General features: G+C 31.1%; 7 protein-coding genes and 1 long non-coding RNA gene across 13 annotated transcripts; 5 read left to right on the top strand and 3 right to left on the bottom strand.

Annotated features, from left to right (window-relative positions):
• Positions 1-2,071: 2,071 nt before the first annotated feature.
• On the top strand, positions 2,072-2,606 carry LOC17884289. The gene has a single exon (XM_006288952.2). It carries the CDS (start codon positions 2,181-2,183, stop codon positions 2,385-2,387), a length of 207 nt encoding a protein of 68 aa, XP_006289014.1. The 5' UTR covers positions 2,072-2,180; the 3' UTR covers positions 2,388-2,606.
• A 2,090-nt stretch (positions 2,607-4,696) lies between these two features.
• LOC17884160 (putative F-box protein PP2-B12) lies at positions 4,697-5,756 on the bottom strand. Of its 2 annotated transcripts, XM_023781865.1 has the most exons (4): positions 5,508-5,756; positions 5,164-5,282; positions 5,026-5,084; positions 4,697-4,857 (listed from the first exon to the last, which is right to left on the bottom strand). In XM_023781865.1, exons 1-4 carry the CDS (start codon positions 5,754-5,756, stop codon positions 4,697-4,699), a joined length of 588 nt encoding a protein of 195 aa, XP_023637633.1. The 2 variants fall into 2 exon arrangements, with proteins under 2 accessions (XP_023637633.1, XP_006289125.1); XM_006289063.1 differs by having other exon boundaries at positions 4,697-5,084.
• Positions 5,757-11,039: 5,283 nt separating this feature from the next.
• Positions 11,040-14,144, top strand: LOC17882079 (beta-glucosidase 32). 2 transcript variants are annotated; one of them, XM_006289034.2, is made up of 13 exons: positions 11,040-11,204; positions 11,283-11,352; positions 11,469-11,524; positions 11,723-11,798; positions 11,929-12,006; positions 12,114-12,201; positions 12,283-12,538; positions 12,638-12,756; positions 12,860-13,077; positions 13,181-13,218; positions 13,309-13,411; positions 13,527-13,635; positions 13,727-14,144. In XM_006289034.2, the coding sequence occupies exons 1-13, from the start codon at positions 11,040-11,042 to the stop codon at positions 13,965-13,967; spliced, it is 1,617 nt and encodes a 538-aa protein (XP_006289096.1). In that variant the 3' UTR covers positions 13,968-14,144. The 2 variants fall into 2 exon arrangements, 1 of the variants encoding a protein (XP_006289096.1); XR_002833367.1 differs by lacking the exon at positions 13,727-14,144 and having other exon boundaries at positions 13,314-13,411; positions 13,527-13,611.
• Positions 14,145-16,088: 1,944 nt separating this feature from the next.
• On the top strand, positions 16,089-18,803 carry LOC17881306 (beta-glucosidase 32). The gene is made up of 12 exons (XM_006289663.2): positions 16,089-16,250; positions 16,337-16,462; positions 16,579-16,654; positions 16,745-16,822; positions 16,912-16,999; positions 17,096-17,351; positions 17,433-17,551; positions 17,639-17,856; positions 17,968-18,005; positions 18,105-18,207; positions 18,296-18,404; positions 18,517-18,803. Exons 1-12 carry the CDS (start codon positions 16,089-16,091, stop codon positions 18,755-18,757), a joined length of 1,614 nt encoding a protein of 537 aa, XP_006289725.2. The 3' UTR covers positions 18,758-18,803.
• Positions 18,804-21,329: 2,526 nt separating this feature from the next.
• Positions 21,330-24,185, top strand: LOC17881086 (beta-glucosidase 31). The gene is made up of 12 exons (XM_006289920.1): positions 21,330-21,491; positions 21,581-21,706; positions 21,823-21,898; positions 22,031-22,108; positions 22,234-22,321; positions 22,451-22,706; positions 22,828-22,946; positions 23,050-23,267; positions 23,374-23,411; positions 23,512-23,614; positions 23,732-23,840; positions 23,945-24,185. The coding sequence occupies exons 1-12, from the start codon at positions 21,330-21,332 to the stop codon at positions 24,183-24,185; spliced, it is 1,614 nt and encodes a 537-aa protein (XP_006289982.1).
• A 3,933-nt stretch (positions 24,186-28,118) lies between these two features.
• Positions 28,119-30,850, bottom strand: LOC17883566 (beta-glucosidase 32). Its single transcript, XM_023779996.1, has 12 exons — positions 30,689-30,850; positions 30,476-30,601; positions 30,284-30,359; positions 30,085-30,162; positions 29,886-29,973; positions 29,537-29,792; positions 29,301-29,419; positions 28,993-29,210; positions 28,845-28,882; positions 28,642-28,744; positions 28,443-28,551; positions 28,119-28,362 (listed from the first exon to the last, which is right to left on the bottom strand). Exons 1-12 carry the CDS (start codon positions 30,848-30,850, stop codon positions 28,119-28,121), a joined length of 1,617 nt encoding a protein of 538 aa, XP_023635764.1.
• Positions 30,851-36,870: 6,020 nt separating this feature from the next.
• Positions 36,871-42,479, top strand: LOC111829912. Of its 4 annotated transcripts, none has more exons than XR_002833193.1 (16): positions 36,871-37,006; positions 37,245-37,355; positions 37,554-37,626; positions 37,766-37,829; positions 37,917-38,021; positions 39,265-39,619; positions 39,732-39,829; positions 39,906-39,972; positions 40,153-40,262; positions 40,388-40,438; positions 40,550-40,621; positions 40,819-40,940; positions 41,345-41,411; positions 41,497-41,623; positions 41,791-41,902; positions 42,273-42,479. It is a non-coding gene; the product is annotated as an uncharacterized LOC111829912 (long non-coding RNA). The 4 variants fall into 4 exon arrangements; XR_002833194.1 differs by having other exon boundaries at positions 36,871-37,011; XR_002833191.1 differs by lacking the exons at positions 36,871-37,006; positions 37,245-37,355; positions 37,554-37,626; positions 37,766-37,829; positions 37,917-38,021 and having other exon boundaries at positions 38,347-39,619.
• A 2,091-nt stretch (positions 42,480-44,570) lies between these two features.
• Positions 44,571-49,313, bottom strand: LOC17884624 (protein DOWNY MILDEW RESISTANCE 6). The gene is made up of 4 exons (XM_006288053.2): positions 48,967-49,313; positions 48,541-48,788; positions 45,538-45,862; positions 44,571-45,009 (listed from the first exon to the last, which is right to left on the bottom strand). Exons 1-4 carry the CDS (start codon positions 49,162-49,164, stop codon positions 44,752-44,754), a joined length of 1,029 nt encoding a protein of 342 aa, XP_006288115.1. The 5' UTR covers positions 49,165-49,313; the 3' UTR covers positions 44,571-44,751.
• Between the last annotated feature and the right edge of the window lie 3,069 nt (positions 49,314-52,382).

Genomic DNA, 52,382 nt, shown 5'->3' with positions numbered 1-52,382 from the left:
ATTTTTTTTTTTCCCGATAAAGACATACTATCTTTACATGATATCAAATTATTATTATTATAAATCACTATTTATCAAAGGTCACCACATGTTTTTGGCCAAACTTTGCCAAAATGTTGTATGGCTATAATTTGATGAAACTGTGATCGAGCAAGAGATTTTTCATAAAGCCAAGGCCCTTATCTATCCACCAACACACTTGAAGAATGTCAATTGTTATACAAAGATAACAAGTTTTTTTTAGCATATATGCTACGTTCATGGTCTCCCAACTACTTCGTGTCGGAACTTAGTATATAATAACAAGCCTTTTGGATAAATTTTGCAAACTTGAACAATTCAGGAATAGCCTGAACATGAATGCTACACGTTTTTACTTTTACCAAAATAAGTAAAAAAAAAAAAAACAGTAAAACAAAGAACATATATTTGTTATCTTCCTATATAACAAATTAACTAACATCATGAGCATTAGTTTTTTTTTTTTTTTTTTCTAATAATACATCATGCAGGATGTCTTTATTTCCCTAGGGTCTACATTCCACAATCATACATGTCGTTGGATTAATTATTGGCAAATATTTATTTGAATAGACTATTCCAATTAACTGCTTACCAGTACGATATAATATTAGATGATTAAATCACTATTTGATTTTATATTTTTCTCTACTTATTATAACTAAGAGATTCGAGACTAAAACCCGTACCGTTCCAACCTAAAAAATATTATATACAAATTTTTGTCCAAAAAAAAATGACTAGCATTTAGCATTTCGCATTGATCTTTTACCTGAACTAACATGACAACTCATTTCTCAAATAAAAACTACTATAAAACCACTTGGTATTTACTTATATTTTCACTCAAGAATTTTTGTAGTCATTTTTATTGTAACAAAACCAGATGCGCTATTAGACTACAAAACTAATTATACTACTAGTCAGTCTCCTAGCGCTTCCACTACATCGCATTCAACTGCAACTCTGCAAACATTGATTTTATTCTCATCCAAACAACAAGATTAGCAAATGTACGTGAGGACCAAACCATACATGTTCACTACTGATTATTTTTATAAATTAGATTTGTTTATTTAATTGGATCATCTCTCTAATAATTCAAAATCCCATCATAACACCACATGGAAATAGTTATATCCCGATGTGATGTTTTGATGTTCTACCCCGAATGGTTTAGCGTACATCAAAGCTTTTTTTTTTTTTGGGTAGGATTAGTTAAGGAGTTTTAGATTAAACCTCATAAGGCAACATCTATCTTCTTTTTTTCTATATAGGAATCTGACAATTTTCAGAAGCTTTGATCAGACATTTTCTACTATATTGGGTTGTCCACATTGATTGCATTGTCCAAATCATGGCATCACATTCAGACTCTTCTGGCGTTAGTCTCCCCTAGCTACTTCTTGCCCACTCAGCTAGCTCTAATAAAATCACCATAATTCATATTTCGAACGATCTTGCCCATATCCCACCATTTCTATCACATATTTAATGAAACATCGTCGTAGATTCAATAAAATCAGTTTTATTAAAATAGCACTTGTTACATCCCATCCCACCATCTCTATTTAGTTTTACAATTCAGTGTATAATATATTTCACTAAAATTGTCATAACAGTAAACAGTTTAATAAATAAAATTAACAGTTACGTTATTTAAGATTAATCATATGATAATGAAGATCAACTACATTCTAACGATGCTTCATCTTTTTTTTTCTTTTGTTAACCCAACAAAAACACTGTTAACGATCCTATACGGTCAAGTTTGTTTACAATGTGTATAAACTTTACTATGTTTTGGCTCATATATTTTATTTAAAATATTTATAAAATATCACTGCTAGTAAAATCTAAAATAAAATAAAATTTATATGATAAAAAAAGAACTCCCAAGAATAATAATATTACTAAAATCAGTTAAGTCGGTAGATCTGACGGCTAAAATAATTTATGACCAGAACCTACCAAAAAGTTATGGCCACTAGCTTCAAAGCCAAGACTCTTATCTATAAAAAAGACACCATATCTGAAAAGGTAACCACATTGTCCTGTCTTGCAAGCAAATTACAAAAAAGATCATAAATAAAAAAAAAGGTTTAGAGAATTTTCTTGATACACGTCAAAGCAAAATCATCATCATCAAAACGTACGTCATGATAACAGTTGCCATAGCCGCTGAGTTGCTTGAAGAATACACGGCGGCGCTCACTCGCATCACCGCCACACTCCTCCCTCTACCACCGACAAGTCGCCGCCGTAGCGTCAGAGCTCCCACCACCAGAGCTGACTCTCCCTTGCCTCGTAACGATAACTCATCCTCACGAGCTCCAAACTACGCCGCTTTTCTCTTGAATTTCTGATTTATTTTATTTTTAATTTTTTGGAATAGACTAAAGAGATTTTTCGAAGTTTCTTCGTCTTCACTGTAAATTACGGATGATGCTTGTGTTATTAAATTGGAATTTTCTATTTATTTTGGGATCGGAGTTGGTTTTGTTAAGTCTTTTTGCTACTAAATAATCATAAGAAATTTGAAACGGTAAAGAATGTAAAACAATAGAAAGGAGAGTTTATTCATATATCATTGATGACATATAACGCAATAACATTGTGGATATGTATACAATCTATACAATAATAAATGTCATCACGTTAAAATAAAAAAACCAACAAAACTGGATATTTTCGTTTTTTTTTTCTTTCAAATAAATATTTTCAGTCATTTCGTTTTTTTTCTTTCTTTTGTTAGATAATTGAAAATTTTCAAGCATCTTATATAAAAAGGTAAATTAAAAGAAAAAAAAAGTGTGTACGATGTTCAGTAATAGTCTTCACGCAAACTCAAATGGTATTCTTTTAGGATATTGAGAGATTAACAACTATAATTGTGTGTGTCTTGAATCCTCTTGTCTTATTGTCAACAGGATTCCCCATTAAAAAAAAAAAAACAAAAAAAAGTGATAATATTTTTACTATTTGTTATATCGTTTTATTAAAGAATAAAGAATTGGGGTTTTGTATTTTGTGAAAAATGAGACCGACATGATGGGAACGGGACCGAATCACATGTTCATTTAAGAAGAAATGATTCAGACGTAGAAACAATGGAATGGCTTTGTGTTACGAACTGACAAATGTTAACACTCTTGAAAAGCAGTGTACTGAGCCATATTTGTTATTTTACCTTCGAGCATGTGTATCATCATGTGGTGATCAGAAGCTTGCGATCATGGGCTTATTTCAAACCTTTTTGAATTCATCACTAATAACATATCGACATCTTGTTTATGTAAAAACATTTCTGCTTGATTTGATCCTCCAACACTATATTCTTCCACTTAGAATGCAAATTATATATATATATATATATATATTTGTCATCAGATAAACTAAAAGCTGACTCAAATGAGCCAACTCGATGGACAATTGTTTACAAACTTAATCATATGCGTACTGGAACGAGGTATGCATGCCAAAAAATCCGCTTTTACATTCAGATTTCTAGGAATAATTATAGTTGTTGTAATTTTTTTTTTCTAAAACCATAATTTGTAGTCTAATTTAGAGAATTGTTTTTTTCATAAATGCAACTTCAAAAAATAATAATCTATAGAGGACTTCCATATTATCCAAAAAAAAAAGAAAACAAGAAGTGTGATTGAAAGGAGATTGGAAAGCACTTTCGTCTTACTTGTCACTCAAATTGTCATTGACCTCATCTTTGCTAAATTTGTATTTATTGTTAGTTATAAATAGATGGACGATCATTTCACGGATTCACAATTTTATAGTAATTATGAATTATTTTTTTGGTTTTAGAAAATAATTGTGTGTTCGATTGGTATGACACCTCGTACAAAAATATGAGGTTTACGCAATTGATGTGACTTGTTTCTTGATCGTACATACAAATTTATGGGATCATTTAATCTTACTTTTCTTTCACGTTTCTTGGGATGCAGAAATGAACATATTTCATCATTTACGGTTTAATCCGAAAACAGTATATAATTGGATTACATCAACATGTTTGCTTGACCATTCTTAGAAAAATGATAACACTTCAGCTACGAATCAAACGAATTTGAAAAGGGATAAACACAATTCAACCAAAGAAGGTACAATGGCGAATGGATTTGTTGGCTATTAACTAATCCATAACTCTTTTTTTCTTAGTGATAAAAAAATCTTGTAGCGTATATGATCAATTTATCCCAAGACAAGATAAATCTAGGCAATGTGTTTAAGGATGTTATGGACAATTTGTTGAAGACAATCATTAGATGGGAAGACAAGCTAGCAAACCATCGACACTCAACCCAAAGGAGATGGGATTTTACCTTTACCTAATGTGATGTTCTACCTTAAACATTTTGACTCCAATGGTTACAAGTAGACTTCTATTTTTGCGGTACGTATGTAAATCACTGTTTATTTTTGGACTTCGTTTTTCCTATTATCTAACAAATGTTTAGAGGAGCTTAAGAGGATGTGTAACATATACTTCTTTTGAAAAAATTGTTGCATCATATATGACTATGCAACGATTAATTATTACAGTGATTTGAGAAGACGAATTAATGTATGTGTCCTATATACATTGCATACACTTACTATTCTTATATTACACAACAAAAACTATAATTCACTTGGAAAAGTTGTTACTGAATCACAACACTTGTTTTGGCCTAATCTCGATCCCTTGAACGATAATTCCGCCTTTCCAACCGCCATCTCTTGTCTCCAAGATGCTCATTTCGAGCTCCTCCTCATCAAAACCAACATAATATTCACCGAGTTCAATCTCTAACCACCCATCTTCTCTAGCCTCTTGCATTCCCGACTCAAGAAACACTCTTCTTTCGCTATAAACATCGGTTCTCGTGGATCGAAAGCTTACCTCCAAAGGCAGAGACTTAAATCCAAAGGCTCTCATTTCTTGTTCTTTGAAAACAAGGTAAGCTCCATAAACGGTGTCTTTGGAAAGAAAGGATGTGCTTATCTTGCCTCGGATTTCAAACCAACACACTGCTAGAAGTCCTGCCACTTCCTCGAACCTGTTATACAAAACTAATCGAAATCAACACTAAATCTTTGGATTACAAGAAGCAAACAATGGAGACGAAACAAACTAACCTCGAGTCCGGAGTCGAAATCCATATCCAAAATTCAGGACTATCAACCCAAGTAATTTCTAGTTTCCTTGCAGATAACATCCAACATTTCTTCCCCCTTCTTTTCTCCATCCAAAAGCTCTACATACAAAATTTTAAAACAAAACTTTAAATATTTTGTTCAAACAATATATTGCATGCATCATCCATATAACATTCTTCTCAAACAAAACTCTAGAATCCATACATAAAAATAAAACATGGTAGCATAGCCATATCTACGTTGAGTCCAAATCCGAGTTCAAACGCGAGTAACGCATATTTGATGACAAACAAAAAGAACATGTTATAATGTGAAAACATTACCTTTCTTCCATCGTCGATGAGAAGAGGAGATTCACATAGACGAAAGAAGAGCTGCTTGTTTGAAAACGTAGATAAAGAATGATCCATATACATACGAGAATCTGAGGGGAGAAACCTTTCCCAAGCTGTGTTAGAATCCGCGGCGGTGCGGAGTAATCTAGAGACAGTTGAGATACGACAGGCGTCGTAGGGGCTGGTGAATGATATCATAACGGCGATGCATTCTTCCGGTAAATCAAGAAAATTCATATGTAATAATTGTAGTAAAAGGTCAAAACTTAGATGGTAATATAACATATATATATCCCTCTTAATAGTTTTTGTATAATCGTTCAGAGTGAAAACTTAATTGCTATTTATTTACGCCCTCTCGATCACCTGAAAAAAAGGTAAACGTCCACTTTCCATTTCTAGTTTTTTTTTTTTGTTTTTTCAAAACTTTTTCCAAGATTTGAATCCATGCATTTCTCTTTTTTCAAATATTTGGGTTTACTTAATTATTTTTAGATCTATCAGTAATGTATTTGATAAAGGTATCTTGATAAACATTTTTCATTATTTTACAATGTCTTTGCATCAAGAATACTTTTGAAAACTTGAGGTATATATTATATGTACTACACTCTTTCTTTGGGCTAAATCATGACAACACATTGACCCCATGATGTTTTTTATTCACTTACTTTCACAGAAAATGATGGCTTATGGACGTGTTTACAGTTTACTCATTGTAACAAGAATGACGGAAAAAAAAATTACCCTCTTTATACATTTGTTGAAAAACTATCTATTTTAATTTTCCTAGGATAGGGATAAGTTTGTTGTATGGTTCAAATGAAGATATCAACTTTATTTATAGATATGAATGATAATAGTTTGGTCTTTTTTTAATTCCTTTGGTTCATCTTGTTAATGTTCGGGATTTGTTTGGATTGGTATATTATATATAAATAAGTGTAATGAATATTTCTAAGAAAACGAAATGGTGTATCTAATCATAATGATCAATTCAACTTTCAATCTCACTACTAATTTTCTAGTGAAATTTTATAATATTTTCCATATAGAAATCTCCAGAATGATATATACCTACGTTACGTACATATATAGTAGGGGGTTTTTTTCGTCACGTAGAGTTAGCTATTCTCCGGTAAAATCAAATTTAGCCACAACGTTGAGCTGGCTACGTAATGACTTAGACTGTTGTATTAATCATTTAAGATGTCATCTTCAGTTCAACAACAACAACAACAAAGAAAAAACATTGTCGCGGTCGTAATTATGGAGTTCTCTTGTAGATAATATATACAACTGTGTTTTGCCATAGCTGGTCATATAAACAATCTTGTTTACAAATGTATAATTAACCAGCAAAGGAAACAAGATAGATAACGTAGTGTTGCTTCTTGCCTTCTTGGGACTTTGATGAGGTGACCAAATTAAAAGGAGGCCCAAATGCATAAATGTATTACGATTACATGTCCATGTATATGTTTCTTTTTTTTTTCTTAATTTTCTTGTAAGAAGCCATTTTGCGTGGCTTGTGATGTCAGCATATCACCATTCGTATCTAAAATCCACATGATGCATGCTATTCACAAACAACGAAAAATTACATTAATTATTGTTATTGTACTATATTGTGATTTTTTTTCTTGATTTGTGAGAAACTATATTATATGTGATCAATATACAGTGTGAAGTTAAAAGATCTCATCTCTTGTTTTTAGTAGTATATATATAAATATATTGGGATATCATACATAATTATATCCCACACGTTCATGGATTTCAATCATGTCATTAACTCTTCTGCTAATTGATTACACGTATCTTTATATTTATATGTCTTGCGATTCTCTATATTAACTTATAAAAAACTGTGTTTACTGATTCATTCTGATGATATACAGAAATATTTGTTCATCTTTTGTTTTTTTTTTCTTCCTCTGTTCATTTAAATAAACAGACATTGTTGTATACAAATTTTATGTATACATAAATAATCAACAGAAGTAAAATAAGACCAGAAGGAGAGACGCGGCAAAGAATATACTGTACATGCGTATATGTATATTGATGGAAACTTTGACTCAAGAAAAATATTGACAGATAAAAGTATATTTTTTTTATTCAGAATTTTTTTTATATATTTTCTCTAATAGGAAAGTACATTACACCAATACCTACTAATTTTCTTAATTAAAAATATAAATGATAATATTCAATATATATATTAAACTAAAATCTTCAGTCAATTCATATTACCAAAATAAGATGCATGTGTCGGAACCTGTCAACGACTGAATATAATATTTCACTAATTATTATATTCATTTCAACGCATGGAAAATGCGAGTTTAGCCAGCGAACATCCTAGTCACAAATATGATAATTTTAATAATGAGCATGAGCATGAATCACTAATTACTTCTTTTGTTTTAGTTGATAGTTACTTTTTATATGTTGACTATTGTTTTTCTCTATTTGACCAGCGTTTATATTTGAATCATTAGCGTTAATAATGACTGTAAATAGTATGTGTAGATTTTGGCGGATTTGCTTAATTATTTTCTCTTTCGATTTTTTAAATTAAAGGGTCAATACTCTCAGTAGTACAAAGCTTTATTAAATTTATTTTTCGTTTTAATTATTAAATAAATGTTTTTGAGGAAGGCACATTTATTGATGGACTAAGTAATTTTTGTTTATGTGAAATTTTTTAAACTAAAAGTATTTTATTAGTAAAATATTTGGTATCGTTACTATTAACTTTCAAATACTATATACTAAAACAATACTCCTTTAAATATGTTTATATTTTATATTGCGACTCGATTTTGTGCTTATTATTGAAATTCGAAAACTATTCGGTTTCTTAATAAGCCATACGAGAAGAAAACAAAAGGAAGAAGAAAAACAAAAGTTTTCAACAGCGTTTTGTCCATGTGATTTAATTATTGTGAGACACACGATTTAAACAATTATCCTTCATCATCTTCTCTTTACACTGTATGTGTCATCCTAGAGTTGTTGTCCCATCACACATATCTTGCGTTTTGATCTCTTCATTTAAATTGATTTATTTCTATGGTCAGTCACACCTACTAAACAGAAGGTTATATATTTTTCTTTTATTTTTTGAACAAGCAAAGGTTATATATTTTTCATGCCTTGCTATTGTTGGATTCTATAAGTACAAGTCAACTTTCCATTAGTATAATACTGTTCGCTTTGGGCATATAACTCAAGCCCGCACGGATTTATTGGGCTCCTTCCCAAAAGGCCTTCCCAAAAGGCCTCATACTAATTGGAGTTGGACTTGACTTATATATTAGAAACTTCTCTTTCTAATCTTCCGATGTGGGATATTGGTTTGTATTCCAATACTCCCCCTCAAACCAATATTCATTCCCCTAGGTCCACAATCTTGACCTAGGCTCTTATACCAATTGTTGGATTCTATAAGTCCAAGTCAACTTTCCATTAGTATGATACTGTTCGCTTTGGGCCTATAACTCAAGCTCGCACGGATTTATTGGGCTCTTTCCCAAAAGACTTCATACTAATTGGAGTGTGATTTGACTTATATATTAGAAACTTCTCTTTCTAATTTTCCGATGTGGGATATTGGTTTGTATTCCAATAGCTATGGATTTTTAATTGAAACGTAAACAAAACAATCGAGTAATAGATATGTGATTATTAATGCGAATACATTATTTATATAAAGCACAATGAATTATGAAAGTAGTGTTGACAAATAATGGTGCATATAAAAAATTTGAAAACGAGTAACTTAGCGCTATGTATATCACCAAAATATATTGGCCTTTCTACAACTCGTGTTGTTAAAACTTTAAGTATGGTTAAACATGTTTGAATCAATAATACAAGTGAATTATGATTAGAAAATGATATCGAATAACGCAAAAGTTAGAATAAAAACAAAAAAAAAGATCTCTTAATGATTTGTAAGATTAGGAAATAATAAGTCTTTAAAGCCTCCAAAGCATGTGGTTACCCAAGAAATGAGACTTGTTAACAAACTCAATGATACACCAGAGAAAAATATATATTCGCGATGCAGTGTTCAGAATTGGCTTGTCCCGAGTAAAAAAAAAAAACTCCAAGTCTTGCGTAGATGTTCCGCGAGAAAACGTCATACGATTCCCTGAAGGAGGAGGCAGCATCAGAGACTTTTGCATGCTTATTGACTATTTCCCTTATACACATTCCACTATACTATTAATAACTTCTTTGAACTGACTAATCAGTAACCAACTCTTAAACCAGAAATATCGATGTATCATTCCTACTTCGAACCTCCATTTTCAACAGTTATATATTAAGAGTTTCTGTCAATTTCAAGAATCATAATGACCAATGTCCCAAAGAAGTTCTGTAAATTTCTTTCGTGTACATTTTGTTGTTGTAAACGACCTATGATTCAATTTAGGTCTATATGGTAATATGAATCATCTTTGAGTTAAATGTGTGTTTAAAAATTTTTATTAAAAATTATTGATAAAAGAGATGCAATTCTTTGAGACATTTAGTAATTGAAATTGTTTTTCTTACAAGAAAGTATTTGGTTGGTTTGTTGTCAAAAACAAAAAGTATTTGGTTATAAGAGAAATATATATATATATATATATATATATATATATATATATATATATATATATCAACTAAAATGTCACGATAAGTAACCACAGTCTTCCATATGAAACATTTATAATAGAATTTGTTTTTGTTAGTTATGTTAAAAAGACTCAATCTCCATTGTTATAATTATTAACAAAAAAATCACAATGTACAGCTTGACTTATTAGTTATTACAATGGGAACATAATTATAAAAAGACAAAAAGACGATCTTCTGGGATTCTATATGCTTAATTAGCTAATATATCATCACTTCTTTTATTCTTATTTTTGTTATGCTGACAGATCTTGTACACGTTTTATTCGAGCGACCAAGACCTTTTTTCCTAACAGACCACATTAGTGAGTCTTAAAAAAATAAGATATTCTTCAGCTTTGGCTGATGTTGTGTCCGTTGAGTAATTATATTTTTTCAAAACGTACTTGTTATTGTGTTTAATTACGGACTTAACGCGATATGTTGTAGTTGGTATATAAGTTTAAAATAATCAATCATGTACTAAAGCGCAAAAAACAAGATGCGAATATCACAGTTTGAATCATTTCAGTCTAATTAAGTTTGTTTAGTCACGACGACTCACGGGAGTCACGATTTTTAATCATCCAATTAAATTAATCACAAAGTCATCAAAAGCCAACCGGTTCAGTCAAGACTATGATTATTATATAGTTATCAAGACTATAATTATTTTAATGATTAACAAAAATTAAAGGACGCGTGTGCCCTAGCTACGACCTCTCTGTCTATATAAGACGAAGTTGATTCATTGAAACTTCTCAGAGCTCTCTAAAGACTCTTACTTACATATCTCAAAAGTCTTAAACTTTTTTTTCTTTCTTAAACTTATTTATAACGTTCAAGAAAATGGCAAGTACCCTAATTGCACTAGTAGTAATCACACTATGTGTAGTAGCATCATTGGATGCTGCAGAGGGAAGATCTTTTAGATTTCCCACGAGTACTCCTCCTCTAAATCGTTATAGCTTTCCTCCTCATTTCGATTTTGGTGTTGCTTCTTCTGCTTATCAGGTTTGTGTTGTAATGTACTGATCATGTTTTTTATTCTAACGTACAAGTGTACTCATGTTTCGATGTTATGGTAAACAGTATGAAGGTGCAGCAAAAGAAGGAGGGAGGACTCCAAGCATATGGGATAAATTTACACATGCATACCCAGGTAAGGTTCACTACTTTTTTTATTTGTATACATCATATATATGTATATGTATAAAGAAATTATACTTTCCAACGTACGTGTCTAATTTCTATACGTAAAATTGTTATATTTTTCAGAAAGGACAAGCATGGACAATGGAGATGTTGCTGTAGACTTCTATCATCGTTACAAGGTTCGTGCATGCATGACTATGTATTTTCAGTATTTTTTTGGTCATTTTGAAACGTGATTCAGTTTAAAATATCATCTTTAAAAAATAGGTGGGGGAGACAGTATCTTCATATGCTTTAAATAAGTTAATAGTTATATCTTTTTTAATAAATTTCTTCTTGCAACAACTTATATTAATTTTAAATGGTAAAATGAACAGGAAGACATCAAACTTATCAAGGAAATGAATATGGATATTTTCAGATTTTCTCTATCCTGGTCAAGAATATTACCAAGTAAGTAAAATTATTTTAGATCTTACTACAATCATTTTGGAATCTATCACACGTACAACTGTTTTTTTTTATAGCCTTTTTCGAAAAAAAAAAGTTTTTTTCTTTACCGTTTCCAGATTTTAATTTTCAGGTGGAAAGCTAAGTGGTGGAGTAAATCAAGAAGGGGTACAATTCTACAAGAACCTTATTGATGAACTTATCATGAATGGTCAGAATCTTAATAGTTTACACATCAACTCTTTGATTTAAAGTGATTAGTTAAGTTTTATGTTTGCAATGTTTCTGATCACACTATATTCTTAAACATACATGCAGGTATAAAACCTTTTATAACAATCTATCATTGGGATATCCCTCAAGCTCTTGATGATGAGTATGGTAGCTTTTTAAGTCCTCGAATCATGTAAGTTAAAATTCACACATGATATATTTACCATGTATAACTTTAGAATATTGCTCTTACATAACTTTTTTTTTTTTCCAGAGATGATTTTAGAAACTATGCCAGATTTTGTTTCCAAGAATTTGGAGACAAGGTCCATTTGTGGACAACGTTCAATGAGCCATATGTTTATAGTGTTGCGGGTTATGACGCGGGCAATAAAGCAATCGGTCGATGTTCAAAATGGGTAAACAGTTTGTGTGTAGCTGGTGATTCAGGTACAGAGCCTTATTTAGTATCTCACCACCTTCTTCTTGCTCACGCTGCTGCCGTTGAAGAGTTCAGAAAATGTGACAAGGTAAAGAAAATATGATTATGTCTTCCTATGATTATATCAAAACGAGTTTGACCAGAATTAAAAATTTAACATTTTGATTTTATTATATTTGTGAAACAGATTTCCAAAGATGCTAAGATAGGCATAGTTTTGTCTCCTTATTGGTTCGAGCCATATGATATTGATTCTAATGCTGATAAAGAAGCTGTTGAGCGAGCTCTTGCTTTCAATACTGATTGGTAAGTTGTCATCTTTGTAATCCAAGTCCAAACATAACAAATGATTTTCTAATTTGTCTTTGTTTTTCTCTAACTTGTTTATCTTAACAATTATGTACTTTAGGCATCTCAGCCCTTTAGTTTTTGGAGACTATCCCAAAACGATGAAGACAATAGCTGGAAATAGATTGCCTTCTTTCACCAAAGAACAATCTATGATGGTGAAAAATTCATTTGATTTTATCGGAATAAATTATTATACAACACGGTTCGTCGCTCATGATTTTCACGTCGATCTTTCACGTCCTCGGTTCAAAACTGACCAACACCTCCAATACAAATGTAAGTACCCATAAAAATATTTGATCACTTTATAAAAAGATTGAAATATTCATGAACCTACAGCTAATGACTTTACATTTTATCACTTCTTTTTTTCCATCAGTGAAAAATCGTACCGGCGATTACATCTCATCAGAATCGGTACGACCCTTAATTAATTAATATCGCAGAACTTTATATTTAATTTGTATATTAAACATATAAATTAAACCTTTTCTCTTTTAATTTCAGGATAGCTCGAAACTTCTCTGGTCATATCCGCAAGGCTTACGAAAGATTCTTAACTATATGAAAAACAAATTCAACAATCCAACTATTTACATTACTGAAAACGGTAAGAAAACGTTAGAAAAACAATCTTGGACATCATTTTTATTAATTAATTATTAATCATTTATTCATGTGTTATTTTTGTATAATTAAAGAGTAACAACGTGTGGAATGTATAGGTTTTGATGACTATGAAGATGGAATAGTTACACGTGAAGAGATACTAGAAGATACAAACAGAATAAATTACCACCAAAAACATCTTCAACAACTCCAGAAAGCGATCACGTAAGAGATTTTGTCCTTGATCTCCTGAATAAAATTTGATTTACTAATATAATTCTTGGGATAATAAATTAATTAAATCTTATGAATACAGTGAGGATGGGTGTGACGTGAGAGGCTATTTCACATGGTCGTTGATGGACAATTTTGAATGGGAACATGGATATGCAACGAGATACGGGTTGTACTATGTTGACTATTCAGATGGTCTAAAAAGAATTGCTAAGAACTCAGCCAAATGGTTCAAACAATATCTTCAGAGATCCGAGAAGCCATTGTCGATGGTTGTGTTTGAGAGAGTCAAGAATTGGTGGGCTGCGTTACAGATGATCTAAGCTCATTTGGAGATTAATTGCGTTTTTTTTTTTGAGAAGTAGCTAATTCTTTATTTTTATCACATTGATGAAGTTTTTGGGATGAGTCATGAGTATATATGTTAATAGTGATGTGTACTATATGCTACTTGTAGAAAAGAACACATGTTCTTTTTGTTTATATATATAGAAACTATATCAAGCTTTCTTGTAGTTCGTATTTAACCACACTTCCATCACTAACACCCAACATAAGTGAAGATTTTCACCCATGCCATCATTGTGTTCATCCCAAACTTTTGCATCACTTAAGCATTCACCTAGATTTAGAAGATGAATAGAGTTATATGATTCCTATTTGATGTACCTTCTTCAACAATGTTTCTCTTCAAAAAACGAATCGTACTCTAGATTCCAAAAAAAAAATGAACCCTTTTTAGTTAGTTACTTTGCTACCTTAGCCAAGCAATCCTTTTGTGTGTGCTGACTTAAATTGTTTTTTCTCTTTCTCAGCGTTTTCGCGTAAATGCTCTTTGTTTCCCCTCTTATTCTTTGGCCGAGTATTTTGCGAATTAGCTTATCTTATCAATGTAGTTTTCATCTCTTCGGCTTATTTCCTTTTTCTTCACTAGTCGTACAAACTCTAGTTTTCTTTTCCTGCATGTCAGTCTCATGTGGGTTTCTATGTCCGTCCACTATATACACAACTCCTTATAACTTGGACTTCTCATTTTTTTCCAAAGGATGTTCATCATCACCCTCACGGGCCTGTTTAGTCCACAAGCATTTTTCAAGATCCAGGAGGCCCGTATAGGCCTATTTCATGAAATAGGATATAAAATCATTGTTCGTTTGCTGATTTAGAATTTTAGATAATTATTTTTATTCAGTCGATAGATTAATGATATTAACAAATTTATATGTGCCGTCAGCCTATCAGAATTGATCATAATATATTTGACTATCTTAATGACAACCTTGCATGGAAAGTAGGAGACTTGTTGACCTTAATCCATTGTATATGATATATATCACTTATTTAATATTGGCTAACTTAATTTCATTTGTATTACTTGATGCAAATTTAACATTACATTTTATGATATTAACATTTATCATAATTTATTGCAGCCGATACACAATATTTCCTATTTCAAAATCATTTACATAAATGATGGATGTAAATATATCAAATAAGCGGTGTAAAACAGATATTTTAGTGCAATATGGTTTACACCTTTCTTTTTGATGATATAAACAATACATTCAATATAAAAGTTTACCTAAATAAATATTTTTCAGTTAATCAAGATAACTGACATAGAAAAAAAATGCCGTCAGCCCACATAGATCACAACTGATAATTTTTTTTTGACTTTCTTCTTTGGTCTATTTGACGACCGTGTATTGAATTTGGGATCCATGATTATTTAATATTGACTAATTACTTTCTTCTATCCGACGACCATGCATGTGCATTATCGTTAATAAATGGCACAAGTTTTGGCTAAATTCAGTTAATTAAGAATTGCTGGATTTTTTGCGTAACAATTTTCTTTTACGTCATCTTAAATAATTACAGCCATTCGAAAAATGATATCTTCAGTGTACTGTATTGGTTTTTTTCTTTAGTTTATGGCATTTCTATGTTTTATCTTTAAGTTAAACTTTCTACCAAAAAACTTCAAGAATACTGTTTTATTTATGGATCTCTTACATGTTTTCTAGTTTGAGCGACCTAGAGTTTCGAAACACATAACAATATTGGCTAGTCTTGATTAATGTTGTCTTAACGCGATATGCTGTAATTGGTCTTATCTTATAAAAGTGTAAAATACAAGACGGGAATAACAGTTTGAATCATTCCGGTCTAAAATTTGTTGAGTCACACAATTAATAAAACAAAAGTCATTAAAAGGCAACCCGGTTCAGTCAAAATATGATTTGTTTAATAGTTATACTATAAAACTATTGTTAAGATTCCCATAGTTAACAAAATTTGGTACGCGTGTCTCCAATCTATATAAGAGAAGATGTATGCATTACCATTTCTCACAATCTTCTCTAACTATCATCTCACACTCAAACAAAAGTACAAACTAAAATTTTGTGTTAATTAGCTAATTAACAACGTACAAGAAAATGGCTATTAAGCTAATTTCACTAGTAGTGATCACACTATGTGTAGCATCATGGGATGCTGCAGAGGGAATTAGATCTTTTAGATCTCCTACGACTACTCCTCTAAATCGTTATAGCTTTCCTCCTCATTTCGATTTTGGCGTTGCTACTTCTGCTTATCAGGTTCGTTTGTTGTGTATTAATGTAGCTAATTATATAGTGTAGTTATTAGTTAAAACCGTATTGATGTATATGGATATGTAATGCAGTATGAAGGTGCAGTAGAAGAAGGAGGGAGGACTCAGAGCATATGGGACAAGTTCACACATGAATTCCCAGAAAGGACGAACATGGACAATGGAGATATTGCTGTTGACTTTTATCATCGTTATAAGGTTTGTGCATGCAATAACTTATACATTTGGTTACGTTAGTATATATTTCAGTGGAACAAAACTTTCTTAATGCAAAAACTTATACTAATTATGTAATTATTGGACAAAATGAGCAGGACGACATCAAGCTAGTAAAGGAAATGAATATGGATAGTTTCAGATTTTCCCTGTCCTGGTCAAGAATATTACCAAGTAAGTATTCTTAGAAACTATAACACAATCTCTCTTTACCTTTTTTTGTAATATGCTTTATTAACCTTTTCGAATATAATAAAATTTCAGGTGGAAAGCTAAGTGATGGGGTGAATAAAGAAGGGGTTCAATTCTACAAGAATCTAATCAATGAACTTATCGAGAACGGTTAGAATCATGTGCTATAAATTTAGAACTATAGCTTATAGCTTTGTGTTTGGAGTTTTTCTCATCCGACCTAACATACATGCATGCAGGTATAAAACCTTTTATAACAATTTATCATTGGGATATTCCTCAAGCACTTGATGATGAGTATGGTAGCTTTTTAAGTCCTCGAATCATGTAAGTCAAAAGCTTAGTTACATACATAACGTTACATATGATATAAGTATAAAAATTGGCCGTTGACATATTTTGTTGTTGTGTGACATTATACAGAGATGATTTCAGAAACTACGCCAGATTTTGTTTCGAGGAGTTCGGAGACAAGGTCAATATGTGGACAACGTTCAACGAGCCATATGTTTATAGCGTTGCGGGTTATGACGCAGGCAATAAGGCAATGGGTCGATGTTCAAAATGGGTAAACAGTTTGTGTGTAGCTGGTGATTCAGGCTCGGAGCCTTATTTAGTGTCTCACCACCTTCTTCTTGCTCATGCTGCCGCCGTTGAAGAATTCAGGAATTGTGACAAGGTACATAAGATAAAGCAATGTTTATCTAAAATATAGATACTTTAGCTTCATTTTTACTTATTAACTGTAATTGTGAAACAGATTTCACAAGATGCTAAGATAGGCATAGTGCTATCTCCATATTGGTTCGAGCCATATGACATTGATTCCAATGCTGATAAAGAAGCAGTTGAACGAGCTCTTGCTTTCAATACCGGGTGGTAAGTTTTCATCTATTTAACTTATTTCATGTTTTCAATTCACTATATATTTCTAATCTTGATTATCTTACAACTATATATATATAGGCATCTCAGCCCTTTAGTGTTTGGAGACTATCCAGAGTCGATTAAGACAAATGCTGGAAATAGATTGCCTTCTTTCACCAAAGAGCAATCTATGATGCTTAAAAATTCATTTGATTTCATCGGAGTAAATTACTACACTGCTCGATTTGTCGCCCATGATCTTCACGTCGATCTTTCAAGGCCTCGGTTCACGACCGATCAACACCTTCAATACAAAAGTATGTTCTCATAAAACAGATTTATTTGGCTCTCTAGTTTTCTTGTTAAGTAAAATACTAATAAACTGATAACTAATGCCCTTACATTTATCACCTTTTTTTCTTTTATAGTGACAAATCGTAGCGGCGACAACATCTCATCAGAATCGGTACGAACTTTAAATCACATAAATGATTCTTTCAAGTTTATAAACTTTATTTTAAACTTTATTCTAACCATCTTTTCTTCAACTTTCCTTCCATTTCAGGATGAAAGCAAAGTTCTCTGGTCATATCCGGAAGGCTTACGAAAGATTCTTAATTATATTAAAAATAAATACAATAATCCACCTATTTACATCACTGAAAATGGTAAGAACACATTAAAACACACAATCTTCAGTTCATCCTTTCTTTTTGTTTGGTAAAAGTTAATTATAATTTGAAAATGTATATATAGGTTTCGATGACTACGACAATGGAGAAGTGACACGTGAAGAGATTTTAGAAGATACAAAGAGAATAAACTACCACCAAAAACATCTCCAAGAACTTCAGAAAGCGATCACGTAAGAAATTTTCACTATCTTTGAATTAGAAAAAAACTGATTACCATATTTATGATTGATAAATATAGTCATGGAATATAAAAGATTTAACGTAACGTATACAAATATGCAGTGAGGATGGGTGTGACGTGAGAGGCTATTTCACATGGTCGTTGTTGGATAATTTCGAATGGGAACATGGATATGCAACTAGGTTCGGTCTTTACTACGTTGACTATGCAGATGGTCTTAAACGGTATGCTAAAAATTCAGCCAAATGGTTCAAACATTTTCTTCAGAGATCAGAGAAACCAATGCCGTTGGATCTGTTTGAGAGTGTCAAGAACTGGTGGTCTGCATTACAGATGACCTAAGCTCGTTTGGTTGGCAAAAAAACTATTCAATTGTAAAAATTAAGTAACTGATTCTTTATTGATAAATTTATTATTATAAGAATATACATGTTAATATTGAGATATACCATATACTATTTTCTGTATTGTTAAGTTTCCATTTTAAAGGTTCTTTTGACCTTATTCTTGTGTAATCTTATATAGTTTGTTCTTTTCATGAATAATATATAAATTTTTTGAAATGTTAAATTTATTAATCAAGAAAAAATAAATTATTTACAATAGTTTGGGAAAAACTATTATAAATATTCCTTTAGCATGGAGAGCTTCGCAGTGAAGACCATCGGGAAATATCGATGTCTTTCAGGATGATTCACGCATCGTCCTTCTAAGTTCTAATATCCCCGGTCCTATTTTATCCTTGGAACTTAAAGATCGTAACACCAAAAAAAAAAACATTAAACTATATATGTATATTTCTATATTTAGTAAGGGATTAATGACTTCAATTAATATTTTATAATATATGCTAGTTTTGAATTCAGAATAAATTAGGAAATTAATTTAAAAGTTACATTAAACATATAAAAGGATAATATTTATTTAATAGATATAAAATTTCAAGTATATATATATATATATATATATATATATTTTTGTGAAAGGGAAGATATATATTTGAACTTTTAGTCTTTCAAGAAACTACTAGACAATTTCCTTGTTACTTCTTTTCTTTGTCCAGATCGTCCATTTTTGGTGGCCGAGGCCCGAGAGTTTCATTATTATATATTTTGGTGCTTTCTATAGTAGGACCATCAGTGTACATAAAAATATAATTTTCAGGCAAACAAATTTTAAGAGAATAGGGTAGTCGTGGAATAGTTCCAGGATCATTCACCTAATCACCTTCTATTTTTATATAAGCAAAAAATTTATGTGTGTTTTAATCATATTTAAACAATACAAAACTTTTTTATTGGGTTTATATGGTAATTACTGTGAATAGAAAACGTGTTAACTTATGCATATAACACCAAGATAATAAATAAAAATAATAACATAATCTAAAATATTTTAAAAGTTTTTTTTTTTTTGTCGGCATTTAAAAGTTTCTTAGATCATTAAAAGTCACTTATTATTATTATATATGTTTGAATATAATTAAACCATTCATAAAGTACAAGCGGAAATAGTAAATACACTGAACCAATAAAAAGTTATCTTTCTTTTAAAAAATTTGGATTTATTTACAACTAAATTAGATCTGCCGCTAATATATTCTCGTAACGTTCTTCAGGACAATCTTTTTTTTTTTCCTTGGGCAAATTTAATTATCTTTTCACCGGCCAATTCATAAAAGTATGTTTGACGACGCAAGATGTAAATATTATTGTTAATTAAACAATTTTTTTTTTGAATTTAATTAAACAAAAATATTGTCAGTCGAGTAGTATTAGAAAGTTAGGATGTGCCAAAGTCATCAGCCCATCACAACTGATATTGACTAATTCTAATTGACGACATTGCATGGAAGGTGGGAGACTAGTGTGGCCACAGTTATCCTCTAATCAACTATGATTAGTTGATTACTTTGTATTGACTAACCATTGTATCATATTTGACGGACCTTGTATTAGCAACATGACCGTTACCTGGATTCGGATTAAGCCTCCTAGTCCTTCAAAAACACTAAAAGTACAATGGTAAGAAAATTAAATAAAAAATAATATAAACTGAAAATATATTCTTAGTTACCAGCAATCAGAAATTAAAATTACATTAAAAAAGTTTAGAAAATTTTATTAATATGACTGAAACACTCTGAGGTATTTAGATGTTCCCTATACATCATAATTTAAATTTACTTTATTTTAGATGAAATCTTCTGTTATTGGTAAATATATATATATATATAAAAAATTCATCACATGTTTTATTTCTCATAACAAATTTATTTGTATATTACTGTTTTGACCAGTGACTTTGAAACCTAACTCTGTTTATGATTTATTAGTTTGATCTCAAACAGGTGTACAATATTACATGACATTATAAGTGTTTTTCTATTTTATTAATACTTTAGCTTCTCATCCTTGTCTTTTTCTTTTAACTTTTTTAACTTGTCCACTAACTTCAAGAATATTGTATTGTTGACAAATTAAAATATGATACACGTTTACTAATATGAGCGACTGAGACTGAGAGCTTTCGAAACACAGAACATTGGCAGTAAGTAGTTTGTTAAATAAAAATATAAAATATTTCAGAATATTTTGTTCTGAGTTTCCCTACTTAACACGATATGTTACATTTTCCTCTTTTTGTAATAAGTCATGTTCCACTCGTAGTTCGTTTAGTCATAATAAGGCAACCGGTTTAGTCAAACTTTTCATTATTTAACAATTTAATTAAATAAATCTTTTCTTATTCCATATATGTGGTACGTGTGAGCCCTAGCTAGCTACCTCTCTCTCTATATAAGAGGAGATGCATCGCATTAACATTTCTCACAATCTCTCTAAATATCATCACTCTCAAATACGATAAACAATCTACAATACAATAATTAACAAACTAATTAACGTACAAGAAAATGGCAATTAAGCTAATTTCACTAGTAGTAACCACACTATTAGTAGCATCATGGGATGCCGCAGAGGGAAGATTTATAAGGTTTCCTACGAGTACTCCTCCTCTAAATCGTTATAGCTTTCCTCCTAATTTCGATTTTGGCGTTGCTACTTCTGCTTATCAGGTTCGTGTGTTATATGTACTGATGTTGTTACTTATAAAATAGAGTTGCACAAGTGTACTCATGTTTTGATGTATATATATGTCATGCAGTATGAAGGTGCAGTAGAAGAAGGAGGGAGGACTCAGAGCATATGGGACAAGTTCACACATGAATTCCCAGAAAGGACGAACATGGACAATGGAGATATTGCTGTTGACTTTTATCATCGTTACAAGGTTTGTGCATGTTATAATTATATATGCTATATAAAAATAATTAAGCTTGAAGGATTTTTCTTTTTCTTAGTGCAACAACTTATATTAATTATGTAATTATTGGACAAACCGAGCAGGAAGACATCAAGCTAATAAAGGAAATGAATATGGATACTTTCAGATTTTCCCTGTCGTGGTCAAGAATATTACCAAGTAAGTACAATTTTCTATTTTAATTCTACTTCTTTAGAACGAACTAATATTATTAATTAGATGTCCTACCTTTGTAGAATTGACTTGTATTATATATTTTTTCTTAACCTTTTTCGACTTTGTAACTTTTAGGTGGAAAGCTAAGTGATGGGGTCAATAAAGAAGGAGTTCAATTCTACAAGAATCTTATTGATGAACTTATCGAAAACGGTCAGAATCATATGCTTAACTAAATTATTTTGCAGATCAACTATTTCATTTAAGTTTAATTAAGTGAAATAGTTTAGTTTTGTGTTAGGGATTTTTTCATCACACTCTATATTATATACATGCAGGTATCAAACCTTTTGTAACAATTTATCATTGGGATATCCCTCAAGCTCTTGACGATGAGTATGGTAGCTTTTTAAGTCCTCGAATCATGTAAGTTAAAAAACTTAGATCCATCCACTATATATATACCATGTACTCATCCATTATATTTAAACCATGAGTATATATACATTTAAGAAGATGTTCTCTGACTTATATATTTGTTGGTTTTTCATACAGAGATGATTTTAGAAACTATGCCAGATTTTGTTTCCAAGAGTTTGGGGACAAGGTCAGTATGTGGACAACGTTCAACGAGCCATATGTTTATAGCGTTGCGGGTTATGATTCGGGCAATAAGGCAATGGGTCGATGTTCCAAATGGGTAAACAGTTTGTGTGTAGCTGGTGATTCGGGCACAGAGCCTTACTTAGTATCTCACCACCTTCTTCTTGCTCACGCTGGTGCTGTTCAAGAGTTCAGAAAATGTGACAAGGTACTAAAACATTCAAACTTCCACCTCAAAAATGAGTTGATGGAATTATATATTTTATTGTAAGAAAAATGATTTAAATGCAAAGAGGTGACATTTCTAATTGATTGTATTTGTGAAACAGATTTCAAAAGATGCCAAGATAGGCATAGTTTTGTCTCCTTATTGGTTCGAGCCATATGACATTGATTCTAATGCTGACAAAGAAGCAGTTGAAAGAGCTCTTGCTTTCAATATTGGTTGGTAAGTTGCCATCTGTTTAGCTAATTAGGTGTTATAAATTCATTATCTAACAATAAAGATATATATGATTGTCTAATCTTGGTTATCTTATATTTTTCTCTAGGCATCTCAGCCCTCTAGTTTTCGGAGACTATCCAAAAACAATAAAGACAAATGCTGGAAATAGATTGCCATCTTTCACCAAAGAGCAATCTATGATGGTTAAAAATTCATTTGATTTTATCGGAGTAAATTACTACACAGCTCGGTTTGTCGCTCACGATCTTCACAGTCATATTTCACGGCCTCGCTTCATGACCGACCAACATCTCCAATACAAATGTAAAGAACCAATAACATGATATTTATGCAAATTTGCGTTGCTTTCTAGTTTTGTTACCAAGAAAATACTAATAAAATTACATTTATCTCTTTTTTTTTTTATCAGTTACAAATCGTAGCGGCGACTACATCTCATCAGAATCGGTACGAACTTTAGTATCATGCAAAATGGTTTATTAAACTTTACAATATATTTTAAATAGTGCTTAACCATTCTTTTCCTTTTTTTTTCCTTAAATTTCAGGATGAGACCAAAATTCTCTGGTCATACCCTGAAGGGATACGGAAGATTCTTAATCACATCAAAAATACATACAACAATCCAACTATTTATATAACTGAAAACGGTAAGAACGTAAAAAACATAGTCTTGAACATTTCGATAATGTCTTACTAATCATCAGTAGTCTCCATATCTATTCACTTTGTTTAATATCAGTAATTAACCACATGAATATGTATAGGTTTCGATGACTACGACAATGGACAAGTGACACGTGAAGAGATATTAGAAGATACAAAGAGGATATACTACCACCAAAAACATCTCCAAGAACTCCACAAAGCAATAACGTAAGAATTCTTCACTATCTTTGGATATAAAACTCATTACCATATGATTGATTGATAAAGTCATGGAATAATAAAGATTTAACGTAACGTATACAAATATGCAGTGAGGATGGGTGTGACGTGAGAGGCTATTTCACATGGTCGTTGTTAGATAATTTCGAATGGGAACATGGATATGCAGTTAGGTTCGGTCTTTACTACGTTGACTATGCAGATGGTCTTAAACGATATGCTAAAAATTCAGCCAAATGGTTCGAACATTTTCTTCAAAGATCAGAGAAGACAACGCCTTTGGATCTGTTTAAGAGTGTCAAGAGATGGTGGTCTGCATTACAGATGATTTAATTTCATTCGTAGGAAGTTAAAATTAACTGATGAAATGTAACTGATTATTTTATCTAGTTCTTGGTAAACTTGTGAGATAAAAGTATGCTAATATTGAGCTACATACCAACTATATAGTTTGTATATATATTTTACAGTCTTCCTAAAGATTCTTTTGGATAAATAAATACAGATTTGACGAGGTACGAGAGCCTTAAAATATATTTTCTAATATTTTGTGATTTCTGAGAGTCGCTAGCTTTTGTTTCTATTGTGTACTATATTTGTTCTTCTTAGCGAGACACTGTCTCTTCTCCGCTTGTGATATGATTGGTAGAGTTTTGTCTCTGTTATCCTTCTGTGGTTTGTACTTAGCACAAGCTGTACTTACAACATGTTCTACTCAGTTTTCTTGGTGACGACTCTTTTAATCAAAATTATCACATAAGTAAGAAAAAACAAAACACTGGTTGATACATCACATTAATGAACATGCTAGTTCTTATGTTGTCGGGAGGGAATCTAAGGGTTCTGACCCAAATATATTTTAAGAATTAATATTTTGATTTATAAAATTGTTTGATCATTAGTTATTAGTTATCACCATTATAAAATACAGTCCAAAATCAAACATTAGATGATTAGTTTTTTATGAATATTCTGAAAACTGTGTGCGTTGTTTTTTATTATTATATAGAAATATCCTTGTTGACGGTTTAAAATAGGGAGATTATAAGACTAAAGTACATTTTAGGAAAAATAAAATAAAAATGATAATTTTTTTTAGTGGAAGTGGTTTCAGAATATAAAATCAATAGAGAAATACTTTAGTTTATATATATTTATATGATATTATATATACATATACCAAACCTAAAACTATACTATAGATGTAGATATTGGAATAACATGATAAGGTGTATATAAGATATATGATTATTCATTATTTTATTTATTTTTGATATGTATAACATATATAATATACAAAAATCATGTGCATCACTTACAAAAACTGACATATAATCGTCTCTCTTTTTTTTTTGATATACAATTAACTTTCCTTAGAAAGCATATGTAATTTATGTAAATTAACAAAATTTAAACTAAATATAATTGGAAATTTTTTATAAGAAATTTATGTAAATTATCTAATTTTAATATGGGACGCGAGGAAAATTGAGAACGTACAAAAGTCTTTCAACTCGGGAGAAAAATAGGAGAAACATAATGAATAATGGTAATTGTGTATTTTTCTTATTATAAGTATTTGCTCCTCTTTACAAAAAAAAAAAAAAAGTATTTGCTCCAGCAATATCAAAATACTTTTCTTTTCATAGTACATTCAATAAGTTATGCAAGACTTAAAATAACACAAATAGATTCTTCATAGTACATTCAATGTGTTCATTATTGAGAAGACGTGGTCTCAAATAGATTCTTCATAGTTGACCACACGATAGAGGCGGCTGTCCGACTCGAGGGTCTCCTTCGACAAACAGTTAGATCCTCCATGTATTATATATAAAGGACAAATATAAAAAGGTCTACAAACATTATACTAATATAAATGGTATGAAAAATCAATCGGTACACATATCAAACCAGTTCATATGTTTTTCCCAAAACAAGAAAAAGGTTGGTTGTGTATTTTTTCGTAATAAAAAAATACTGGATCCAACAAAACCTACTAAAACAATGTTTTCATAGTACATTAAATCAATTATGGTGTTTATGGTTGCCTTTTTTCTAAAAAATATGGTTTTTTCGTTCCTCACACAGTTCTCCATAGTTGACGACGATGGAGACGGTTGTTAAAGCTCCACTGTACACACAACATCGTGATATGCTGTGTATGATTTTATTTTTTATACTATACTTTTACACTTTATCGATGTGTTTATGGACATGATTCTGTACTATTAACGCTTATATATATGTAACACTCCTAATCTTATTTTATAAAAACGGCATAAGTTGCTACCAAAACAAATAAAATATCATCATATTTATTAAATCAAAATAATATCATAATATGCCTTACCTATGAGTTATTATGACTCTCGAACCATAAGTTAGAATTAAAAGGAATAAATGGTCTTTTATATATTCATGAAAGAAGAAATTATATATAAGACTAGTTGTTGACCCGCGCTGCGCGCGGGAATTTTATAATTGTTTTTTTATATTTTGAAATTTATATTTTGATTTTTCTTTGTTTTTTATTTTATTTTTTTGTTTTTACTGTTGTTTTTGTATTAATTTAGTATATGAAATGTTTATTGTTATTTGTTTAACTTTGATTTAGGTCAAATATTAGCTGTTAGAACCTTACATTTCAAAAGCCTTCAACTCTCGTAGGCCAAATTATTCTGGTGAGTCCACTTATTTATTTATCCAAGTGTTTTTATTTTACTTTTTAGTTTTTTTTCTACTTTTTATGCCTAAAATCGGTTGTGTTCTCGTTTGAGGTGGCTTCGGATGGCATCAATTTAGTGGTATATCTATCTGTATAGTATAAATATCCTTGTTTTGTATTTTGTTTTTGTATTTAGCCCCATTAATCAAAAAATTGATCATTACTTTATAAATAGATGTAGCGCGGGAGTTTATTATATTGTTTATTAGTAATTGGTTCGTATTTTATTTCCTACTTATTTTTTTCATTATACCATATTTTACTTTCTTAAAACTTACATTGTGTTTGTATAGAAAAATTATTGTGTTTTAGCTTCATTAGTTGTTGAGAAATTAAGTGTGTATAGTATAAGTCGAAGTGTGAGCGTAAAGTGGAAGTGCGGTTGAGAATCATTGAGAAACGTGTGCTATTAGGGTTTTTACCAAATATAGATCTAGATGTTAATATTTTGGGCCATTTTATATGTTAGCATGAAATTTGAACATGATTTGTGGGTTTTGGGCGGATTATTGTATTTTTAATTGTTTACATTATCTTTTTATATATTGTCATAATTTCTTATTTTTTGTTTTACGTTTTCTTTTTTTGGATTTGTCGTACTTTATATCTCCAAATGATCATTTATATACTATTATATATATTTTTCTGATTCTATGTTTTATATATTTTTTTTTGTTTTTCATATGGAACCATTTTTAAATTTAACATATTAGTATAATTTACTTTATATTTAGTTTATTTCATTTATTAATGTTTTTTATTTTAATTTTCAATTTTATGAAATATAGTTACTTTTTTATTTTGTTTATTAGTTTAACATATGTGTTGTATTGGAAAAAATAGTTAAATTCATATTGGAAACTTTTAAAGAAATATTATTTTTATTTTTACCTTTTTATATGTTTATAAAAAATGATAATTCATGTTTCGGTCCGACCTATCTCATTTATGTTAGAAACTTTTTTGAGACATAAATTTGATAGATTTATATTTTCAAAATTTTTTACTTTTTGTTCTATTCCCGTTAAATCCCATTATATTTAGGTTTACATTATGTAAATATAATCATATATATATTTTAAACATTCACTAAAAATTATAATCTATTATTTATATATTTGTTAGTATAATCGATAATTAGTAAGTTTTTTAACTTTTAATCAATTATCTTTTTTAGTCTTATAATATATAATATAAAAAAGACCTTTCATATTACTTTTTGAAAAATTTATTTACATATGTTTAAATATTAAAATTAAATGATAAAATTGTATAATTAATTTTAAAAATTAAATAATAAAATGAGGTGGATGATGATGTGGCTTAAGGAGAAAAGAGAAAAAGTTAACTTTATATATATAGATGATACAAGAATTAGGTCAAAAGAACCTTTAAAACGGAAAAATTAACAATACAAAAATATAGTATATGGTATATCTGAATATTTAACATGTATATTCTTATCACAATGAATTTATCAATAAAGAATCAGTTACTTAATTTTCACAATTGAATAGTTTTTTGCCAACCAAACGAGCTTAGGCCATCTGTAATGCAGACCACCAATTCTTAACACTCTTAAACAGATCCAACGACATTGGCTTCTTCTCTGATCGTTGAAGAAAATCTTTGAACCATTTGGCTGAATTTTTAGCATATCGTTTAAGACCATCTGCATAGTCAACGTAGTAAAGGCCGAACCTAGTTGCATATCCATGTTCCCATTCGAAATTATCCAACAACGACCATGTGAAATAGCCTCTCACGTCACACCCATCCTCACTGCATATTTATACGTTACATTAAATCTTTTATTATTCAATCATAAATATCAGTTTTTATTCAAAGTAAACGTTTCTTACATGATCGCTTTTTGGAGTTCTTGAAGATGTTTTTGGTGGTACTCTATTCTCTTTGTGTCTTCTAGTATCTCTTCACGTGTCACTATTCCATTGTCGTAGTCATCGAAACCTATATATACATTTTCAGATTATAACTTTTACCAAACAAAAAGAAAGGATGAACTGAAGATTAAGATTGTGTGTTTTAATGTGTTCTTACCATTTTCAGTAATGTAAATTGTTGGATTATTGTATTTATTTTTAATATAATTAAGAATCTTTCGTAAGCCTTCCGGATATGACCAGAGAACTTTGCTTTCATCCTGAAATTGAAGGGAAAGTAGAAGAAAAGATGGTTAGAATAAAGTTTAAAATAAAGTTTATAAACTTGAAAGAATCATTTATGTGATTTAAAGTTCGTACCGATTCTGATGAGATGTTCTCGCCGCTACGATTTGTCACTATAAAAGAAAAAAGGTGATAAATGTAAGGGCATTAGTTATCAGTTTATTAATATTTTACTTAACTAGAAAACTAGAGAGCCAAATAAATCTGTTTTATGAGAACATACTTTTGTATTGAAGGTGTTGATCGGTCGTGAACCGAGGCCTTGAAAGATCGACGTGAAGATCATGGGCGACAAATCGAGCAGTGTAGTAATTTACTCCGATGAAATCAAATGAATTTTTAAGCATCATAGATTGCTCTTTGGTGAAAGAAGGCAATCTAGTTCCAGCATTTGTCTTCATCGACTTTGGATAGTCTCCAAACACTAAAGGGCTGAGATGCCTATATACATATAGTCATAAGATAAACAAGAATAGAAATACATATAGTGAATTGAAAACATGAAATAAGTTAAATAGATGAAAAACTTACCACCCGGTATTGAAAGCAAGAGCTCGTTCAACTGCTTCTTTATCAGCATTGGAATCAATGTCATATGGCTCGAACCAATATGGAGACAACACTATGCCTATCTTAGCATCTTGTGAAATCTGTTTCAAAAATATATATAGTTAATTAATTTCAAAATATATATATATAGTTAATAAATAAAAATGTAATTTAAAGTATCTGTATTTTTGAAAAATATTGCCACAAATCTTATGTACCTTGTCACATTTCCTGAACTCTTCAACGGCAGCAGCGTGAGCAAGAAGAAGGTGGTGAGATACTAAATAAGGCTCTGTGCCTGAATCACCAGCCACACACAAACTGTTTACCCATTTGGAACATCGACCCATTGCCTTATTGCCTGCGTCATAACCCGCAACGCTATAAACATATGGCTCGTTGAACGTTGTCCACATATTGACCTTGTATCCGAACTCCTGGAAACATAGTCTAGCATAGTTCCGAAAATCATCTCTGTATGAAACCAAATAGCAAAAAATATGTCAAACGAACAATTTTTTATACTTGTACCATAATATTATGTATGGGTCTAAGCTTTTAACTTACATGATTCGAGGACTTAAAAAGCTACCATACTCATCATCAAGTGCTTGAGGGATATCCCAATGATAGATTGTTATAAAAGGTTTTATACCTGCATGCATGTATGTTATGTCTGATGAGAAAAAACTCAAAACATAAACCTATAGGTTTTGGAAATCAAAATTAATAAAATAGTTCATAATTTATAACATGTGGTTCTAACCGTCTTCGATTAGTTCATCGATTAGATTCTTGTAGAATTGAACTCCCTCTTTATTCACCCCATCACTTAGCTTTCCACCTGACAATTTGATATTCGAAAAGGTTAAGAAAGAATATTGCAAAAATATATATATTATGTTACAGTTTGTAAAAATATTACTTCATTCTATAAAAGTAGAAAAGAACAAATTTGCACTTACTTGGTAATATTCTTGACCAAGACAGGGAAAATCTGAAACTATCCATATTCATTTCCTTTACTAGCTTGATGTCGTCCTGCTCATTTTGTCCAATAATTACATAATTAGTATAAGTTTTTGCATTAAGAAAGTTTTGCTCCACTGAAATATATACTAACGTAACCAAATGTAGAAGTTATTGCATGCACAAACCTTATAACGATGATAAAAGTCTACAGCAATATCTCCATTGTCCATGTTTGTCCTTTCTGGGAATTCATGTGTGAACTTGTCCCATATGCTCTGAGTCCTCCCTCCTTCTTCTACTGCACCTTCATACTGCATGGCATATACACAAAACATGAGTACACTTGTGCAACTCTATGTTAGAATAAATAACATGATCAGTACATATAACACACGAACCTGATAAGCAGAAGTAGCAACGCCAAAATCGAAATGAGGAGGAAAGCTATAACGACTTAGAGGAGTACTCGTAGGAGATCTAAAAGATCTAATTCCCTCTGCAGCATCCCATGATGCTACACATAGTGTGATCATTACGAGTGCAATTAGCTTAATTACCATTTTCTTGTACGTTGTTAACTTAGCTAACACAAATTTTTAGTTTGTACTTTTGTTAGAGAGTGAGATGAGAATTAGAGAAGATTGTGAGAAATGTTAATGCATAGATCTCCTCTTTATATAGTTAGGACACACGCGTACCAAATTTTGTTAACTATGGGAATCTTAGCAATAGTTTTATAGTATAGCTATTAAACAAATCATATTTTGACTGAACCGGGTTGCCTTTTAATGACTTTTGTTTTATTAATTGTGGTTTAGACCAGAATGATTCAAACTGTTATTCCCGTCTTGTTTTTACACTTTTATAAGATAAGACCAATTACAGCATATCGCGTTAAGTCTGAAACAAAACACGAAACAAGTATATTTGAAATAAATTTTATTTAACAATATTGTTTATGTGTTTCGAAAGCTCTTGGTCGCTTAAACTAGAAAACCTGAAAGTTTGTCTTTTTTCTTCTTGGTACAAGTATTCTTGATGTTTAATCTAAAGCTAATTCATAGAAAAGCCGTAAACTTGTTAGGTAGACTGAAAATAAATATATACATTTAAGATATCATTTTTGGAATGGCTATATGCATTTAATACCACGTAAAAGAAAATTGTCACGCAGAAAATTGAGCAATTCGTTGCATTTTGTCTATCTTTTTTTGTTTAGTTAACTGAATTTAGCCAAAACTTGTGGCATAGATTAACGCTAATGCACATGCATGGTCGTGGAACAGAAGAAAGTAATTAGTCAGTATTAAATAATCTTTTTTTTTTTTGGGAGAAATAGTCAGTATTAAATAATCATGGATCCCAATTTCCATACACGTTAAATAGATCAAAGAAGAATTATGTCAATATTGTTATCAGTTGTGAATCACAACTTGTGATATATGCATGGGCTGACGCCACTTTCTCTTTATGTTAGTTATACTAATTAACTGAATATAATTACTTGAGTATAAAAAAACTAACATTGATATATTTAATGTATAATTTATATTTTTAAAAAGAAAGGTGTATAATATATAGTATTAAAAATAATAATTTACATAGTTTATTTTATATATTGACTGTTGATATAAATTAGTTTTGCATCATTTATGTAAAATGATTTTGAAAATAGTGATATAAATATTGTGTATCAAATAGAATAGATAGTTACACTAATATTATAAGCAATGCTAATATGCATTTTATTGTAAGAAAATCATTTGAATTTTGCATTAAGTAACGCAAATGATCTTTAAGCTAGCCAATATTAAATAAACGATATATCATATGAATATATGATTAAGGGGCACAAGTCTCCCACTTTCCATGCAAGGTTGTCAAATAGGCTAGTCAATCGATCAATTCTGATAGGCTGGCGGCACATATAAATTCGGTAATATCATTAATCAACAAATTAAACAAACAATCATTAATGATATGCATAGCCTCTATTATGAAATATGCCACAGTAAACACAGTACAAGATTGAAAAATACATGGGTTTACTTTTAACTTAACGATGAACCATCCTTATTCATTCTTCTTTTTTTTTTTTTTTTTTTTTTTTTTTTTTTTTTTTGCATGAATGTGAAAATATATTCAAAACAAAAAAGTGTCCTTTTTACAATAAATGCATCATTAAGTCAAAAACTTAATTTAAAAAACATTAAAAGATTTGAAATTTTTTGGAGGGGATTAGCTACGGGTAGCTAACCAAAGCTGAAGTCCATCACCAAATTTTGTTGAGGTTGCTTGCATTGAAAGGAGTTTATTACGGATTAAACGGTCTAAGAAACGGGTGAGGTTGCGTTCTTCAGGTCCTCTTTCCTGCCGGCCACCACAAACGCCACCATTCTCACTCTTGTACCAAAAAGGCCTGGTGCTTCCTCAATAGCTGACTACCGCCCAATCTCTTGCCTCAATACGCTCTACAAAGTTGTCTCAAAGTTGCTTGTGTCAAGACTCAAACCTATTCTTCCAACTCTTATTCTGCCAAACCAAACTGCTTTTGTGAAGGATAGACTTTTACTAGAGAATACCATTCTTGCAGCTGAGATTGTCAATGGTTACCATAAGGCTTCTGGTCCAAAGCGCATTGTGATTAAAGTGGATATTGCTAAAGCGTTTGACACCATTTCTTGGGACTTCCTCTTCAACTGTCTTCAAGGGCTGCTAATCCCTGACCAGTTTCTGAGATGGCTCCAAGCTTGTATCTGCACCACGAATTTTACAATTGGTTACAATGGTTTGGTGCATGGATATTTTAAAGGCAAAAGAGGACTAAGGCAGGGAGACCCTTTATCCCCCTACCTTTTTGTTATTGCTATGAACTCTCTGTCTCTAATGTTGAATAAAGCTGCTGAGGATGGAAAGGTTAGGTACCACCACAACTGCGCTACAGCAAAGCTCACTCACCTCTGTTTTGCGGATGATCTTCTCATCTTCCTTGATGGTTCCCTCTCCTCAGTCCAGAATGTATTGAAGGTTCTCCAAGAGTTTGAAGATAGATCTGGTTTGGCAGTAAGTCTCCATAAATCGTCTTTCTTTGCTGGTGGTCTTTCAGATCAGGAGATTGACTTGATTAAAACCTCAACTGGTCTCTCCCACGGATGTCTCCCAGTCCGGTACCTAGGAGTCCCCCTCTGCACCAAAAAACTAACTTTGCAGGATTGTGAGCCTCTACTCCAGCAAGTGAAAGCAAAAATTAATAACTGGTGTGCTAGATCCTTTTCTTTTGCTGGCCGTCTCTTGCTCATCAACACTGTCATTGCTGGGATCTCCAATTTCTGGAGCTCAACTTTTCTGCTTCCAAAAGCGTGTATAAATAAGATTCAATCTCTTTGCAACGCTTACTTATGGAAAGGTTCTTTGGAAGGTCACTATACGGCAAGAGTCTCTTGGATAACAGTCACTAAACCAAAAGATCAAGGCGGATTGGGAATTAGGGACCTCTATGTTTGGAATAAAGCTTCTATCATCAAACTTATTTGGCTCCTCTTCTTTCAGTCAGGATCGGTTTGGGTTGCATGGTTTAGGCTTCACTTCCTCAAAGGTTCCTTAAACAACTTCTGGACAATGAAAAAACGGCAAAACTACTCTTGGTTGGCCAATAAACTGCTGAAGTATAGAGGCGTTGTGTATGATTGGATAAAAATGCGAATAGGGAATGGGCTTACCTGCAGGTTTTGGACTGACAATTGGTCTCCATTTGGCAAACTATTGGAGTATTTCACTGGTGCAGCCCGGTCAAGAATGGGGATACCAATTGCTACTACTTTGTCACAGTTGTACCGACGAGGACAATGGATGCTTTCTCATGCCCGAACTGAGAACCAGGTCTCTCTCCTTACCTTCCTCACTACTTTGACTCTGAATGATCAAAATGACTACTATGAATGGGAATTAGAGGGCAAGACGTACGGCCGCTACTCTACGGGAGCAATATATCACCTACTGCGAGAAGATTCACCTATTGTCCCTTGGAGTAAAGTGGTTTGGTTCTCAGGTGGGATCCCAAAGCACATCTTCCACGCTTGGCTTCTAGTCCTGAATAGGTGCCCTACTAGAGATCGCATGCTTCGTTGGGGGCTTCAAACCAAGGCCGAATGCTTGCTCTGCAACAACTCATTGGAAAGTCGGGATCATTTATTCTTCAATTGTAGCTACTCTTGGATTGTTTGGGCACCGGTAGCTGTTCGTTGTGGACTCCAACCTAATCGCTCCTGGGATCGAACTCTCAATCACCTTCAAGCGCTGACTGGCCCACGGGCGAATAAACGCCTCTCGCTTCTGGTATGGCAGTGCTCTCTATACTTGCTCTGGGGAGAAAGAAACAACCGACTCCATCGGCAGAGTTTCAAATCGGCTGATTCGTTAAGGCTTCTCATTGACTCGATCATTCGCAACAGAATAGCTTCTTTCAGAGATTCTAACCATGCTCTAGCTTCTTCTATGTTTCAGCGATGGATCTCCTCCTCTTAATCCTCCTACTGACGGTTCACTATTCCATCGCCTTGTCACCTACTAGGTTCACGCTAAGATCTTCTAGATGTGTTTTTCTATTTTGGGTTTATTGGGCTTTTGCTCCTCTTTTTAAATGGCTAAGGCCATAAACGATTAACTAGAGCCGGGCTGGGCTTTTGTAATTTTATTTCCCCCTTTTGCATTTAAATAGAAAGCCTGTTTCAAAAAAAGAAACGGGTGAGGTGATCAGTGGTGCTTGGTGTGTCGCCATGTCGACGTCTGTTGCGCTCCATCCAAAGTGTGTGGACCGTTGCTTGGAAGGCAAGACGCAAGAAGTAGCGGGTAGTACCTTAAAAACAAGAACCCGAGAGCAGATGGATGACTTGTGTATATGAAATAGAATAGTGCCGTATCAACAATCCTTATTCATCTTCTTTTAGATAGCCAATCAAAAATAACACAATAGTATGTTATATTATATTTAAAAATTAAATTAAAATTAAAAAATAAGAAACAAAATTTGTAATTTTTTTATTTAAAAATTAATGTCGATTTGGATTTATAAAATAAATTGAGGAAACAAAGTTTACAGATTTTTATTAAACAATTAATGTCGATTTGGATTTATAATAGAGAGGTTAAATTAAAATTATATGTTGGTTTGAGTTTATAAAAGAATATTAGAGTTTAGATTCTATAAATCAAAAAAAAAAAATCAGTTTGAGTTTGAGTGGTAAGGATTTATTTATTTTCTGATTTTTTTTAATATAATATGACTAGACATATTGTTATATATTAATTGGTTAATTAAAAGATTATGAATGAGAGAAAGGTGAACACAAAGTACCATCCTTAAATTTTCAAACCCAACATATAGTTTCCTAAATAACTCTGGCTCTAAAATGGACAAACACCCGACTTCATTTGTTTTAGAATCCCTACTATAGTAAAACAGAAGTACAAGTAGTTTTCGGGTCGGTTTAAAAAAAAAATAACCCGACTTCAGATCCGGATCTTCTCATTAAATGGTTTTGTTTTCGTATTATGCTTTATTTCGAGACAAATAACTAATGTGTAAAGCCCAGATATTTGGAGACAAATATGTAAACATAATTGGGTATTAAATAGGCGATCGTAATGTGTAAAGCCCAGAAATTTTCTCAGCTTCTCCGGCTATTCCATCCTATAAGATTCAAAAACAGAATAATATTATACTTTACATAACTACATGCAAAATATATAACATCATACATAATTACGGTTTCCATTACGATCGCTTATGATGTAAGTGCTTTGCCATCATACATAATTACGGTTTCCAAACAAAATACAGATTCATGTATAATATTTTCGAAAACAAAAAAATGAAACAGTGTCGCAAATATTACACATATATTTATAACGTTTCAAAAAAGTTGCAAAACATAATACCCTCAATATATTGATATATGATTAACCAATTATCCCCCTTTCCTATTTTAAATAAACCGAAAATGGTCTGATATACTAAAACCACACAATTTTACTTATTGGAAATATATTATTGATTGTTTGTTTAACACACCGATCTATTTAAGCTAGAGTATTTTATAAAATTTAGTGTTTATACTTAAATGTCGAAAATGCATCTTAATTCAGTAGGGAAAAATCGACCATACAATTCTAATCCTCCAATTCAACCCAAGAACAAATTAATCAAGCCACATTTCCAAAAAGAGAAAAATTAAAACCAAAATCACCACTTTTCCTGCGCGCTGTAGCGCGGGTCAGGACCTAGTTTAGAACTTAAGAGGACCAATCAAAAGTTGTTAACGGATCATAAACCAAATTGTTTAAGTCGTGAATTGTAACGTTTAAGAAAAGATGGTTAGAATAAAGTTTAAAATAAAGTTCATAAACACAATTGCACACATAATTGTGACGTGTACAAAACTGGAATTGTTTTTTTCTTTTTAATAACGAAATGGGCGGTTCTTTCTTCTTTTTCAAATTTGAAACTTTCTTATTAAAACGAAATCAAAATCGACCCATTCGAAGAAGAAAAGCATTTCACAAGTCTCTCTCTCTCTCTCTCCCTCGCTATGTTTTGAAACCCTAAATTGAATTCTCCCTTTCGAAAAATGTCTGTAGAAGACGAGTGGCGATGCTCTTAATTCCCGACGATTACGATTTTGTAAAGAGCGTTCTCTCATTTCTCGTCGATTTCTAAGGTCAGGTACATGAGATCGATCAAACATTTGGATCCCAGATTCAATTCGAGTCAGATTTGATGATTCTGATCCTTCATTTCCGATTTGTGTTTCTCTGTTTCTTGATTCGATTACTGTTATTTCTTTTCTAACCCCGGAAGCGAAATCGATTTTGTCATTTTCATCGTGTTTTTTTCTCTTCTTTTTCAATTCAGTATTCGATAGCCTTTGTGATTTTGATTTGATTTGGTTTTGACAGATCGCGAGACTGGAAAGATGCTAAATCCGATGAGGGATGTTATCGAAGAGATGAACGGGAGATTTAATTGGCCAGAGCATCACCGTCAACGAGGAAGCGGCGGTTACGGAGGTTTGTTGGAATTTTTTAATCGGATTGATTGGGTTTTCTTTTTTCCTCCACCGTTTCGAATGGGTTGATCATTTCTCCAAAATTTCTTGTACCGATCGTAAACATAATAAATTCGAATTTGAATGTTAGCGATCGGGTGATTTCTAGGATTATTTGTCTACTCTTCATGATTTGTGTATGTTTTCTGGAACTATGTAGGAAGCGTAGAGTTTAATGGAGTTTGGATCTTCTGGAAATATGCAATATGTGGTGATTATATAATATATCAATGGTATATGGATATGGAGTTTTCATCTTCCAAGTTGTGTACTCCCCTTAAGGCTTCTCTTTGCATATTAGCTTGACAACTTCTGTAATGGATCAATCTTTTGCACATAAACTGTTTTTTTTTTTCTTTCTTTCTCTTTCAGCCAAGTGGACTTCTATTAAATGCAATGGACAGCACTCGTTTTACCATCCCTCCTAAGTTTTCAGGTTAGTTGATTTTATTCAAACTTTCAGATTTTGTTATATTGTAGTTGTATCGAACTTGCTTGTATTTATCCAAATGGTGATGAATAGTTTACAAGGCACTTTTGGACTTTCCAAAACTTAGTGATGGCACTGAAGCAATCAAGTCACGTTCTCTGACACTCTCAAAGTTTCATTTCTTGTTTATGAGTTAAGGTATGTTTTCGACACATGACCATGATTGATAGCATGTACATATATATGATCTGTCCACATTACTTTTGTTTTGTTTCATAAGTGCAGGACATGTAAACCTCAAAACCGGAGAACTCTGTATGCATTGATGCATACACACATCCATAAATGCATACATACATACAAACATTTGTACATACATACATGTATTCATTCATTCATACATACATGCATATATACATACATTCATTCATACATTCATTCATACATTCATTCATACATTCATTCATACATTCATTCATACATTCATTCATACATTCATTCATACATACATACATACATACATACATACATACACTAGACACATTTATTGCTTCTATGTATCTTCCATTCTTTGTCTAATACTCTGATTTTATGCTTACTTATTCCTTTTTTCTTGTTTCCTTGCTTAATTGGCTCATGCTTGCTTCCTTCCTTCTTATGCTTAGTCATTGTTTCATTGGTTTTTTTTTTCACTTCCTTATGTGCTCGCTGCCTTCCTTGATTATTTGTTTAGTATTTTCTTGCTTCCTTGTTTGCTTGCTCCCTTGTTAACATGCTTAACTTGCTTCCTCGCTTGACACATTTATTGCTTCCATGTTTCTTCCATTCTTTGTCTAATACTCTGATTTTATGTTTACTTATTCCCTTTTTCTTGTTTCCTTGCTTAATTGGCTCTTGCTTGCTTCCTTCCTTGTTATGCTTAGTCATTGTTTCATTGGGATTTTTTTTCACTTCCTTGTGTGCTCGCTGCCTTCCTTGATTATTTGTTTAGTATTTTCTTGCTTCCTTGTTTGTTTGCTCCCTTGTTAACATGCTTAACTTGCTTCCTCGCTTGACACATTTATTGCTTCCATGTTTCTTCCATTCTTTGTCTAATACTCTGATTTTATGCTTACTTATTCCCTTTTTCTTGTTTCCTTGCTTAATTGGCTCTTGCTTGCTTCCTTCCTTCTTATGCTTAGTCATTGTTTCATTGGGTTTTTTTTTTCACTTCCTTGTGTGCTCGCTGCCTTCCTTGATTATTTGTTTAGTATTTTCTTGCTTCCTTGTTTGTTTGCTCCCTTGTTAACATGCTTGTGTGTTTAATTTCTTACATAATGTGTTTCTTCCTTAGCTACTCCTATCTTTTTCCTTATTTTTAATCCTTAACTTGCTTGCTTATTTGCTCTCAGAAACTGTCTCAGTTTATCTTCTAATCAAATATGTATGTTGCGTTATATAGTGCTATGTTGCTGCTCAAATCATTACAGATGGAGACTCTTGAGCGTCTATCAAGGAAAAGTCTTCATCGTCATTAATGTCGGTACCACATAGACCGTTTGTTGATACCAGCCTCAGTGAATATTACCAAAAAGAAAGAATGAAGTTCTATGATCATTCTTCTCTCTTTATTTTCCTTTTTCATTAGCTAGCTCTAGAGATTTTACATGTATATGTACCAAGAGTTATACAAGGTGATCTTGTTTGTATCCAAAATATTTATTGGTTCGTTTTAATTGTTCAGGGTTTTGGTACTAGGCGTTGACTTGCAACCAGATCTAAAGTCTAGACCATAACCTAGCCATGAATTCCCCCTTGTAAGTTGTCATTTATTTGATCTCACAATTTCTTCATGGTGTTTGTTAATCTATGTATACATTTTCACTTACTGTACACTATTTTAATTGTATACCGTTTTGGAACTTGCAGATTAAAGCTCTTCACTCCGTTGCAAAGCAAGAAACAGACTTGTGGTAATTCGATAAAACATATTGGGGTCTTCGTTTTGATGGTTTTGTACTTACATAGTAAGTTTTTGTTCTGTTCACAAATCACAAGCATATATTGTCATGTATTTCTCAGAAATCATTATGCTTATTTCAGGTCTTTTGCAATGGACTTTAGAGACATAACTATCTTACGTTTCATAAGTTGATTTCTTCTTCCAAGTGTAATGCTCTAATTTCAGCTTAATCATTCAATTTTGCTTACTTTGAAGTAAATTTCTCTTTTCTTCTTTTGCAGTAGAAGATTATGTGGTCATGTGAATCCTCATAAACGAAAAACGTTCTATATGTCACACAGATCAATATGAGAAACTACTAACCAAATTCCATTGGCTTATTTTTAGGAAAATAGTCCTCCTCGATGTTGATGGTTCTTTTTCCATACAAGATGATTTAGACATTGTTTCGTCGTTTCTGGAGAGTGAAATATTAAATCGGGACTTACTTCAATATGGTATGTTTAATCTAATCCTAACAAGTCATTGTAACATGTTGATGGTTCTTTTTCCAAACAAAACGACATTGTTTTAGAGCAGCATAAAATTGTTTGCTTCAAATTATGATTGTGAAAATACACAGATGAAAAAATGGTGGAGAGTGAGAAATTACACCGGGACTGACTTCAATATGGTATGTTTAATCTAATTTTAACAAGTCTTTGTATCACTTTTGTGTTCAGGATCTTTGTTTTTCTCTTTTTGCATCAAGATTGATTGTTAACCTCTGTTATAACCGTCATAGATGGTTGGTTTCTTAGCTAGAAAAGTTCTCAGATGATTAGTGTTGCTGTTAAGGGTGTAGCTTGTTTGACATGTAAGTTTCTCTATTCATAGCAGAGTGCTTTACAATTTCCTTCCTCAACATTTCTTCTACAACTGTTGTTCCTTTCAAGAGGCTACAACTGTTAGTTGCTGCGAGTTAGCTATTTGTCTCATTTTTTTATCAAGGAGATTTGGTGAGCCCGTTTCCCTTACACTTACAAGTTACAATCAATCTATTTTGAAAAACAGGCATATCAAGGTTTGTTATAAGTGTTGCTGGCTAAATCACTTGTTGTAAGAGGAACTTAAAGAGTATGGTCAAAGGTTTATTGTAACGGCCAGAAGGAACGGAAAACAAGTTCAAATCCATGGTATGCTTCTAATATGTTTTTGTATAAACACAATATGCCTATGATCACATTTTTGGTGTCTAAATTTTAAATTTTACATTTCCACAACTTCGCCTTTCTCTCACAACATGCCTGATATATATAAGCAATGTGTCTGCATGTGTGAGAGACATTTGAGTTTATGTAGTAGCGAGATTTCAACATTTGAGTTTGTGTTTTGCTTATGCGGGTTCTTGTCCTCTTTTAAAAAATTCATGTTGGTATAATACATGTAAGACTTCTGTGGGAGATGCTCATCAACCATTTGGCCCGGAGGTTGTCAAGTCTGTATTCTGTGATGCATGAGAAATATGAAACTCTTGATAAAACATATGAGAGATTTTCTAACATCCGTGTTATGTCATACATCTTCTCTTGATTCTCAGATTAAGGAACGAAAAGAGAAAAAAATATGAAGATGGCTATGGCAAAACTAGATTTCAGCATTCAAGAGTACAAATTCAACTCAACTGACATATGTTCTCATAACAGTTTATGAATGCTTATGTACTGATTGTTCTTGGTTTCTGTATTCCAGGTTTAGCCCGTGGAATGATACAAAAATATCTTATGATATTTTGGATGAATATGAGGACAACGTTAGATGATAGATGGATGTGGAGTTCCATGGCCATAGCGAGGCGTTCTGTGAATTAAAATCTAAGGTATCCGCTTTGAGGCTGGTTATTATTATATACACGTTTTGGCAATATGTGTTTAGATCTAGCTATCCAGTTTGTTGACATAACAGATCTAAGGATAATATGACCTAGAGTCATATTAAAGTGAATTTATCACATTATGAGCAGCTTGACTTAATCGTGATAAACAGAGTTTTATGTGGGAAGACATCTAATCATCCGTGAATGAAAGAAACCTATAAGGAAGTCAAGAACCATATCAGTAAGCTGGCCATGAACTGCCTAAATCTCTGCATACCACTTGTAAGTCGTAATCTTCTTTTATCTTAAGAAGTCTTTAGAATGAATCGTTTCTCCAATTATCGTAATGTTGTTATTGATTGGTCCTCTTGTTAGACTAAAACTATTCCAATTGTAAGTTATGAAAACAAAACATATGTAGTTTCAGAAAGAAGTCAAGAACCATATAAGGAAACCGATCAGTACGCTCGCCAGGAAACAAATCAGACGTCTAATTAAAAAGAAAAAATAGCCTTGATTTCGATTTCTGGACTCAAATTCTAATTTCATAAGTTCAATCATTCTCTCAAGTTTGTTCATAATCGATTTTTCTGTTTAGTATTTCAACCTTTTCTTATAGCTTGACGCTATTGTCTCTTTTGTGTATATGCAGTAGCAGATATTAGCCAATGGACTAAATGGACGTATTTTTAAAACAAGTGAAAACTCTCTAGTGAGTGACCAGGTATGGACCCACTACTTTATCAATATTGTTCCTTGGTTTCCTTCGATAGTGTTTTCTCGATTGATATCTTGAATCTCCCCTTCATGTGTGCATACATTCATTCATACATTCATACATGCATACATGCATACATGCATACATGCATACATGCATACATTCATACATTCATGCATGCATACATGCATGCATGCATACATGCATACATGCATACATGCATACATTCATACATTCATACATGCATACATTCATACATTCATGCATTCATGATTCATGCATGTGTGCTTACATACATCATATGTTCATGCATATTGGCTTAAGTTCATTGCTCATTTGTTTGCTTCTTTACTTCTTGTTTATTTGCATTATCTGCTTGCTTTCCTCCCTTTCTAGTTTGTTTCTTTGATCTTGGCATAACTTGTTTGTTTGCTTTCTTCTTTGCTTATTTGATTCTTTGTTTCAATACTTCATTACTTTTTCACACCATATACATATATCTGGACTTATTTACTTGATGCTTTATGTGTTTCTTTGATATTTGCTTACGCAATCTGTTCATTCATTGCCTTCTTTGGTTCCTTACTTCCTTCAATGTTTCCGTACATATAGCTTCTTTCATTGTTTGTTTACAACCTTAATTTGTCCTCTCGCAACTTTCTTTGCTTTCGTTGCGTGTTTCTTTGATTGCTTCTTTACTAATGTTTTGTTGCTTTAAGTATTTAAAGAACAATTTAACTCAATTTAAAAGTACACAAACAAAAATAACTTTAATTTACATTGAAATATCACTAGAAAAAGTTTAAATATGAAAAAAAAAACACTGAAAATAACAAAAAATATTTAAACAAATAATCAAACAAATTAAATATATAAAATCACAAGATAATCTATAAACTATAAATAAATCACAAATAATCAAACAAATATATCGTTTGTTTATTCAAATATATAATTAAATAATAAAAAACAAAGGAGAATTCTCTTAAATACCACTAAAATAGGTATTTTCCAAAAATACCATTATGAAGTTTATTTTCCAAAAATACCACAAAACTTAAACTAAAACTTTTAATATTAAAAACTAATTTCTAAATCCTAAACACTAAACCCTATCCCTAAAAATTATACCCTAAATGTAAATAATCAACCCAAACATAAAAAAATAATTCTACATCTTCAAAATTCAAATTTTTTATGTTTATGGTATTTTTGGGAAAATAAAACTTTTGTGGTATTTTTGGAAATTTAAACAAATAGTGGTATTTTTGGAAGAAAACCTTAAATAATGCTATCTTAGGGAGTTTCTCAAAAATAAATTATATTAAATAACCCATGATTTTACTGTGGGAGTTAATTAATAAAGAACACTCAAATTTGTGTGATTGATTAAATCTAATTTTTATCTACCTGCAAAAACAATTACTATGATAAAACTATCTCTAGGAAATTAATTAAATTAATAAAGAACACTCAAATTTGTGTGATATGCCAAATAATATGATATATCGATTTTTTTTGTCAACATGATACATATGTCAATTTATTAATTTAATTAAATTACAGATATTAGTATTTGATATTTTTAGTAATTAATAGATATGCTAAATCGGTAACTCGTTATAATAAAAATAAAACTAAGTTGTATATATAATAAAAATTTGTAATGGCATTATATTATAATTTAAGTACATTTTTGTTATGTTCTGTACCTTCTAGTTATTAATAGGGAAATAAATATGATGTTTTGTAACCGATAGGTCTCCGAATACGGGTCAGCGCATAGGTCTCCGAATACGGGTCGAGTCGGATAATTTGGATATTCGAGTAGTTCAGAATTTGAAAAGAGTTACTAAAAATAAATGAATTACATTATGGTTCGGTTTGCTTCGGCTATCGGGTTTTCAGTTATTTTTTTGGGTTACCAAAATTAACTGAATATTTTAGATTTTTGGTTAGTTTGGTAAAATTAAGGTCGATTAGCTCGATTAATTCGGATTAATTTGGATAAATATGGTAATTCAGTTAATTTTGGGTATATCAGGTAGGGTAACATGAGTTATTTCAAGTAATGCAGGAAAAACGGTTAAATACGGGTAACCGATCGTTAAAACAAACTGAACCGAATAAACCAATAACCAATTATAATATATTCCGATCGGTTATCTTTTCTTAATTTTGGTTTTTGGTTCAGTTTGGAATTTTCAGTTTGATACTATTTCCATGGCTAGATTTAGTAATATATGTATTGCCATTGAACAACAAAACATTTCCTTTCGTTATTGTTATCATTATCTTAAGCAAAATATCGGTAGGACTATTTTTAAAAAAAGGGTATCGTAGTGTACAATCGAACATGAGTATGCCTACAAGACAAACACAAAGGCGAGAGACATATATGTAAAGTAGTAGCTTAAACGTCGGTCCGAAAGTTTTCGAGGCAATGTTCTTGGTCCAAATTCCTACTCCAAAACTTCTTGTAATACTCTGCGTAAGTGAAGTCTCTGTAGATTGGCTTCGTTTCGCTGTCCTCGGCTTCCCACAAGGATTTGGCCGGGCTCATGACCGCACAGTCAGCTGGGCATAGAAACGACGCCACAGACAGTCTTGGGTTTTCAGTGTTTGTCACAGCTCGATGCCAAACACTTTTGTATACTCCGTTACTCAATGCCTGAAAACACATATTTTTAGTTTTAAGATTTTTAATTCTTGATAAACATTATTTACAAAAAAAGGCATCGTGTCAATTCACTTATTCATTTGATAAAATGAAATTCAGGTTATAAGATTTTAAAACGTTTTTATTATTTTAAAAGGATCTTATGTATATATGATAATTATAAGAGAAACACCCTCAAATAATTGAAATAACTAAAATAAATAATCGAAAAGTATTAAACACTCTTCCTCCTTAATCCATCTTTTTTTGGTGATATTTTTTGTAAACTATCCCTATATCTAATTCTCTATCATTGTTATAAATTAGTGGGGTAATTGAGTGGAGAAACTATTTCGTAATGATTGGTAATTTCTTTGATGTTTAAAGTCAAACCCCATATATTTTTATGGGCAGAAACCATCCATTCTAAAGTTTTAAAATTATGGGCACAATAGAAACACTAGCCCACCACTCCTGTCTTAATGAGTGATATTCTGATACTTTTTTTTGGTTTAAACTCTATAAAAGTTTAATAAGTACCTGTAATTGGTCACCAATGTTGATGACAAAAGCATTAGGATGTGGGTTAACAGCGAACCATTGACCGTCGATTAAGATCTGGAGACCGCAAACAGTAGAGTCTTGTAGAAGAATGGTGAGTGCGTTTGGGTCAGTGTGAGCAGGTAAACCATAAGTGAGCTCAGGCTCAGGACATGGAGGATAATAGTTAACTGCCATGTGTTGACCTTGTTCACCAAGCACTTTCTTCAAGTAATCTTTTTCTAAACCTAAGCTCTCTGATATCAATTCCTCTATGTTAAATCCCACTTCTCTTACTTCTCTACTGTATTTACTCACCACTTCCCTACACAACAACAATTCACACGTATTAATTACCCAAATCTATTTAAAATTGTCAATAATTAATATATAGTAACACAAAATGGTTTTTTACTCTAATGCCGCTTTTTAAGACCGTTTTAAGAGAGTGATTAGTTAAGACTTAAGACTTCTAAAACAGTATGATATTATGACTTGGATTAATTCGTAAGCGGTTTAGTTTAATTTATATATAGAGCAAACAATAAATCGATACTTACCAAGTTTATTTCTACGTAAAAAATGAAATATATTATTAAGATTATACTTTATAAATGATATATAATCTACTTCGTTATTCGTTCTAACGGTAACCATGCGTTGCGACCCCGTCTTATAAGTTATAATATTTATAGTATTTTTCCTATTATTTAAGTAAGGGTCCTCCTATATCTGGACAGATCTGCATGCAAACTATTAAATGAATAGTGGAACACGTAACTCACGTTGTCTGTCAGCTTCGAAGTTCGGACAAACCCGAAGATTTGTGGCCAAAGAAATTACGAAAAGTAAAAGAGCATCGATTACATCGAAGACCAAGTCAATGAAAACATGAAAAAACAAAACCTATTTAAAAGAAGATTGCCATGATATCACGACGCTGACGCCAACGCGGTTAACACTGACGCCTCTTGCACATAAGTCACAAGACAACCACACATATATATTTTTATAATAATTTAAACCATTTCACTTATATAATTTTTATATTTTTTTACGCGTTGTGGTACTTTTAACCATGTCCACGTTCATAAATACTATAGAAAACTCCATTTAAGACTTCAAAACGTATACTATTATTTTATATGGATGTTTATCAAATTAAAAACTTATAGGTTTGTTTGAACAAGAAAAAAAACTACTAGGTTTAATAAATCTATAATACATAACGATTTACATTACTTGAGAACATTATGGGCTATGCAACAACGAAAAGACAAAAGAAAAAGATATTTAGATGTCTATATTTGTAAGACATACATAGTCACAAAAATCATTTATAATAAATTGTTGTCGCATCATTATTATTGTCCTAATTTATGTTTAATTGTCCTATAGCTAATTAACTAACCCTTGAATTAAAATATTACAATGCACTTTGGATGCCGGGTCTTAGCCGGTGTTGACTTGTTAACTTTTGTAACAAGGTCAGATCGATGTAGATTTGTCGGAATGACTCAGTTTAAGAGCGTTTTGGAATTTTTTGATCGTGTGGTTATGCTTCAACATCTCTACTTGTCAGTTTTCACCAACACATGCATCTTTATCGATCGAAACTTATATTTCAAAAGCAAATGTACAACGTACCGCACACACACACACACGTTGCTGTTCATAATCAGCTTCTATGGTCTACCGAACAAAGTCGGTTGAAGTAATTCACACGACACACGGGTTTGATAAAAAGTTTGTGAACACTTCTCTAGCTCATTCCTAATAAGGCCGACCAACAACGACAAGTACATATGTATATGCATAGGTATATTCGTGTTTTATGTATGCATGTAAAGATTTTAATAAATCTTGGCAGCCATGTGATCACATGGCGAACCAAATCAGAAAATACATAAACCAAATGGGACCACGAAGTTAAAATATCTTTAACCACATTGTTTTTTATCAGAGAGTCGGTTTTAAGAAAAAAACAGATATAGTTGACTCATATAAAGCGAATTTTCTTGTAATCATCAAATCTGAATCGACTTCTTCTGTGTATTTTAAGAGTTACACTTGCTGTTTTGATTTGAATATATTCATATGAATATGCCATTCTTCTTGTTATTAAAAATTCACGACAAATAGTCTAATCATGTGTACTAATAACGTGTTTGGATTCAAATTCGTATACTACTCTTAAATGTTAGATAGAAAATAATATTAATTTTGACCATAAAACATTATTTAAAACTAATATTAATTTACCAATTATAAAAGTATTACTAAAAAAATTATTTATAGTTTGTATATAATATTTAATACCGTTATATCTTTGCATTATTTCATAACCGTTTTCTCTTCTATTTTAGTTTTTTGTACCTATTAAATTTTTCATGCACATTGCAAATACATCTCAAAAGAAGTGTGGTAATTTTTTGGGGAGAAATCTACTTTGAAACACTTTAACGTGCTGATAGAGTTTATAAAAAATAAAATAAAAAAGAGAAAGAAAGAAGGCAACTTTTTCTGTAGTTTTGTTTTGTTCTGTTTTTGGGAGGAATCATTGCGCATAGAAAATGTTTAAAGGTATAAACCTCACCTCATATTCTTTTGTTTCTTTTTATATATGTAGCCTAGATGGTTCCGAAGCATTTTGGTTCACTAATAATGTATGGTATAATATAATTATATATAAAGGGAGTCACGATAGAATCTATTCAGATAAAGATAGTCTGAAAATAGCTAATAATATGCCTATTTTTGGCAATTCTGACACATTAAAATTTACCACTAAACAGAAACATGAAATACTACAATATACCATAAACCCTGATAGACCATTTTACCTATTTAAGTACATGCAACTCTTTTTAATATCGCCTATAGACTTGAAGTCAATATTTTAGGAAGATAATGCAAATATGCAATAGGAGTTATATGGTGCAAAAAAGAAAATGAATTTTATCGAAAAACGATATAAATAGAAGTAAGATTTAAAGTGCTTACTTGAATGAAGGAGGTTTTGATGGCCACTCATGGACATACTTGTGGATAGGATAACAATGGAGTCTAAGATAGTCTCTCCAATTGTTGACTTCTTCTTTCTTCACATTGAAGCTTGTCGATAATCTTGTTGTCCTCGTTGGATCGTCTGAGTACAACTTCATTTTCTCTTCCATAGACATGCTAAAAAACTCATGCGCAACACTCACCATATCATCTATTACTTGTTTGCTAACTCCGTGATTGGTAACCTATATTATGAACATATTAGCCGTGAAAAAAAAAATAATAATAAAGTTTTCGTATGTAAGTTGCAAATGATAATAATCAAACATAGAACTAGTCAAATGACAAGAAAACAAAAATGGTTCTTGATATTTTTGAGTTTTCTTGAATTACTATACAAAAAGCTTATAAGTGGTAGGGTACCTGAAAAAAACCAAAACGGGCACAAGCTTGGTGGGTTTGTTGGACTAGAAGAGAACGATCTGAGGAAGAGAGATCGATGAGAGGGAAATCTTCCAGTTGAGATACTTCGGAGAGACGTGGACGGTCGGAGATTGGCCGGACATAGTTTCCCGGCAAAGTAGTATGACGGAGACCGGTGGATATCAGCTTTGCGGCCATCTGATGTCAGAGAGGATTGATGAAAGAAGCAAAAAGGGTTATATAAAAGATAAATATGAAAAGCTTGACTTTAAGTAATGTATGCGTCTATGCGATGTGCATCTTCGAACATATCATCAGAATATATAAACAATGCAGTGTACTCGATCGGGTCCTACTCAATAAATTTTGTATGTATATTACTCGGCTGATTAATAATTCTTAATCCACCGCATATAAATGTATGGAGAGTGGTGTTATGTGGAATTTTTCGTAGAAGGACAAGGACAACTTTTGTAATCATAAGATTTGTGATCAGAAAAACTTGAATGTTAGAATAGTGAATTTTTGCACCAAAAAAAAAAAAAAAAAAAAAATAGTAATTACTTTTTATTTTTTGTTGGTAAGACAAGACTCTTCTTTCTTACGTACGTCCATCCGTTTCATAAAAGAATATCAATTTAAGTCATATTTTTGTTTCATAAATAGTATTATGTTGTATTTCCAACACAAAATTTACTAACAAATTTTCAGTTATATCCTTACTAGTTACTATATAATAAGACCAAATTTTATTAGTTAGAGATCGAAATAATTTAAGTTTATTAATAAAGATTTATACATTTTTATGAAAAATGGTAGAATTAACATTTTTGTGAAAGAGGAAGAGTGTAATAGCTTAGCATATATTTACACTTTTGACAGGTTTTTTAATATTTCACAAAGATTTTATTTATATTCGATAAAAATAAATTCACATATGTAAATAAAAATCTACATAGAGATCAGATATAATTTACATATTTTTTTTACGATCTTGCATATTAACACCTTGCATTAATATTATCATATGTACCAAGTTGAATTTAATTTTGTATATTACATTTTATGTATAATAATACAACTTTTTACTAAAACTACTATAAGAATCAATCATTTAAAATAATTTATAGTACAAAACTTCCCGTTTTATATAAAATTTTATTTTCAACAGTTTTTAATATTTTCATATATTATGATAAATACTTTTTAATGAAATACCCTATGAAACCACTAGACTAAGTTTTTATGTTTTTGTAAAAAGTACCATTTTAAAAATTTAGTCTGAAAACACAACAAATACTAAAAAATATTTTACGGTTTTATAATTTAAAATTTGGATTTAGGTTTATATGTTAGATTTATAGTTTTTTCGTGCTTAGGATTTAGTTTTGAAGGTCCAAACTTTATTTTAGTTTTGTGATATTTTTGAAAATTTATTTTATCCTATATTTCTTAAGAAAAAACTAGTAATCATATTCTAGAAGACAAAAATCATTTTAGTGGCATTTTTGAAAAATTGCTCTAAACATAATTCCGTAAAAGAACTCCAACACTTCAAATTCAAAGGTATCCTTAGTCGTTGAAAAAACTCGCCAATTGATGCTAAGCATCTTTTATGTTTACAAACTAACGTAAAAATGAAGCATGAAATGAATGTCAAAGTAATCATGAGAAAATGTCAAAAAGAGATGAAGTGAAAATCGCAAATGAAATTCTAGTCACCTTTATATGGAACAAATGTGACCGACCAAAAATCAAATATGAACAAAAAGCAAAATGACACAATTGTGATCGACCAAATATCAAATATGAACAAAAGGATTAGAGATTAATGCAGAACGTGAAAGTAACAATAATAATAATTTATTAAGCGTCAAAATTTTGTTGTTATAAAAAACTTAGATAGCATTGATAGTTTTTTGTTCACATGTATTGTTTAATGTCATCCCACTTTATCTTAATTTTTATTTCTATTTTTTCTTTTTTAAAAAAATTTCACAAATACCACTTTTCAAATACCACTTTTTTAAACATACCCTCTTTTTAACTTTATCAAAATAACACTAAAAATGTTGAAATCTATCCAAATATGTGTGTAAACTTATAAATATATACACAAATTACATTTGCATGTGTATAAAATTTTATATAACTTTCATAAATACTGTAAAAATAATTTATAAAAACCTTTTAAAAACCTTATAAATCCTTTTAAAAACCTTATAAAACTTATAAAACGATTTAAAACCTTTTAAAACATTATAAAATATTTGTATCGAATCTCCCAGTAGTAATAGCTATTATACATAAATACTTTATAATCTATATAAAACTATTAATTTTTCATATTTAGACAAAAGTATTTTTGAAAATGGATAGATAAAAAAAAGTATTTTTATAAAAAAGTACACCAAAAGAACTATTTGTCACCAATTCTCATATTCTTTTAATTTATTTGGTACATAAATTTTGTTTAGTTTTTTTTTTTTTTTGGACAAAAAATTTGTTTAGTTTATGTGACGACTACTATAAGTAAAAGATACTCAAAACCAGAAGTTATCCCAACGTCATAGCAGTGACGTCAGGAATGATTGCTGTCAAAGGCATTGTGACGTCAATTAAAAAGCCATCCCCAGCGTCATAATAGCAACTAAGCTCGCACTTAAATGGTACCTACTTCTCTGAAGAGTGTAATATAGTACAATTTTTTTTGTAATATTGACAAAGAAAAAAAAAAACAATTGCAAATGCTGCAGTTTTAACTATTAAGACACGATGACAAAATCGTGTAATAGTTTTTTTTTTTTAATATAAAGTTACTTAACTACAAAAGTTTCTTGTATTTAAAAACAAAACAGGATTGATTAATCTCTTTTTGACCTCTTCAAATTTTATTTACAAATAATATTATGACAAGTGACAATTAACGAACCCCCGAATATCAATCAAATATATAGTGACTCTTTAAAGCATATAATAATCTATACTATTAATTGGTAAGGACAACTTAAAACCAAACAACACCCCATTAAAAAAAAAATTTCATGAAAATAAAACCAGTTGCCAAACAGAATTAATGACAGCAAAATAAAAAAACAAAAAAACAACTATCTATATTTATGGAAATCATAATAATCTTTTACCATAAAAAGTGGACAATTAAATTCAAAATTAAATATATATATATAAACATATCTATTTTGAATATATATAAACATATCTAATATTAATTTAATATTTTAATATAATTTCGAAATTAATAATTTATATAGAATGAAATCTAATAAAACAAAAACATCATATATCTAAAAAACAAATATAACATTTTTTTAGAAATATAAAAAAAGATAAAAAAATATGTTAGCTTATGAAATCATCAACTAATCAAATTCCACATAGTATATATATATATAACT

The sequence above is a fragment of the Capsella rubella genome, unplaced genomic scaffold, assembly GCF_000375325.1.
Source record: "Capsella rubella cultivar Monte Gargano unplaced genomic scaffold, Caprub1_0 scaffold_6, whole genome shotgun sequence".
In the NCBI taxonomy this organism is placed as follows: domain Eukaryota; kingdom Viridiplantae; phylum Streptophyta; class Magnoliopsida; order Brassicales; family Brassicaceae; genus Capsella; species Capsella rubella.
This window is presented reverse-complemented; position numbering and strand designations above follow the sequence as displayed.

What these genes read in the sequence shown, in the direction of transcription:
- LOC17884289 (XM_006288952.2), top strand. Translation starts at nt 2,181, where the DNA reads ATGATAACAGTTGCCATAGCCGCTGAGTTGCTTGAAGAATACACGGCG.
- LOC17884160 (XM_006289063.1), bottom strand. Translation starts at nt 5,756, where the DNA reads ATGAATTTTCTTGATTTACCGGAAGAATGCATCGCCGTTATGATATCA. An exon ending in TCATCGACGATGGAAGAAAG is followed by an intron (nt 5,283 to 5,507) that starts GTAATGTTTTCA and finishes TTTTGTATGTAG; the next exon opens with AGCTTTTGGATGGAGAAAAG. An exon ending in ATTTCGACTCCGGACTCGAG is followed by an intron (nt 5,085 to 5,163) that starts GTTAGTTTGTTT and finishes TTTGTATAACAG; the next exon opens with GTTCGAGGAAGTGGCAGGAC.
- LOC17882079 (XM_006289034.2), top strand. Translation starts at nt 11,040, where the DNA reads ATGGCAAGTACCCTAATTGCACTAGTAGTAATCACACTATGTGTAGTA. An exon ending in TTGCTTCTTCTGCTTATCAG is followed by an intron (nt 11,205 to 11,282) that starts GTTTGTGTTGTA and finishes TATGGTAAACAG; the next exon opens with TATGAAGGTGCAGCAAAAGA. An exon ending in ACTTCTATCATCGTTACAAG is followed by an intron (nt 11,525 to 11,722) that starts GTTCGTGCATGC and finishes TAAAATGAACAG; the next exon opens with GAAGACATCAAACTTATCAA.
- LOC17881306 (XM_006289663.2), top strand. Translation starts at nt 16,089, where the DNA reads ATGGCTATTAAGCTAATTTCACTAGTAGTGATCACACTATGTGTAGCA. An exon ending in ACTTTTATCATCGTTATAAG is followed by an intron (nt 16,463 to 16,578) that starts GTTTGTGCATGC and finishes CAAAATGAGCAG; the next exon opens with GACGACATCAAGCTAGTAAA. An exon ending in AATTCAGGAATTGTGACAAG is followed by an intron (nt 17,352 to 17,432) that starts GTACATAAGATA and finishes ATTGTGAAACAG; the next exon opens with ATTTCACAAGATGCTAAGAT.
- LOC17881086 (XM_006289920.1), top strand. Translation starts at nt 21,330, where the DNA reads ATGGCAATTAAGCTAATTTCACTAGTAGTAACCACACTATTAGTAGCA. An exon ending in TTGCTACTTCTGCTTATCAG is followed by an intron (nt 21,492 to 21,580) that starts GTTCGTGTGTTA and finishes TATGTCATGCAG; the next exon opens with TATGAAGGTGCAGTAGAAGA. An exon ending in CTTGCTTTCAATATTGGTTG is followed by an intron (nt 22,947 to 23,049) that starts GTAAGTTGCCAT and finishes ATTTTTCTCTAG; the next exon opens with GCATCTCAGCCCTCTAGTTT.
- LOC17883566 (XM_023779996.1), bottom strand. Translation starts at nt 30,850, where the DNA reads ATGGTAATTAAGCTAATTGCACTCGTAATGATCACACTATGTGTAGCA. An exon ending in CTTGCTTTCAATACCGGGTG is followed by an intron (nt 29,211 to 29,300) that starts GTAAGTTTTTCA and finishes ATATGTATATAG; the next exon opens with GCATCTCAGCCCTTTAGTGT. An exon ending in AGAACATCTCATCAGAATCG is followed by an intron (nt 28,745 to 28,844) that starts GTACGAACTTTA and finishes CTTCAATTTCAG; the next exon opens with GATGAAAGCAAAGTTCTCTG.
- LOC17884624 (XM_006288053.2), bottom strand. Translation starts at nt 49,164, where the DNA reads ATGGCCGCAAAGCTGATATCCACCGGTCTCCGTCATACTACTTTGCCG. An exon ending in TCAAAACCTCCTTCATTCAA is followed by an intron (nt 45,863 to 48,540) that starts GTAAGCACTTTA and finishes GTTGTTGTGTAG; the next exon opens with GGAAGTGGTGAGTAAATACA. An exon ending in ACATTGGTGACCAATTACAG is followed by an intron (nt 45,010 to 45,537) that starts GTACTTATTAAA and finishes ATGTGTTTTCAG; the next exon opens with GCATTGAGTAACGGAGTATA.